At 41.8% G+C, this 72,089-nt stretch overlaps 1 protein-coding gene across 1 annotated transcript; it reads left to right on the plus strand.

Annotated features, from left to right (window-relative positions):
* Positions 1 to 21,425: 21,425 nt before the first annotated feature.
* On the plus strand, positions 21,426 to 45,687 carry LOC311304119 (uncharacterized protein; the record flags this gene model as incomplete). The annotated part of the gene is made up of 4 exons (XM_084430978.1): positions 21,426 to 21,446; positions 26,245 to 26,310; positions 37,952 to 38,511; positions 45,621 to 45,687. 4 exons carry the CDS (start codon positions 21,426 to 21,428, stop codon positions 45,685 to 45,687), a joined length of 714 nt encoding a protein of 237 aa, XP_084287104.1.
* Between the last annotated feature and the right edge of the window lie 26,402 nt (positions 45,688 to 72,089).

Genomic DNA, 72,089 nt, shown 5'->3' on the forward strand with positions numbered 1-72,089 from the left:
ACACCAAGAGGCTTGTATTCTTATTCTGTGATGCCATTTGGGCTTCGGAATGTGCCTGCCACGTTCCAACGTCTCATGAATCATGTTATTGGTGATATGCAGGGCTGTGCAGTGTACTTGGATGATGTAGTACTATATTCAGACACCTGGGACGTCCATCTTCAGCGTATGAGGGAGCTTTTTATTCGTTTGGCAGAGGCAAGGCTCACAGTCAACCTCTCCAAGTGTGAGTTTGCGAGGGCGACAGTGACCTACCTTGGTCGAGTTGTGGGACAGGGGCATGTGCGTCCCGTTGGTGCAAAGGTTGAAGCGATTGAGCGGTTTCCAGCACCAACTACTAAAAAAGAGCTAATGCGTTTCCTCGGCCTTGTTGGTTACTACAGAAGCTTTTGTAGGAACTTCTCTACTGTTGTGACACCTCTCACTAATTTGCTTAGAGAGAAAGAAAAGTTTGTGTGGTCTCCCGTGTGTCAAAGCGCCTTTTTGCAGGTTAAAACACTCCTTTGTACTGCTCCTGTCCTGGTGGCGCCACGTTTTGATCATCCTTTCAAGTTGTATGTGGATGCCAGTCAGGTCGGTGCTGGGGGTGTTTTGATGCAGGAGGATGACCGTGGTATTGACAAGCCTGTGAGTTTCTTCTCAAGAAAGTTCAACTCTTGTCAGCTTAATTACTCAGTGGTTGAGAAGGAAACCCTGGCTTTGATAATGGCGTTAAGACATTTTGATGTTTATGTTGGTGGTAGTGCTCCTGTTGTGGTCTTCACCGACCACAATCCTTTAATTTTTCTTAATTCGTTAGTGTCCGAACCAGAGATTAATTAGGTGGTCCCTGTTCCTGCAATCGTATTGCCTGGATGTTCGTTACATTAAGGGGACTGACAACGTGGTGGCAGACGCGTTGTCTCGAGCTCCACAGGCATAATCTACGGTCTTAAGGCTTTCCTCCTGTTTTTTTTCCCCAAACTCTTAATTTGCTTCCTAGGTGCACGGGTTGCTGAGCGGGGGAAGTAGTAAAAGGGGGTGCTGATCTGTGGAACCGGAATAGGACTGGTCATTGTCAAGTAAAAGGGGTTTGTTGATTTATGTAGTTTTGTTTAATAATCAACTTTTGATAGTTTTTATTTTTATTTTTATTTAATTATGAATTGAGTTGCTAGCCATATGTTGATGACGGGATTCCCTTGGGGACCCCGTTCTTATGGGGGGGGGGGGTGTGGGGGTGTGATGGTCTGTTGGTCTGGCCTGTTCCCTTGTGTCTGGTTTGTTCTGTGTTGCAGGGGGTGTGGTTTCTGCTTGTCAGTGAGATTGGGGACACCTGGGCCCAGGTGTTTCACGCCTTCATAAATCTACCACTCTCCTTGTTCCAGGGGAGCCCTTCTCTCCCGTGCATTTGTTGTTTTGTTCATGCAACACGCAACAGTATACGCTCAATTCATCCAAACATGCACTTCATTTTACTGACATACTGATTTTCACACCTCATGGTTATGTTATGTTATGTTAGTTGTTGTATCAGTGTTTTTGTTTAGTTAATAAATGTCATTTTTTGTGGTTTAAAACTGCGTCCTTCTATTTTTGTCATGGCTTTAGAGCCGGGTCATGACAACTGCAATAGAATAGTCTGGGGTGGGAAAATTAGTTTCTGGGGGTTATTGTGCAGTGAACTGTTAGTTTTAGTGCAGTGTTGTGCTTATGGGACTGGGGATGTAGAGGAGCAAACTGCGAGAAACAGAATTATTTCAAGTGTTTTGGGGTTTAGACGATTCCTCTTCTCGGACAAAATCTCTCCAGCCGTGGAAAAGATCCTTTCACAAGGAACAGAGGATGCAGGGGAACATAAAAAAGCCAGTGCCAACATGAGGATACAGATGCTTCTGTTGAGCCCAGACAGGGGAGGATTTCCTCTTTCTTGCTGGCTCCATTACCAGGAAAAAGGAAGAGTCACAAAAAGCATACAAATCCAAAACGGCAATCCAAATCAAAAAGCAATCCAGTCCAGATCCAAGAATCCAAAGCAATCCAAATAATCTTATCTAATTAATATAACAAGACTATAATATAGCTACTATAACTAATAATAACAATATACTATAACTATTCTAACCTGATATAACCCTGACACAATAACGACAATGACAATGATAGTTCTCTAACTTTCTGACTCTGACACTTCTACAACTGCTTCTACTACTCCTGACAACACCCAGGTGGCCCTTCGTGCAACCCTAGGTTCAGAAACGGTGTCCGAAGAAGTGCTTCAGACAGTTTTGATTGAGATCGAAGCCATCCTAAATTCTAAGCCTTTAGGGTATGTTTAGGCAGATCTGGCTGATCTGGACGCAGTTACTCCAAATTGCCTGCTGATGGGGCGCCAGATGGTTCCTTACCCCAAGTGGTGTATTCGGAGTCTGAACTTCTCACAAAGTGGAGATGGAGGAACTCCCAGGTATTAGCTGACAGATTCTGGACTGCATTTATAAGGCACTATCTACCGGCAATGCAGACGAGAGGAAAGTGGCAAAGACCATCACCTGACATCGAGCCTGGCGCTGTAGCCATGTTAGTTGTCCCCCAGCTTCCTCGTTCCCTATAGCAAATTGGAAGAATTCTGAAAGTCTATCCAGGAGCAGATGGCCGTGTCAGAACAGTGGAGATACAGATAAAAGACTACAGCTCGTCTGATAGTGCTTCCTGAAATCCCTGAAGGGGATGAGCATCCTGGATGTCAAAACAACCAACAGAAAAACTGAATTGATTTCCAACGGAGCAAATTTCCAAATAAATTTGGGGGCGGCAATGTTGGACAGGTTTTAGGAATCTTAGTCTTAGGAAAGGCTTAGCGCACCTGTCAATCATCGTCCTGAGTGTGGTGAGATGTGTCTAGGCGGTCTTTTGCTGTCAGGTCAGAATAGGTATTATTCCCTCACTTGCTTGTTATAATTTATACCAGTAAATCTAGGTGTAGTCCCTACACTCCCAGGAAATAATAATATCCATTACTTACTAGACATATTCAATTCAATTCAAATTTATTTATATAGCACTTTTCACAATACATATTGTTTCAAAGCAGCTTTACAGAAAGTGCATTTCAGAAATGTACACAGACAAATACAGTTAGTTAATCATGTATTAATTTAGGGCATAAACATATCGCCAGCGTTGAGTCGTCTCTTCACAGGCATCGAGTCATTTCTTCACGGGTGTTGGGGCATCTGTAGTTCCCATGGGAGGCTGGATACAAACTGGAGCTGACAATCTTTATTTACTTCGGGACTAGCGTCCCGAGATAACAACAGAAAAGCAGATGGGAAATAATTAGCGTAGCTGCTGTTCATAATATTAATGCATTCAATCTGATTTAACTGTAGTATAAAAGGTATTATGTGAACGCTTGGCTAAAGAGATGCGTCTTTAATCTAGTTTTAAACTGGGACAGCGAGTCTGAGCCTCGAACAATATCAGGAAGACTATTCCAGAGTTTAGGAGCTAAATGTGAAAATGCCCTCCCTCCTTTAGTGGACTTAGATATCCTAGGAATGACCAGAAGCCTTGAATTTAGTGATTTTAAAGAGCGCAATGGATTATAGGGCGATAGAAGATCCGTTAAATACCCAGGAGCTAAACCATTTAGGGCTTTATAGGTCATCAGTTATACTTTGTAATTGATACGGAACTTTATAGGTAACCAATGTAGAGATGATAGAATTGGTGTTATATGATCATATTTTCTTGACCTAGTAAGAACTCTAACGGCGGCATTTTGGACTAACTGTAGCTTGTTTATTGAGGATGCAGGACAACCAGCTAATAAAGCATTACAGTAATGTAGTCTCGAGGTCATGAATGCATGAACTAACTTTTCTGCATCAGAAACAGATAGCATGTTACGTAGCTTAGACATATGAATGAAATTCATGCTTACCTTCCAGCAGAATCGCTCTTGGAATCCTTGTTTTATTTGGTTATAATAAATTGCTCTGTCTTTTGCTATTAGAGCTGTTTATAATAGCTGAAGTAAGACTTAACAGTGATTGTCTTTAGATAAAAAAAAATGTGTTTATACAGAAGATAAAAAACACTGGTTAGACAAAGATTAAAACTCGTAGCAAATCAAAAGAAAATGTTACAGGATATAAAACTTCAGCTTATTCAATCTCAACAGGGCAGTCCTGTATGAGTGAATATTACAAAGGCTAATTACCTTGTAAGCAGTTCAAGCAATTGGAGTAAATATGAACTTGTTCTCATCCAAGGTTTTTCAAGTTACAATAATACAGCAGAGCAGTTTAGACCAAAAGAAATTTAGCTAACATTAAGCTAGAAGAGATTTGATTTCTCTCCAGTGTTGCAATCGACATAAAAATAAAAAATGCAGCCATATTTATACGGAACTGGGTTACATTGTTCCAATGCAGTTTCTTGGGTTTTTTTCCAGAGGAACTCAGTCTCATGACTGAGCCTTACAACATTAACCTTCTATTGCGTCAGATGGGTTTTTTGGTGACATCACTGTTTCCCATATATGGGCATTCTTGCGTCCTTTCCGTCCTCTGCGCTTTGGACTCCTATTACAGTTTTTTTCAATTGCTAAGAAGCGTTTGCCAATTCTTAAAATACTTTTTCTAAACTCTTAACACAGCAACACACCTACATCACACAATTAGCCAAATAGTTAATTTTCTTACCAAAACCACAGTTTGTTAAATAAATACAAACTCTACATTTCAAAACGCTAAAAAACTTTTTCAATATACTCTAACTCTATCAAAACACTGCAAACTCGTTTCAAAATCAAATAATTCAGTCAAAACTTTAGCATTCATTTTCTATCCAACATGAACACATAGTCAATCATACCACAATGACTGTCAAAATACTAACAGTTGGTGGCATTACAAAAACTGCATTACTTGTCATGTTTCAGTTCTTTCTGTATAGAACATACAGTATGAAATCTTTTTTTTTTTCATTCATTCAGCTGTGTGTGTGTGTGTGAGAGAGAGAGAGAATTTATGGTGCATTAGATGTGTACAACATAATATATAAATGGTAAGGAGTCATCAATACTTAAAAAAAAGAGTAAGTGACAGAATTGCTGCAGTAAAGACTTTATTAGCAACATGAAATTGCTGTCAGTGATCAAAACAAAAAAAAGGACAGATGTGATGGGAGTGAATTATTGATGAATGCATTTTTGATACACATTTTAATGTTGTGTGATTGACTCATTGATTAAGTGATGTTTGTATTGCTCATTTTCCTAACACCTCTGTTAATAGACTAATCAGTGACCTAGTGTCATAGGCTGGTTAGGAAAAAGGTGGAGACTGTTGCCCTTTAAGACCGTGTGCTTGAGAGACTGAGGTGTGCGTCGTCTGGACGTCATTTACGTGCAAGTCGACATCCGGTCAAAGAGTATAGAAGCCCATGAGGCGAAACTCAATAGAACGCTCCATAGCAACAGTTGCCCCCATGACGTGACGGCGCGGCCGCCATTATGGACTGAAAACTGAAGGAAAACGCCGAAAAATAATGGGAGTCAATGGCACTGAAAAACTTAACATAAGAAAAACTTAACATAACATAACATAACTTAATTTTTTCTGGCCGTCATATCTAAATATGAAAACAATTTAAAATACATTAATGAGGATGACCGACGTTAAATGACGTTAAATGACAGAAAATATACGTCTATGTGTTGGTTACGCATGGCCTAATTACCCTTAGGAAAATAGTATTTTGGGACAAAATATTACTATAGAAGTACTATAAGACTACTATAGAAATACTATAGCGGCTCTAGGATATTATAGAGGTATTACAGAACATAACATACTTCTGTGATGTTCTGTAATACCTCTATAATATTTTAAAGCTGCTATAGTATTTATATAGTAGTCTTATCGTACTTCTATAGTATGTCCCAAATTACTATAGTATTCCTATAAGATTACTATAATATTTTGTCCCAAAATAATATAAGATTCCTATAGTACTTTTTAGTAAGGGTATGTCCCCCACCGAATCGGCTTCATTAGCCTACCACTTACGGTTTGCAAAGATAATTATAAAATTACTGCAAAACTTTAATCTATCAATATTTATGTTCTATTATGCATTTTCCTTGTTATATGACTAACAGAAATTCATGAAATAATATAGGCTATAGGCAGACACACAGTAATAAGATATAAGTAATAAGATATTTATTCAAATGTTGATTTTGAAATTAGTGAACATCACCATATATATGATTTGGAAAAATAAATAAATAAATAAAATTATAAATGAACATTTCTAAAGACAGTTAATATTTTACATAGAATATCACAAAAATATTAACAACTTGTTTTTTCAACATCTTCAGTGAAAGTGCACACAGTGAATGTTTCAATGGCAAGAAAAAAACAATCTATGAATGTCCTATTACAGGCGGAAAGGTACAAAAAAGATGTGCAATCTAGCAAGTGCACACATGAACTATAAACACCTTCTATGGATTTTGCCATTGACTGGCGCTAACGATTTCAGCAGCTTTCAGTCCATAATGGCGGACGCGCCTCCACAGCGCCATCTACAGACTGTTACCCATAACACAACAGAGTTTCGCCTCTTGGGCTTCTATACTCTTTGATCCGGTTGAGTGTTTTAACAGGTGCTGGCGTCTGAGAAGGAACACTGAACAGTGGTAACCAAACGTTTTACGGCTGTGCGGGAACGAGTGAGACGGAGTATTGTGAAGACGGCGACGCAGAGCGATCACGGGCGCAGCTGTTAGAGATAAGTGACTCAGCGATCGTTTGGAGAAGGCAACAGTGGGCGGTAGTGATGTTACATATGACATTGAAGCTTCGATGCGCGTATCACATAAGCGACACAATTTGTAGTGAAGCCCCGTATCGAGGCGTGTATTGGTTTACTAGAGTCACGTGATCGATGACAAACGAAGCCTCACTTTCTGTCCAGTCACGTGCGTGTTTCGCTTTGGGTGTCAGAAGGCTCGAACTTCAGATCGTATTTAACGAGTCATTGTTGCCTCAGTCTGGTTGATATTTACAATTATTGATATTGACATTTAATAACAGATGATCCTATCAGACAATGTTTGTCCTTATTCATTGTGTGTGTGTAGAGAGAGAGAGAGAGAGAGAGAGAGAGAGAGAGAGAAGGCCTACATTAAATCGTATTAAATCATATAAGCTTATAAGCTATTATATTTTATTGTCACACTTTAATGTTAAAATTAATTTATTTAATGAACAAATCAAACACAAACATGTAAGGCTTTTATTTGTACACATAACATTGAAACTATGGAGTGTGTTGTGGTTGCTTCATCTGCCAGAGCTTCTAACACAGGCTTCTGGTTCTGGCTGCTTTATTTTAAATAAGCACCAGATGGCGCTGTTCTCTGCGCTGTTCTCGACACTCTCGAAGCTTTGAATCTTTTCCCGGAACAGTCAGGGGAAAGCCTCAGTGATTCATGAGGCTTCATTTCCCCATCCCTAGTGGGCGGTGAGCACGACGTCGACACAGAGCAATCACGGGCGCAGCTGTTCGAGTGTATCAGCGGTTGCTGTTTGGAGGAGCGAATCAACGAGTGCTGGTCGGAGACGAGTGAGTCAGCGTGTACAGAGTCGAGTGTATCAGCGCGGTTGCTGTTTGGAGGAGCGAATCAACGAGTGCGGGTCGGAGACGAGCGAGCCAGCGGTTGGTGAGACGGCGACGGAGGATTGCACAACGCTGGAAATTAATTAGACTGGGTAGTGGGAACTGCTACCCAGTCATATTGTGAGTACAACCCCGATTGAAGATCGTCTGATGAATATTGTTGATCCTTTTGCATCTAATTCATAGAGATAATTCATAATAAGAGACTGAAGAATTCATTTCCAGTAGAACTTACTTTCCATAGCTCTTTTTATTTTGCTGTGGTGTGATTTATTTGGGTTGCATTTGGGTTGATTTATTTGGGTTGCATGGTGTGGAGATTTGCGTGCACCAGTGGGTTGTAGTTAGCTTTTTCTTGCATTGGACTGGAGATACTGGTAGTTGTTCTCTTACGAGAGTTCTCTCGTACTGCGTTTGAAAAACGCTGCGGGAAAAGTCTCTTTTCACGAAACACTGAAGCAAAAATTATCCTTTAATTTTTCATATATGTAAAACGCGTTGCGGCAGCAGCAGACAGCTGAAGCAAGACGGCTTGTCTGCTCATTGGCTGCTCTGCGGCAACTGCATAAGCCTATCGAGCGCAGGCTGATGCAACATCAGACCAATGAGGGCGCTTCGCGCCCTCCTCGCCACTTCCCGCCGAGACGGGCGTGGCTTACCTCTATAAAAGGAGCTCGAGAAGGGTGACTCACTTGATTTTAATCTCTTCAGCGAAGCGCACGCATCGCTGGATCACGGAAGCAGCGTCGTCCGAAGCAAGCACTTCAGCGGGACGAGCCCTCGAAGCCGCTGGCCTACGCCGCCTTCTACAGCCGTACCTGCTGCGCTTTCCGACACCCATATCCTTTATTGTGCTCTGTTTTGTGTGTGTGTGTGAGTGTTCTCGTAGCACTCACCCCCTAAAAGAGCGGCGTCTTTCTAAAGATGCCTAAATCCTGCGGCTCGTGCAGAGCCCCACTCGCCGGGGGAGACGACCACGTCATCTGTGTTTCCTGCCTCGGTGAGGACCATGCAGCGCTCGCGCTCGCTGACGGCGGCTGCCCTCACTGCGAGCTTTTGCCTATGGTGGCTCTGAGGACCCGCCTGGCATCCTTCTCGAAGCCTGCATTCTCCGCCGCGATGCCGCGCCGTAAGAAGCGCCGCTCGCAGCGGGTCTCGGAACCCTCTCCACCCCGACCAAGCTCGCCGGTTCGCCCGCCAGCTTCACCGACCTCCCCCGAATCACTTCCTGATGCTCAGCGCCCGCAGCCCGCCGCCGCGTCATCAGAGGAAGTTGTTTCGGAGGCCGCGTCGGGGGAAAAGGATTCCTGTTCTCTCCTCGCTTCAGGCAGCGAGGATTGGGCGAGCTCTGAGGACCTCGCGCCTCTTGCCCGAAAGCCCTCAGTGAGAGCCAGCATCGAGACGGAGCTCATGCGAGTGCTCGCGTTGGCCGCGGCGAACCTCGGCCTCGAGTGGTCTGCACCGGAGCCCCCCTCTCGCACCCGGCTCGATGGTAGCTTCCTCCCAGGTGAGCGCAATTCTCCGGAATCTAAGCCCGCTCCTTTTCTTCCTGAGTTACATGAAGAAGTTGCGAAGGCCTGGAACGCGCCCTACTCTGCGCGTACACGCTCATCTGTGTCGCCTGCATTCTCCTCATTGGACAAGGCGAATGAACGAGGCTACCTCTCTCTGCCGCCGGTGGAACAGGCTATAGCGACCCATCTGTGCCCGGCGAACTAAACCGGTGTTGCCTTCAAAAGCCTGCCGCATGACGTCGACGCTGCTCGCGCGAATATTCTCCGCCGCTGGGCAAGCCGCGTCAGCGCAACACACCATGGCTACATTGCAGATTTTCCAGGGTGATCTCCTCCGTAAATGGGACGAGGCTGGACCTGATGCTGTCTGCATTGCGGATTTGAGGAGTGCTTCGGACCTCACGCTCCGAGCCACCAAAGCTGCCGCACAAGCCATGGGACGCTGTATGGCTTCAGCCACTGTCGCTGAGAGGCACTTATGGCTGACGCTCACGGAGATGGCCGATTCCGAGCGCATCGCGTTTCTCGACGCCCCGCTGTCTTCCGCTGGCCTCTTTGGTTCTTCTCTCTCCGAGTTCGTAGAGAGATTTACCGAAGCCCAGAAAGCGTCTCAAGCCTTCAAGCACTTCCTTCCGAAGCGCTCTGGTTCCGCGGCGGGTCGAGACAAACGGACCCCGCGAACCGCACAGCCTCAGCCGCCGCCTTCGGCCCCCTCTTCGCAGCAGCCTCAACAGCGCAGCTCGAGACCCCGCTCTCGATCGAGCGCCCGGCGCCCCGCGCGCGCACCGCGACCGAGGATTGTAGTGAAGCCAGAGGTCCCGAAGAAGTCCTAGCCCGCCTAGGAAAGCGCAGGTGTGTGAGTCCCGTTGCGGCCGGCCTCCCACCCAAGCGCCTCGCTGTCTCAGCCCCAAGCTTCGCGGCTGTCCCAGCGTTCTCTGCAAAGCGCAAGCCTGTACAAGTGCCCGCTTGCCTGCACTCAAAAGCCGTTTTTACGGCTACCCAGATATGTCTCGAAAAGAGTGTGTTTTCTGGTGTCCCGGCCATGGCCGATGGTGCTATAAATGTAGTGTCGATGCCCACTCCTCTGTGCCCATCCATACACATAAGCACAGCCCTGCACCCAGGGCTCGCGCAAATAAAATCGACTCAGGTCGATTGCGCCCCCCACATAGTAAAAGTGCCCACTACTCAGTGCCCTATGTCTATCAGATCACAGGCTCTCTGTAAAAACGAGACCTGTGAGCGCGCGCGCTGCTTACACAAGCAGCGCGCCCCAAGCAGTAAATGTGCCCGCTCACAGCCCACATCTACTCGCACACATGAGTCCCACGGGGCTCGCGCAGCCCTCCCTCACTCAGTCAAACACTGTTGTAAGGTCGAGGGCGAGCGCTCCGCCCGCTGTATTAAGCGCGCCCCCCGCCTCAAATGCCGCAGGCATAACGCCTATGTTTGTGAGCCCCGTAGCACCTCTGTCGCACGGCGAACAGAGCGCGCTCTGTATCCGGCCCTTAGCCAACCATGCAGATGCATGGGCAGCGCTTCCAGGGGTTTCGGACTGGGTCTTAGGCATTATAAAGAGAGGCTTCTCGCTACAGTTTTATCGACGCCCTCCGCGCTTCACAGCGCGCGTCGAAACTTCGGTACCGCTGAATGTAGCACACCTACTTCGCGCCGAAATATCAAAACTGATAAGCAAAGGGGCGATAGAGCTTGTTCCCCGAGTTCAAAGCGAACAGGGGATATACAGCAGATACTTTCTAGTCCCCAAAAAGGACGGCGGTATCAGACCCATTCTGGATCTAAGACGACTGAACAGAGTATTAGTGAAACGCCGTTTCAAAATGCTCACAACCAGCAAAATTCTCGCGCATGTTCGCCGAGAAGACTGGTTCATGTCGATAGATCTGAAGGACGCGTATTTTCAAATACAGATAGCGTCACATCACAGGCGATTCTTGAGATTCGCCTTCGAGGGTCAGACATACCAGTATACAGTCCTGCCTTTCGGCTTGTCCCTGGCACCTCGTACTTTTACGAAATGCATGGACGCAGCGCTCGCTCCTCTCAGACTCAGAGGCATGCGAGTGCTGAACTATTTGGACGACTGGTTGATCCTAGCCCAATCACGATCTCAGCTCATAGAGCACAGAGCCATTTTACTCGATCACCTCGAGAATCTTGGTATCACGGTCAATTGGGCGAAGAGTTCACTGAACCCCAGCCGAACGATTCCGGTTCTGGGTATAGTTCTGGACTCACAGTCTATGACAGCGCGGCTGTCGCCACAGCGCGTGCTGAACATTCAGCGTGCGGCGATGTCTTTCCGCCGCGGCGATGTCTTTCCGCCGCGGCGCTTTCACCCCGCTCAGAAAATTTCAAAGGATGCTGGGTCTCATGGCCTCAGCATCGTCAGTTCTCCGGCTGGGCTTGCTCCGCATGCGCCCGCTGCAGTTCTGGTTGAAAGCGCGGGTTCCGCGCAGAGCGTGGGTGTCCGGTCATTTACGCCTCAAGGTCGATCAGGACTGCGTCACAGCCCTGGTACCTTGGATGGCGAACGACTGGTACCAATCAGGTGTAAGCCTGGGGACTTCCTCGAGGGTGAAGATGGTGTCTACGGACGCATCCACCTCGGGATGGGGAGCGCTGCTCGACGGCAGACCGTCCTTCGGCCTATGGCAAAAAATGCTGTTCTTACTTAGTATTTTTGTGTTGTTTCCAGTCCAAAAATCTAAAAATTCTTAAATCAAGAAGTATTTACTAGAGAAGTAAAACTACATAAGAAATTCTTTTTTGTTTTCAGATAAACAGTAAGTAACTTAAGTAATTTTTGCTTAAAACAAGCTAAATTATCTGCCAGTGCAGTAAGAAAAAAAAACTTAATTCAAAAAAACTTAATAAAAACATAATCTTAAAACAAGATTATTTTCCTTACTGCACTGGCAGATAATTTAGCTTGTTTTAAGCAAAAATCACTTAAGATACTTTCTGTTTATCTGAAAACAAAATAGAATTTCTTATGTAGTTTTACTTCTCTAGTAAATGCTTCTTGATTTAAGAATTTTTAGATTTTTGGACTGGAAACAACACAAAAATACTAAGTAAGAACAGCATTTTTTGCAGTGCGGAACGGGAAAAGCTCCAACACATAAACTGCCTAGAAATGCTGGCAGTGCACAACGCGCTGACGCGTTTTTGTCCCCACATCAAGGACCAACACGTCTTAGTCCGTTCGGACAATATGGCAGTGGTGTCCTACATAAATCGCCAGGGCGGTCTGAATTCCAAACCCCTGTACAGGCTGGCGAAACGCCTCCTGCTATGGGCTCAGCACAACCTACGCTCGCTGAGATCAGTACATGTGCCCGGGCTGCTAAATGTGGGCCCGGACAGACTGTCCAGGAACAACGTTCCTACGGGCGAATGGTCTCTACACCCACAAACAGTCCGGCTGTTGTGGGAGAGATTCGGCAAAGCGGAGGTGGACCTATTCGCGTCCCACGAAAACGCTCACTGCCCCGCATTCTTTTCAAAGACCGACAGCGCGCTGTCCCAAAGGTGGCCGCGCTGCCCGCTATACGCTTTTCCCCCCGTCTCCCTCCTGCCTCAGGTGTTGGAACGGGTCAGGAAAACGAAATGCCCAGTGCTGCTTGTAGCACCGTTCTGGAAGAACCAGGCATGGTTCCCAGTTCTGATGCAGATAGCAGACATTGCTATCGTCGAGTGAGGAAGGGGACTCGAGTTTTCTTTGCCCTGTTAGGGCTTTAAGAACTTATATGTCCCGCTCTGCTGCCTTTAGACAGACAGAGCAGCTCTTTGTCTCGTTCAGCGGACGTTCCAAAGGAACGGCTGTTTCGAAACAGCCTATCCAGATGGATAGTTGACGCAATAGCGCTGGCTTATACTGCCAAGGGCATTCAATGCCCGTTGGGAGTCAGAGCGCACTCTACGAGAGGCGTTGCCTCCTCGTGGGCTTGGTCCAGCGGGATTTCCTTACAGGATATATGTACGGCGGCAGGCTGGGCCTCTCCGTCTACATTTATCAGGTTTTATAACCTAGAGGTTCCCGCCTTACAGGCTAAGCTTTTGTCGGTGTAATACTATGCCGACTATGCTGGGCTGAACTGTGTAAGACCCACGTTTTCCCACATTAGTGCAGGCTCCCTACCCTGGCAATGTGATGTCATATTCGCGTCTGTGGACATGTCTATATAAGGACGGAGGAATCCCCTCCTGTCTTTAGACTCTCCCTGTGAGGTCATGTTAAGCCTGCAGACGCTACAGTATAGGGAATTAAGGCTTCCCCCCCCTTATTCCCCGACTCTGTGTGAGTCTATCTGGTGATTATGCACTGTATGCCTGAAATGGCTTCCGGTGATCAGTGTTTTTATCCCAGCACGCACGGCGTTTTGCAAGGGGTTTCCGCAGCGTTTTTTAAACGCAGTACGAGAGAACTCTCGTAAGAGAACGTACTCGGTTACTAACGTAACCTCGGTTCTCTCTAGAAGAGGGAACGAGTACTGCGTTCCCTTGCTGTGCGTTTGGTTCACTCTGGTTCGCTTCGGCGATCAAAATCAAGTGAGTCAGCCTTCTCGAGCTCCTTTTATAGAGGTAAGCCACGCCCGTCTCGGCGGGAAGTGGCGAGGAGGGCGCGAAGCGCCCTCATTGGTCTGATGTTGCATCAGCTTGCGCTCGATAGGCTTATGCAGTTGCCGCAGAGCAGCCAATGAGCAGACAAGCCGTCTTGCTTCAGCTGTCTGCTGCTGCCGCAACGCGTTTTACATATATGAAAAATTAAAGGATAATTTTTGCTTCAGTGTTTCGTGAAAAGAGACTTTTCCCGCAGCGTTTTTCAAACGCAGTACTCGTTCCCTCTTCTAGAGAGAACCGAGGTTACGTTAGTAACCGAGTACGTTTCTTATTTCTTCTAGTACACTATACTCTCTGGATCTGTGGAGGCCTACATGCTGTGAGACTAACCCGGGACATTTGTTCATTCTCCATAAGGACATCATACCAGACTGTGCTGAGGACTGCATTCTTTTCGATAACTGCTTTTAATATTGAGATCATTTTATAGTCTAATAAAGTGTTTTTTTTTTGTAATTCAATCTACCTGTTGAGTGTCAATACTGTCCAACCCTCAGTGAACGATTAACTTGGGTCATGGGTTCCATTACAAAGATATGAGATTTTTACATCATTATAAGCAGGAACTGCAACACTGAAATCCGTATTTCTCCCGTCTCAGGGTAAAATGAGGGAATAATGCACGACCATTCAAAAATATGACTTGGTTTCTAATGATACAAAGCTTAATGCAAATGGGTGAAGTGTCCCTTTAAGTTTTAAGTAGTCATTGATCCTAAATGCCTGATTGTTTTTTTTTTTTTTGCTCTTAATACAATCCTTTACCTCCTTTTTAATATAAGGCTTATTATTGGGGCAGACTTTTATATTCTGTTTTGGGATCACAGCGTCAGAACAGGATTGTATGTAATCTGTGGTATCTTCTGAGGTAAGGAACAGGCTTCGCACACTAAAGAAATGTCCCAGTCTGTGCATAAAAAACAGTCTTTCAGTGTTTCTACACTGGCTTCCGACCATACATTGATAGATTTAACCAGAGGTTTGCAGCTCTTTAGGGCTGTCTTGGAAATAGGGATCATGTGAACAGTATTATGGTCAGAATTTGATAGAGGTGATAATATGCCGCTGTAGTTATTTTGCTGTAGTGGAGGATAAAGATGAGTGTCAATAGTGTGTTTTTGACGTTTTTTTTTACAAGAAATTACAGTATTTTCTTTCAATAGAGCAGCTTTTATCATGTATCCTGACTCAAATAATGTGTTTCTAACAGCAAACACTCAGAATAAAGTGAGATGATCTGCTGATGATCCTGAATGGCTTGTTGAATGAGTGTTGATAGTCTGAGGCTCATCAATATTAACAGATCTGCTGAAAACACTCTTTATTTCATGACAATAGTTCCTGTTTTCACCTCATTTATTATGCTGATGTCTTCAGATCTCCTGTAAATTGACACTTAAAGCTCATTTCATTGGTGTCAGCAGACTGAGGGGATTTGATGATTACAAATATTACTTTTATTTATTTGTTCAAATGCTTTTCTTACAGTTCTTTACTACTTTCTATTTGCCCTTATTTAAATAAAGACACAGAATAATGTTAGAAATAGATAAATAAAAAAAATAGTTAGGAATATTTAGAACAAACATCATTTGATGACATATTCAAACATTGTAAGGATCATGCAGACCCAAAAATACTCATTGTCATTTTAAATCTTTACACTTTCCCACTATCCTTCAAAACACTAGGTTTTGCCCACTTGTCAGCTAGAAGTTTTTAATAATTTAAATAATTTTAGTATGAACTCTTAATCTTTTATATATTTTATATAAGCACAGGTCAGAATAAATATGTTGCTTAATTTTTACTTAAGTATATCTGTTATGCTAACATTATTTAACCTATGTTTTGACTTTTTTTACAAAAGATATTTTAAACATTAAAATGGACAGTTTACTTGCATTTAATGTGTTTTCCTATGTGTCCTAACATATTTAGTGTTTTGTAAACATTTTATAAAAATTGTAGTATAAAAAAACTATACATTTATCATCATGATTTTATAGAACTGGGTTCTTATAATAAACCCACTGGAATAAAAAGTTTTAACTTATATAATTTACACGTTATGTAATTAAGTGCAGAAATGAAAGTAATCTTACCTGAAACTGATATTACAGTAGCCAGTCTTAACAGTTTACGTGATTTGGCTCTTCTTGTTGATTTCATTTTTTTATTTCTTCGCAGTGTACCGTACACATCTACATCCATTATCGGTGCGCAAAAAGCAGAAACTTGAATACCAACGCGATAGCGAGAGATTGTACGGTAGTTCATGTTGACCAAAACACACAAGAAAAATCACAGACATTCGCATTCGGACGGGATTAGATTTCTCTGAGGACCGCAGAGTTTGACGAAAACAAGTAGGTAATTTGCTCTGGAATTTTTACAGAGGTCGTGTGAGAAAAAGACAGACATGGCAGATTCGGACAGGATTAAAATCTCAAAGTACGTCTGTGAAACAGAAATTTCTCTAACATCCCCTTGTGAAACTAGTCCCGTCCGAATAGGGCTTTAGTTACTGATATATTTTTGATTTTGGCAGATCATCTCCTCCAACCAATCTGCAGTTCAGTCAGTGAAGCTCCACCCACAGCAGTCATATGGACAGTGAAGCTCCTCCCACAGCAATTACATCATCAATGAAGCTCCTCCCACTGCAATTCCCAAATAAATGCTGTAAATTCCCATCAGCTACAAGTGAAGACGAGCATCAGAACATCAGGAAGAGCTGAAATCTGCAAAGACTGAGTTTATTAAAGAGGACAGTGAGAACATGAGTGATCCAGAACCCTGCAGAATGAAACACACTGAAGATCCTGAAGAACAAAGAGGTTGGTGTTTATTCTTCATTCATTCATGATGCTGAAGAACATTCATGTTAGAAACATTCAAGCACTTCATCACTTTTAGATATGCAGTTTAGCTATGAAATAGGTACTGAATTTTCAACAAATGTTCAGTAAAGGGAGGTTTGAGAAACTTTCATATTGATTGTCAACATCAAACCAAGTATAATTTTAGCTCTGGTTTATGGTTCACATTTTTTTTTTCTTGCAACCATGTTGGAATATACCAAATGTTATTATGAATTCCAAAAACCAAATTAATTACCAAAATGTTGGATATTTCTCAGTATAGTGAGAGTAAACTGTATCAAGTAAATGATCTTTCCATGGCTGACAGTGTTGTAAGTGTAACTTAAGCAAAATATGATTCATAGTTACTGATAAAGTTGTATTTTACATATAGACGTTATTCTAATTATATTTCTTTTTTTTATGATTTGTACTTTATTGATTTTCTCATTTGCAAACAAGAAATTATATAAACCCGCATGTACTTGACATATAAACAAACAAACAAAAAATCTGATATATGCATAAAACAACACAGTTAACCAATAAATGGTAACAATATAATAGTAACAACATAAAAAAAATAAAAATAAAATAATAATAATTAGAACAGTTTGAAAACAAAAACAAAACAAAAACAAAAAAACAACAAAAAAAAGGAGAGAAAGGGGTGTTGCCAACATAATAAGTTCCCACTATAATCTAAATCATATTTACCATGACCGTTATTTTTTTATTTTCGTCCTGCCACATGTTGCTACTACTGTGGGTTACAGAAATGCAAAAACTTCCCCCATTTCTCAAAATATACATCAATCCTCCCGTGCACACTATAGGAGAGTTTTTCAAAGGCTGCGACCTGCCCTAAATCTGAAAGCCACTCAAAAATCGAAGGCCTTCCGGAAGATTTCCAGTTTTTTACAATAACACGTCTGCCCAGCATAATGCAGCTCTGTATCCACTGTGATTCATTTTTTTTTTAACATGACTTAAAGGCCTAGGATCACCAAGAATGTATAAACTAGGACAGAAATCATACTGAGTCTGTGATATCTTTAAAATATAGTCATGTATCTCTCTCCAGAAATACTGGACTTCTGAGCATTGCCATAAGACATGAAATAGGTTGCCTTCCTCTCTCTGGCATCGCCAACATTCAGGATTATCCTTAAAACCTGCTATAAACAACCTTCTGGGTGTCCAGTAGAATCTGTGTAAAATTTTGAATTGTATGAGATGCGTTCTAATATCTCTAGACATCAATTTTAAATTACCAATGATCCTCCCCCATTCCTCATCTTCAAAAGAGCATCCCAAGTCTTTTTCACAATTTATCTTAACCGCAGAGCTAATATTTTGGCCCATCTGACTAATAAGTAAGGAATAATATTTAGATGCCTCGTGACCAGTGCCCACAATATTCCGGATCATCTTGAGAATGTTTTTATCCCTGGGAACATAAGAGGGGGAGGCTCTAAAATGCTTTGGAGAATATGTCTCATCTGAAGATATCTCCAGAATTGATCATTAGACAAGATGAATTTTTGTTTAAGTCTTCCAAAAGACATCAATGCATCATCCTCAAAAAGATCTTCCAGAACATTGATATTTCTTTCTACCCATTCCTTCCAAAACACAGGTGTTCCACCTATTAACAACTTTGGATTGGCCCAAATAGCAGATGAAGGGCTTAGAAAGGGTTCAACCCCTAAAATACAAGAAGTTTTCTTCCAGACTGTTTGTAGATGGGAAATAATTGGATGATTGCGCACTGATAACACGTCTGCCCCCTCTTATGTTCCCAGGGATAAAAACATTCTCAAGATTATCGAAACTGCGGGGTTCTCCGTGCATCGAGCGGACAGAGCAAAAGACCTCTCAGGTAAAAGCAGAGGTGGTGGTGTATGTTTTATGATCAACAAATCTTGGTGTGATCAGAGGAACGTACATTCTATCAAGTCTTTCTGCTCTCCTGACCTAGAATTTCTCATGCTTCTGTGTCGACCATTCTGGCTACCGAGGGAATTCACAGCGGTCATTATCACAGCTGTGTACATTCCCCCACAAGCCGACACAGACCGGGCACTAAAGGAACTGTATGGGAGAATAAGTGAGCAGGAAATCTCGCACCCTGAGGCCGCGTTCATTGTGTCTGGGGACTTTAACAAAGCCAACTTCAAGAAAATAGCACCAAAATACCACCAACACGTAAAATTCAACACACGAGGGGACCGGATTTTGGATCATTGCTACTCTCCTTTCCAGGATGGCTACAAATCCCTCCCCCGCCCACCACTTGGCAAATCAGACCATTCTTCCGTTCTCCTTCTGCCCGTTTACAGGCAGAAACTAAAACAGGAAACACCCACCCTCAGAACGATCCAGTGTTGGTCGGACCAATCAGACTCAATGCTACAGGATTGTTTTGATCACGCGGACTGGGAGATGTTCCGGTCGGCCTCTAATAACAACATCGAGGTCTACGCTGATAGCGTAACGTGTTTCATCAGGAAGTGCGTAGAGGACGTTGTTCCAACCAAAATAATACGGATCTACCCTAACCAGAAACCATGGATAAATAGTGAAGTTTGTGCGGCACTCAATGCGCGGACCTTCGCTTTTAATTCCGGGACTGTGGAGGAGCATAAACAAGCTAGTTATACCCTCCGAAAAACTATCAGAGTAGCAAAACGCCATTTCAGGGACAAGATTGAAAGACAGTTCAACACCACCGACTCTAGAAGCATGTGGCAGGGAATTAACATCATCACGGACTACAAAGGGAACACAAACTCCACAGTGAACACCGCTGCCTCTCTCCCGGATGAGCTAAACACTTTTTATGCTCGTTTCGAGGGAACTTACAACCCCCTCGCGGAGAGAGCTCTCGCGGCTGAAGCTACAGAGGTTAATACACTCTCCGTCTCTGTAGCGGATGTAACCCGATCCTTCCGACGGGTGAATATCCGTAAAGCCGCGGGTCCAGACGGCATTCCGGGCCGTGTCATCAGAGAATGCGCGAACCAACTGGCTAGTGTTTTTACGGACATTTTCAACTTGTCCCTCTCCCTGTCTGTAGTCCCCACATGCTTCAAAACGTCCATCATTGTACCTGTACCGAAGCAATCCAACATCACCTGCTTAAATGACTGGCGTCCTGTTGCTCTGACCCCCATCATTAGCAAATGCTTTGAGAGACTAGTCAGAGATTACATCTGCTCTGTTTTACCTCCCTCACTGGACCCATTGCAGTTTGCATACCGCAACAACCGTTCCACTGATGATGCTATTGCATCTACAATATACACTGCTCTCTCCCACCTGGAAAAAAGGAACACATATGTGAGAATGCTGTTTGTAGACTACAGCTCAGCATTCAATACCATAGTGCCCTCTATGCTTGATGTGAAACTCCGGGCTCTGGGCTTAAACAGCTTGCTGTGCAGCTGGATCCTGGACTTCCTGTCAAACAGACGCCAAGTGGTTAGAATGGGCAGTAACATCTCCTCATCACTGACCCTCAACACTGGAGCCCCTCAGGGCTGTGTTCTCAGCCCACTCTTGTACTCCTTGTACACACATGACTGTATGGCAACTCACAGCTCCAATACCATCATTAAGTTTGCTGATGATACGACGGTGGTAGGTTTGATCACCGACAACAACGAAACGGCCTACAGAGATGAGGTACACACTCTGTCACGCTGGTGTCAGGAGCATAACCTCTTCCTCAACGTCAGCAAGACCAAGGAGCTAGTGGTTGACTTCAGGAGGAGTGGCAAAGAACACAACCCCATCACCATCAATGGAGCACCGGTGGAGAGAGTCAGCAGCTTCAAGTTCCTCGGTGTCCACATCACAGAGGAACTCACATGGTCCGTCCACACCAAGGCCGTTGTGAAGAAGGCTCACCAGCGCCTCTTCTTCCTGAGACGGCTGAGGAAGTTGACCGCCATATCTGGAATGAACCGCCATATCCTCACACGGTTCTACACCAGTACTGTAGAGAGCATCGTGACTGGCTGCATCACTGCCTGGTACGGCAATACCATCGCCCGCGACCGCAAAGCCCTGCAAAGGGTGGTGCACACTGCCAGTCGTATCATCGGAGGTGAGCTTCCCTCCCTCCAGGAAATATATGCCAGGCGGTGTGTGAAGAAAGCTCGGAGGATCATCAGAGACTCTAGCCACCCGAGCCATGGGCTGTTCTCACTGCTACCATCAGGTAGGCGGTACCGCAGCATCAGGACACGCACCAGCCGACTCCATGACAGCTTCTTCCCGCAAGCAATTCGATTTCTTAACTCCTGATCCCAAGTGATCAATAACCATAATCACACTGCATCTCAAAACACCTCAACTTAACCTACTGTATATTTACATTTATTTTCTTTCGCATGTGTATTTATTGTATGTATAGATGTCTATATTGTATATTGTACATTATTTATTGTATATTGTATAGTATATATGGTGCTGTGAGTTATCGTGCGCACATTAGAGGTGTAATCTGTAAGTGTAAATTGTTTCGTCCATTGTGTCATGACTGCTATGCTGCTTGGAACTGCACCTAAGAATTTCACCACTGTTGCACTTGTGTATATGGTTGTGTGACAATAAAAGTGATTTGATTTGATTTGATTTGATTTTGATAGTGGTAGTTTTGTTATCAGCAAGGACTCAAATGGTAAATGTGGACAAACAGATTTTTCCATGGCTAGCCATGGGGGAGCTCGCTCTGGAGGTAACATCCATTGTCCCAGGTGCCTCAAACCAAATGCAAAATGATACAAAGATATCTTGGGGAGACCCAGTCCTCCTCTCTCAACTGGTAGCTGCAATTTCTCTAGCCGCATTCGAGGCTTCTTCCCATTCCACAAAAACTGTTTGCATATCCTATCAAATATACTAAAATATTTTGAATGGACACAGATGGGCAGTGAGCTTAAAACATAATTCATTTTAGGTATGGAGTTATTTTAGGACATTCACCTTGCCCCAAAGGGAAAGAAAAAGTGGTGCCCATCTCGCTGTGTCAGCTGAAATTTTTTCTACAAGGGGGTCAAGATTGACTTTAGCAATATCCTTCAACTGATGGGGGAAAGTAATTCCTAAATATAGAATGCCCTTGTCAGGCCATTTAAATGCACAGGTCTGAAACAATGACTTTGGACAATAAGCAGTCAGGGGTAAAGCCTCTGACTTGGACCAATTGACCTTGTACCCAGAAATCTTTGAGACTAATTATATTTCTCAATAATAACTTTGGTAACAGGGTTGATGAATGTGGTAAACACGCTATATTTTCTGTCAAAACTGAGACAATGGATTGAGATTATTTTCTTGTCTATTTTCTTGTCGTGTCATCATGCAGCAGAAAGAGTCCGGATGATGTCACTTCCTGAGTGTCACAGTTTTAAGAAATACTCTGTTTTTATCATCAAATCATTTTTTTTATTAATTTTTTATTTATCCTTTATTTCACCAGGATAGTCCCATTGAGATATTAAATCTCTTCCAGGGAGTCCTGGCCAAAATGTTGCACAAAAAGTTTAATTTGGTAACGCTTTAGATTACAGCCCGCAAAGTACACGTATTTATGACAAATTTACAAACGAATTCTGTAATTATAGAGAACCTATAAAGTCCTTACTTGTAAGTATAAGCAAACAATATGTAACCTTTTGGGAGTAAAGGGGGAACAACCAGGAGATTTGATAAATTATTTATACTGTAAGTATTTTACAACTTTTTAGAATCTAAATCCCGATAATTCTAATAAAACATTTCAATTCAACACTAGTTAAAGTCAGTCTAGACTTTCAGTATGTGAAGTTTCTACGGACACTTTAAACTTGAACTATAACAGAGAAATTCACTTGATCTTGAGTTTCTGGTGTCCCACATTCACATTAAAAAAGTCTTTAGTAAAATAAACACAGACGCATGAAATATATTTACGTTTTAAAAGTAATAATTGGAAGATCAATGTAGCTCATTCATGGAAGGTTTCAGGGACAATAATTTATAAAAATGCATCAACGTGATCATCATATTTAATAGCAATTGTCTATTACTTATTTTTGATGTACTGAAAATAAAAATTAATTTATTTCATGTCAGACCTGATTCAGGAAAGCGAGGAGAGAGAAGAACTGAGTGAAGTGAAGGAGGAACATAATGTCAAACCTGGAGAAAAACCTTTAAGTCGCTCAAAGACTAAAAAGACATTTTTAAAGAAAAGAAGAGCCAAGAAATCTTTCACCTGCACTCAGTGTGGAAAGAGTTTATTAAGCAAACAAAAACTTGAGCGCCACATGAGAGTTCATTCTGGAGAGAAGCCGTTCACATGTGATCAGTGTGGAAAGAGGTTCACACAAAAAGAACATCTTAATGTTCACATGAGGATCCACACCGGAGAGAAGCCGTTCACATGTGATCAGTGTGGAAAAACATTTCTTAGGGCATCAGACCTGAAGTCACATCTGAGAGTTCATATGAAGGAGAAGCCGCATTCATGTTCCGTGTGTGGAAAGAGTTTTTCACTGCTGCAATATTTACATGCACATCAGAAAATACACACTGATGTGAGAGAGTACATGTGCTTTGAGTGTGAGAAGACTTTTATTACAGCGGGCAGTTTAAAACTGCACCAGAGAATTCACACTGGAGACAAACCTTACATGTGTTCACACTGTGACAAGAGATTCAGTCAGTCAGGACATCTGAAAACACATGAGAGAATCCACACTGGAGACAAACCTTACAAGTGTTCACACTGTGACAAGAGATTCAGTCAGTCAACAGAACTGAAAAGACATGAGAGGATCCACAGCAGAGAGAAGCCGCACGTGTGATCAGTGTGGAAAGAGTTTTGCTTTGAAACGCTACCTGGAGAAACACATGAAGATCCATGCAGTGGAGAAACCACTTAGGCTGCGTTTACACTGCAGCTTTAATGCACAGATCAGATGTTTTGACCATATCTTTTTTTTACCCACCTTTTTACATGCACTATGTTTGTAATTCACAAAATTTGCAATAAGGTTTCATTTGTTAACATTAGCTGAAATATTAACACACAATGAACAATATATTTCTTACATAATTGTATCTTTGGTAAAGTTAGTTAATACAACTAACCATTATAATTAGTTTTATTCATAAGTTAACTTTAAAGTTTACACTATTCTTCTCCCAGTTCACCAGCCACTTACGTTTATGTATTTCGGGAGAAGTGGATGAATTTGTTGTAAATCCAACAGATCCGATTCTCTGAACTGTGTCTGCGGCACAAACTAAGATGGCGGCGCCCACCACGCATACAGCGCAACTAACGCAATCGTTATAATGGTTTTCAAAAAACAAAACACTTCCACTTGCATATATTTGACAATTGGAATATCAGATATGTTGTGCCATATCTAACAAATTTGTGAATATTTTGAATAAAAAAGGAAAAATGACATAAAAGCAGATCATCATTCTTTCAACTCTGTTGTTATTGCGGTGTGTCACATGACACGCAATGACGCGTCACCATGGAAACCATAAAGTGACACATGCTAAATAACGGTTGCCTTGAAAAACTCACGCTGGGGGGTCAGCCAGAATATTTTAAACTTACGTGTGAAAGGGTTAATGTCAGGGAGAGTCACGGATTCAGTTACAGGTAACAGAAAAATGTATTTTGCTCTCAATGAGCCCAGAAAAAAAATAACAGGAACACAAAAGAAAAGAGGAAGTCCAAATAAATGTCCACTGGGCCAGGAGAGAACTTCTCAAAAAGGACCAATTAAAGCGTCACCAGTGACACAATGTCCAAGTCAAACTGAGATCTCTGATGAGAGTGATGAGCGTACAGAGAGGGTCTGGGGTGGTACATCCGAGTCCCAAAAGAACAGAGAACGCCTGGGCAGGCAGTCGAGGAAACCAGGCCTGGCAGGACAAGAGGGAGAGAGTGGAAGCAGGACAAAAATAAAGATGCAAACAAACAAAACAAAACTGCACTTGGAGTCAGGCAAGGAAGGCAATTGCAGTACACACAACAACAGTCTGACAAAATCATAGACAGTATATAAACTGGACACAGCGACCCCATTGGATTCAACGGAGAGAAGTGAAGTCAATTAGAGGCACTCACTTCCTGATGGCTGAGCGTACTGCGCAGACTCAAACTGAGCTTGACGACGTAGATGTGACGTGAGCAACCCGTCTGTCTTCTAGTAGCTGTGCCAAGCGAAATCTGAATCATTCCCTTCTGAATCTTGCAGAGATGGAGAGCGCGAGTAGGAGCTGTCCATGAGCTAGGAGCAGGAGAAACTTTTGCTAAGTATTCTGATTAATTACTTCGTCATTTTGCCTCCACGTCCCCCCGATTGGCCGCAAGCTTCTCCTCCTGTCCATACGGTAATCTCTCTACTGTGCGACAGAGAGTCGAGTGGTTATGACGCAATCGTTAGCCTATTTTTACAAAAACTGCTTCTACGGGGCCATAACGTAAGATACAAGGTAATAGAGCCTTTTATACATTTTCGTGTTTCTTTAGAAATAAATAATGGACAAATGGAGTCTTTAAACGCCTCAGATGTAAAGTTATTCACTGTCAAAGTGACGCCAAAATGAATGGGAGTCAATGGGATGCTAACAGCAGGTGATGGTCTGCTAGCCAATGGCGGCGCCCGGGGAAGCTTCAAAATAATATGAAACGCTGCCCCCCTGGACAAAATACTTATTTTCTTCTTCTTTCAGAGTTTTATGGCGGTTGGGAAACCAACTAAAAGGTGCATTTACCGCCACCAACTGGACAGGAGTGTGAAGCGTTAACCAAGTGAAGCAAATAATCAAATAATTCTGATTAAAAAATAATAAAAAAAAAATGATATGAAGAGTTCAGATGCAAAAGCCTCTAAGTGCCATCTGAAATTTTCTTCTAGAATGATCTTTTTTATCAAGCTCGTATATTTAAGTTCATAGTGCAGACCCCAAAATACTCATTGTCGTTTTAAATATTTATACTTTCCCACTATCCTTCAAAACACTAGGTTTTACCCACTTGTCAGCTAGACGTTTTTAATCATTTAAATAATTTTAGTATGAACTCTTAATCTTGTATATATATATTTTATATAAGCACAGGTCAGAATAAATATGTTGCTTGATTTTTACACAAGTATATCTGTTATGCGAATGTAATGGGGTGACCCTTTTAGGGTTTTACCATTCTGTGTGAGTGGATGGAGCTGGGCGGAAGTTAAGCTCACGGCCCCTTTAAAAACGCGGAGATTTCCTTTTACTTCCGTTTTCCCTCCGGCATGGTATGCAGACTGCATTCTTTTGTGTCGCAAGAGCAATCTATTATGCATCAAGCATTGAGCGCGTATTAAGTGTCGTAGACCTGCATACGTTGGAAATCCCTTTTAACTTTTGCCGTGGGCCTGTGGATGTTCAACTGCATTAACATATTTCAAGGTATGTGATTGATATGTTGCTGCAATCATTCTTTAATAGTGCCGTTTTTTAATGATGACTCGTTTACATAGTGTGATGAAGGCAGTATTGGTGGTTTGTTCACCGTTCTCACCGAGGGCCAGTCAATTGTGCTGCAGGTAAGTTCATATGGTATTTTGTAAGTTGTTTGCTAACCAGAGATTTAATTTTAGATAGTGTGAATGCGTGGTTAATGACCAAATTGAGTAGTTATTTTACAGACATCTGCCCGCTGTTGTTTTGCTGCTGTGTGGCGGCTCGTTACTGCGACCGGTGGTGCTGTGCTGTGGAGACTGGAGAGGGTGCGCGCTCAACTCCCACGGACTATCGCGATTTAGACGCGCGAGGTTGTGTGAGCGGGGCTTTAGGCGAGTGTGTGAGCGGGGCTTTAAGGCCTATTTATACTTCTGCGTCGAACTGCCGCCGTAGCTACGTCGTAGGCTGTGTGTAGCGCGCGTACCCTACGGCGTACCCTGACGTGCACCTCTCCAAAAATGTAACAACGCGTCAATTCTACGCAGACACAAGCACTGTGATTGGTCTGCCAGAACCCCTCCCTCGGGGTTTCACACGCTCCCTAGGTACGCGTCAACGCGGACAACGACACAGAAGTATAAATTAAAACCAACACGTTGCCTACGGCGTATAGGCTCCGGCGTAGGTCCGACGCAGAAGTATAATGAGGCCTTTAGGCGAGTGTGTGTGTTGATGCGAGCGCGTGTTTGTGTGAGCGCATGTTTGTGTGAGCACGTTTTATGGAAACGAGTCTTTATATGAGTGTGTGTTGAGGCGAGCGCGTGTCGGTGTGAACGCGTGTTTGTGGTGGTGTTTGTGTGTATGGAAGTGTGTGCTGATCATGATTGGGTATTGAGTTATTTATTTGTTATATTGGTTGATTTAAATATATATATATATATATATATATATATATATATATATATATATATATTATTTTTTTTTATTTTTTTGAGGCTATTAATCGTGTTCTTGAGTACTGTGGGTGGTTATTGGCACCGCTCTTATCTACTGTCAATTCCTTTACAACTACCATGGGCTATAAACTGCTGGGATTGGGAGGATTTATTTAATCCATACTTTTGTTTGGATTGTGATTTTTGGTTATACATTTGCATGAAGGTGTGAAATGAGGTTGTTTGAATTTAATTTATTTGGATTTTTGTTTTTCTTTTCTTTTTTCTTTCTCTTTCCCAAATGTGACTTATCCCATGGGATATTGATATTGACTTTTCAAGATCTGATTTTACAGGTGGCCACTTTATGACATCAGTATTCTTTTCTTTTTGTGTGAAAGTTATTGTATTTGTAACTTGTACATTTTTTTTTTCTAGAATAATTTTTGTATAATTATATTTTTACATCTCATTGAGTGTCAAATAAAGATTGTACACATCTCTGCTTGTTCTTTACATTTATTTGGAAACCCTGTAGTTGGGAGCATTTGCTAAACATTCTGTATCTAAGGTGGCAATTGCCTCTTGCATTAAATGGACAGTTTACTCTTATCACTTTTAAATCACTTTTAAACTGTATTTGATGCAGACTAACATTTGACATTTGGTCTTTGACCCTATAAAAATAAACTTAGTTACTGATATATTTTTGATTTTGGCAGATCATCTCCTCCAACCAATCTGCTGTTCAGTCAGAGAAGGTCCGCCCACAGCAGTCATATGGACAGTGAAGCTCCTCCCACAGCAATTACATCATCAATGAAGCTCCTCCCACTGTAATTCTCCAATAAATGCTGTAAATTCCCATCAGCTACAAGTGAAGACGAGCATCAGAGCATCAGGAAGAGCTGAAATCTGCAAAGACTGAGTTTATTAAAGAGGACAGTGAGAACATGAGTGATCCAGAACCCTGCAGAATGAAACACACTGAAGATCCTGAAGAACAAAGAGGTTGGTGTTTATTCTTCATTCATTCATGATGCTGAAGAACATTCATGTTAGAAACATTCAAGCACTTCAGCACATTTAGATAAACAGTTCAAGTATCGAATATGTACTGAATTTTCAAGAAATGTTCAGTAAAGGGAGGTTTGAAAAACTTTCATATTGATTGTCAACATGAGGTCAAACTAAGTATAATTTTAGCTCTGGTTAATGGTTCACTTTTTTTTTTTTTTTTTTTTTGCAACCATTTTGGAATATACCAAATGTTTTATGAATTATGAATTCCAAAAACCAAATGTATTACCCAAATGTTGGATATTTCTCAGTAAAGTTTACCTTTTTTTTTTTCTTTTTTTTTATCAATAAACGGTAAACTTTTTTCAAGTAAATGAACTTTCCAGAATGGCTGACAGGGTTGTAAGTGTAACTTAAGCAAAATATGATTCATAGTTACTGATAAAGTTCTATGTCCCATAAATCATAGACGTTATTCTAATTATATATGAAGAGTTCAGATGCAAAAGCCTCTAAGTGCCATCTGAAATTTTGTTCTAGAATGATAATTTTTATCAAGCTCGTATATTTAAGTTCAATAATTTCACTTAAATGGCAATGCAAATTACCTATTAATTGTCATTACTTAAATTACTTAAATATACGAGCTTGATAAAAATTATCATTCTAGAACAAAATTTCAGATGGCACTTAGAGGCTTTTGCATCTGAACTCTTAATTTCTTAAAAATATATTTGGTAACAACGTTGATGAATGTGGTAAACGCACTACATTTTCTCTTAAAACTGAGACAATGGACTGAAATTATTTTCTTGTCATCCCATCATGCTCTAGAAAGAGCCCAGATGTTATCACTTCCTGAGTGTGTCACAGGTTTAAGAAATACTATAGAATTATTTAAAAAAAAACTAAAAAAAAAACTTTATTTCACCAGGATAGTCCCATGAGATAATAAATCTCTTCCAGGGAGTCCTGGCCAAAATGTTGCACAAAAAGTTTAAATTGTTAACGCTTTAGATTACAGCCCGCAAAGTACACGTATTTATGACAAATTTACAAATGAATTCTGTAATTATAGAGTACATATAAAGTCCTTACTTGTAAGTAAGCGAACAATATGTAAAGTTTTGGTAATAAAGGGGGAACAACCAGGAGATTTGATAAATTATATAAGTATATTAGAACATTTCAGAATCTAAAACGCTCACGATAATTCTAATAACACATTTCAATTCAACACTAGTTAAAGTCAGTCTAGACTTTCAGTATGTGAAGTTTCTACGGACACTTTAAACTTGAACTATAACAGAGAAATTCACTTGATCTTGAGTTTCTGGTGTCCCACATTCACATTAAAAAAGTCTTCAGTTAAATAAATACAGAAGAATGGAATATATTTATGTTTTAGAAGTAATAATTGGAAGATCAATGTAGCTCATTCATGGAAGGTTTCAGGGAAAATAATTTATAAAAATGCATCAAAATGATCATAATATTTAATAGCAGTTGTCTATTAGTGAATTAGTTTGATGTACTGAAAATAAAAAATAATTTATTTCATGTCAGACCCGATGGAAGAGAGTGTGGAGAGTGAAGAACTGAGTGAAGTGAAGGAGGAGAGTGAAGAACTGAGTGAAGTGAAGGAGGAGAGAGAAGAACTGAGTGAAGTGAAGGAGGAGAGTGAAGAACTGAGTGAAGTGGAGGAGGAACATCATGTCCAACCTGGAGAAAAACCTTTGAGTCGCTCAAAGACTAAAAAGACATTTTTAAAGAAAAGAAGAGCCAAGAAATCTTTCACCTGCACTCAGTGTGGAAAGTGTTTATCAAGCAACCGTAGTCTTGATGTTCACATGAGAGTTCACACTGGAGAGAAGCCGTTCATATGTGATCAGTGTGGAAAAACATTTTTTAGTTCAGCAAACCTGAAGAAACACCTGAGAGTTCATACGAAGGAGAAGCCGCATTCATGTTCTGTGTGTGGAAAGAGTTTTTCACAGCTGCAAAATTTACATGCACATCAGAAAATCCACACTGGTGTGAGAGAGTACGTGTGCTTTGTGTGTGAGAAGACTTTTACTACAGCGGATGGTTTAAAACTGCACAAGAGAATCCACACTGGAGAAAAACCTTACAAGTGTTCACACTGTGACAAGAGATTCAGTCGATCAGCAGATCTAAAAACACATGAGAGGCTCCACACTGGAGAGAAGCCGCACATGTGTGATCAGTGTGGAAAGAGTTTTGCTTTAAAACATTACCTGGAGAAACACATGAAGATCCATGCAGTGGAGAAACCACTTAGGCTTCGTTTACACTGCAAGTCTTAATGCACAGATCAGATGTTTTGACCATATCTTTTTTTTTTTTATTCACTATATTTAATTCACAAAATTTGTGACTAAGCTTCAAGCTAAAATTGAAACTAAGCTTCTCTGTTGGACAATTGGACAGAACATTTCTCTGTGGTCGGATTTTGTTATAAAAATAGAAGTCAATTTATTGATTATAAAGCCTTTGACACAAAACAACCAATTATTTCCAAGTTTGTTGCCACAAAATTAAATTGTATTATGTATTATGCATGTATTAGTTATTATGGAAAAGAATATCTTATTCTCGTGTGCTCTCTGAATTCCACTCAAACACATAAACATATAGTTCAGATACACCTGCGTGTTGTCAGCGCTGCTCTGATGAAGCAACTTAAAAAGCCATGACGTTTCTCACTAGCGAGGTGAAGATAATTATAGTTTTGCTATTAGTAGACGCTGCTGCCAAACATAAAGAAAATCCAGTGTGGCTGTTTGCTTCTGTTAGGAGAAAGACACTTAGAGTTGAAAAGTTTGGGCAGAGGCCAGAAGATAGTGTTCAGATCCAGCTGTGAAGGGCTGAAAAATGGCAACAAGGAGGCAAAAGACAACAAAGCACACAAACACAGAGAAAAGACAAAAACACAGCAGATCAGACTCAAGTCATGACACTTAAAGGAGAAGTTCACTTTCAAAAAAACTTTTGCTGATAATTTACTCACCCCCATGTCATCCAAGATGTCCATGTCTTTCTTTCTTCAGTCGCAAAGAAATTAAGGTTTTTGATGAAAACATTCCAGGATTTCCCCCCATGTAATGGATTCTATTGGGACCCAAACGGTAGAAGGTCCAAATGACAGTTTCAGTGCAGCTGCAAAGGGCTTTAAACGATACCAGACGATGAATAAGGGTCTTATCTAGCGAAACGATCGGTCATTTCCAAAATAAATAAAAAAGTTTAAGTTTTATAAGCACAAACGCTCGCCTTGCTCTGTTCTGTGATGCGCGTTCGTGACGTCACGTAATACGCAATTACGTTGAAAAGGTCACGCTTGACGTGTTTACAAATGTGCGGAAGGAGGACCATATACACATATCCAAATGTATTTGTGTCAGTTTATCGTTTAAAATGCCCATTTCGTGTGCGTATCCTGGGTGTTTTAATATTAAAAAGCCAAAAAGAACATTTTCTTCAGGACAGAAATTTTTCAAGCGTGACCTTTTCAACGTAATTACGTATTACGTGACGTCACGAACGCGCATCACAGAACAGAGCAATGCGAACATTTGTGCTTATAAAACTTAAACTTTTTTATTTATTTTTTAAATGACCGATCGTTTCGCTAGATAAGACCCTTATTCATCGTCTGGTATCGTTTAAAGCCCTTTGAAGCTGCACTTAAACTGTCATTTGGACCTTCTACCGTTTGGGTCCCAATAGAATCCATTACATGGGGGGACATCCTGGAATGTTTTCATCAAAAACCTTAATTTCTTTGCGACTGAAGAAAAAAAGACATGGACATCTTGGATGACATGGGGGTGAGTAAATTATGAGCAAAAGTTTTTTTGAAAGTGAACTTCTCCTTTAAGACCGTGAACGAGCAGGTTAGAGATAAGGACGTCAGTTGCAGGATCAGTTTCAATGGCATCAAAAACAGGAGGAACAAGGAATTTACCAGACATCCTAACAGACAACTAAATGCAGAAACAGCTTTTGATATTGAATGTTATAATGAACTGAAAGATAAACTAAATGACATAGTGTTTAAGGGAAAAATATTCAGGAAATATTGAGGGCCCAGACTGTATCAGGTACAGAAATGATTAGTTCCCCTCTCGGGTCTTTGGGTCTGAGTCGTTTGATCATCACGTGGACATCATCAACGAATATTCAACCAAAGACTCGAGAGGTGAACTTATAATTTCTGAACCTATTGGATCTGCAGTCAACATAAAAAGAACAAATCGCTCATGATCGAGCCATCGCAATTCACAATGACAAAACATCTATAAACCAACATAATTACACAAAAATAACAAGGATTAGACGCCGCTTCTCTTTATTCCAGCTGCTCTCTTTCTAAGCTATGGTGAGATGGGGACACTAATAATTGTTGTTTAAAGGGGTGGTATAATGCCCTTTCCACAAGATGTAAAATAAGTATTTGATGTCCCCAGAGTTTTAGCTCAAAATACCTCACAGATATTTTTATATAACATGCTAAACATGTCACTTTTTGAGGGTGAGCAAAAACACAGAGTTTTTGTGTCTGACCCTTTAAATGCAAATGAGCTGCTGCTCCCGGCACAGGGGGCGGAGCTACAACAGCTCGTGTCCTTTTACCTCACACAGACATGCACAGAAAATTTTAAAAACTTTAAGCCTTATATGTTCAAAGCGCAGTCAGACAAAGATGGAGAGACTCAAGAAGAAGTGACAACATGAAGAAGCAACAGGTGTGGTTGAAATATTGTTTATTAGGCAAAAGCTATTTTGAGAAAATTAATGGAAAAACATGGAAAGCTCAAAAAGCAATCATATCAGGCTACTTCACGTCTTTCAGAACTAAAATTATTCCAGATTCAAGTAGAATCAGCAGAAAATAAAAGTGAACAATAACAATACGCAGTTGATAAAATGAGTAATGAGTCTCTGATGTTTGTATGCGAACTGATAAGGATCTAACTGTGGGCCTGCATCTAGATTTACTTTGCTCATAATGAGCTTTTCTATGCACTCATCCCAACAGAAGTGAAGGCAATAGGCCTAAGATCATTATTCTCCTGTGGGCAGGGCTTCTAAGGGACAGGTATAATAATGGCCTTTCTCCATTGTGTTGGTACAGTGTGAGACTGTAGGGACCTCTGGATAATGGGACATCAGTTCATCTGCACATGTTTTAGTAGAAAAGCAGGGATGCCGTCTGGACCTGTGGCCTTGTTTACACTGATTTGCTTAAAGACCTTGTTGATGGATTTAGGGTCAATCTCAAGCCTATCAGCATCATCTATAACAATACTGTAAAGCACCATATCACATTCAACCGAGAAAACATGATTGTCAAACCTCTTGTAAAAATAATTCAACTCATTTGCTTTTGTCAGTTCATCTATGACATGCAAGGGTTTCCCTGTCGGTTTCATATGTGTTGCTATTCTCATTGAGTCCCAAAGTTTTTTAGAGTTCATAGTTTTGAAGTTTTTCTCTATCAGCTCCCTATGATGTTCCTTTGCTTCTTTGAGCTTTTGGGTCAACTCCTTTTGTACAGTTTTAAAGGAGTATTTCACCCGTGGGAACATTAATCTTTATTGAAAGTGGGTCATATATGTAGTTGAAATGTAACATAAATTTTGAATTTGGGGCCTTCTTGACCGAGGAAAGACAGAAAGTAACTTTAGGGTGCATTTGTATGGAAGACAACAACTCCCACAATGCACCACATTGCACAGCTCCGCAAGCCACTCCCACTAATCCAGAACATGTCTCCAGGACGCCGCTGTCCATATGCGGTGCGAAACTAGGATGGTTCCCAACACAAACGTCCGTGTCCTCGTCTGATTCAGAGATTTCGTCCAGGAGAAATAGGCATCGTTGAAGCTCTTTGTAGCAGACGGACTTTATCTCTGTGAGAGCACAGGCACCACCAGTCCGCCCCAGCTTAAGCCAGTCCGGGCTCCTCATCCGCGACAGGTCTTCTGCCTCCTGTTCCTCCATCAGCATCCGCTGCTCTTCGCTATATCGCGGCTCGTTAAAGTAGACACGAACACCTGATTCGAGCATCAGACTTTCGAAATCCTCTTCTTCCATATCATATTGAGTACCCTCCGCCATTGTCTTAACTTCACATCTGGCTCCATAAAAGCAATATCCGCCATCTTGTTTGGAAGCTAAGCTAACAGGCGCTATGGAGCCAGATGTGAAGTTACGACAATGGCGGAGGGTACTCAATATGATATGGAAGAACATTATAAGCAGGAACTGCAGCACTGAAATCCGTATTTCTCCCGTCTCAGGGGAAAATGAGGGAATAATCCACGACCATTCAAAAATATGACTGGGTTTCTAACGATACAAAGCTTAATGCAAATGAGTGAAGTGTCCCTTTAAGTTTTAAGTGGTCAATAATCCTAAATGCCTGATTGTTTTTTGCTCTTAATACAATCCTTTACCTCCTTTGTAATATAAGGCTTATTATTAGGAAGACTCTTATATTCCGTTTTGGGATCACTGCGTCAGAACAGAATTATATGTAATCTGTGGGAACTTCTGAGGAAAGGTCCAGGCTTCGCTCACTAGAGAAATGTCCCAGTCTGTGCATAAAAACAGTCTTTCAGTGCTTCTACGCTGTCTTCTGACCATACATTGATAGATTTAACCAGGGGTTTGCGGCTCTTTAGGGCGGTCTTGGAAATAGGGATCAAGTGAACAGTATTGTGGTCAGAAATTGACAGAGGTGATACTATGCCACTGTAGTTATTTTGTTGTAGTGGAGGATAAAGATGAGTGTCATTAGTGTGTTTCTGACCTTTTTTGACAAGAAATTACAGTATTTTCTTTCATTAGAGCAGTTTAACAGGCTTTTATCATGTATCCTGACTCAAATAATGTGTTTCTAACAGCAAACACTCAGAATAAAGTGAGATGATCTGCTGATGATCCTGAATGGCTTGTTGAATGAGTGTTGATAGTCTGAAGCTCATCAATATTAACAGATCTGCTGAAAACACTCTTTATTTCATGACAATAGTTCCTGTTTTCACCTAATTTATTATGCTGATGTCTTCAGATCTCCTGTAAATTGACACTTAAAGCTCATTTCATTGGTGTCAGCAGACTGAGGGGATTTGTTGGCTACAAATATTACTTTTATTTATTTGTTCAAATGCTTTTCTTACAGTTCTTTACTACTTTCTATTGCCCTTATTTAAATAAAGAAACATAATAATGTTAGAAATAGATAAATAAAAAAATATAGGAATATTTAGAACAAACATCATTTGATGACATATTCAAACATTGTATTTAAGGATCATAGTGCAGACCCAAAAATACTCATTGTCATTTTAAATCTTTATACTTTCCCACTATCCTTCAAAACACTAGGTTTTACCCATTTGTCAGCTAGAAGTTTTTAATAATTTAAATTATTTTAGTATGAACTCTTAATCTTTTATATATTTTATATAAGCACAGGTCAGAATAAATATGTTGCTTAATTTTTACTTAAGTATATCTTCTAACATTATTTAACCAATGTTTTGATTTTTGTTACAAAAGATATTTTAAACAATAAAATGGACAGTTTACTTGCATTTAATGTGTTTTCATATGTGTCCTAACATATTTAGTGTTTTGTAAACATTTAATAAAAATTGTAGTATAAAAAAAACTATACATACATTTATCATCATGATTTTATAGAACTGGGTTCTTATAATAAACCCACTGGAATAAAAAGTTTTAACTTATATAATTTACACGTTATGTAATTAAGTGCAGAAATGAAAGTAATCTTACCTGAAACTGATATTACAGTAGCCAGTCTTAACAGTTTACGTGATTTGGCTCTTCTTGTTGATTTCATTTTTTTATTTCTTCGCAGTGTACCGTACACATCTACAATCATTATCGGTGTGCAAAAAGCTGAAACTTGAATACCGACGCGATAGCGAGAGATTGTACGGTAGTTCACGTTGACCAAAACACACAAGAAAAATCACAGACATTCGCATTCGGAAGGGATTAGATTTCTCTGAGGACCGCAGAGTTTGAGAAGCTCCTCCCACAGCAATTACATCATCAGTGAAGCTCCACCCACAGCAATTCTCCAATAAATGCTGTAAATTCCCATCAGCTACAAGTGAAGACGAGCATCAGAGCATCAGGAAGAGCTGAAATCTGCAAAGACTGAGTTTATTAAAGAGGACAGTGAGAACATGAGTGATCCAGAACCCTGCAGAATGAAACACACTGAAGATCCTGAAGAACAAAGAGGTTGGTGTTTATTCTTCATTCATTCATGATGCTGAAGAACATTCATGTTAGAAACATCCAAGCACTTCATCACATTTAGATAAACAGTTAAACTATGAAATAGGTACTGAATTTTAAACAAATGTTCAGTAGAGGGAGGTTTGAGAAACTTTCATATTTATTATAAACATGAGGTCAAACTAAGTATAATTTTAGCTCTGGTTCACTTTTTTTATTTATTTTTTTGCAACCATGTTGGAATATACCAAATGTTATTATGAATTCCAAAAACCAAATGAATTACCAAAATGTTGGATATTTCTATAGTATACTTCAGTATAGTGAGAGTAAACCGTATCAAGTAAATGAACTTTCCATGGGTTGTAAGTGTAACTTACAACCCATGGAAAGTTCCATGGGAAAGTCCCATGGACCCACATTGATGAATGTGGTAAACACGCTACATTTTCTGTCAAAACTGAGACAATGGATTGAGATTATTTTCTTGTCGTGTCATCATGCAACAGAAAGAGTCCAGATGATGTCACTTCCTGAGTGTCACAGTTTTAAGAAATGCCCTGTTTTTAAAAGAAGATAATAATTTTTAAAATAATTTTTTTATTTATCCTTTATTTCACCAGGATAGTCCCATTGAGATATTAAATCTCTTCCAGGGAGTCCTGGCCAAAATGTTGCACAAAAAGTTTAATTTGGTAACGCTTTAGATTACAGCCCGCAAAGTACACGTATTTATGAGAAATTTACAAACGAATTCTGTAATTATAGAGTACCTATAAAGTCCTTACTTGTAAGTATAAGCAAACATTATGTAACGTTTTGGTAATAGAGGGGGAACAACCAGGAGATTTGATAAATTATATAAGTATATTAGAACATTTCAGAATCTAAAACGATAATTCAGCTCCCGATAATTCTAATAAAACATTTCAATTCAACACTAGTTAAAGTCAGTCTAGACTTTCAGTATGTGAAGTTTCTACGGACACTTTAAACTTGAACTATAACAGAGAAATTCACTTGATCTTGTGTATCTGGTGTCCCACATTGACATTAAAAAAGTCTTCAGTAAAATAAACACGCATGAAATATATTTATGTTTTAAAAGTAATCATTGGAAGATCAATGTAGCTCATTCATGGAAGGTTTCAGGGATAATAATTTATAAAAATGCATCATAATGATCATAATATTTAATAGCAGTGGTCTATTACTGAATTATTTTGATGTACTGAAAATAAAAATTTCTTTCATGTCAGACCTGATTGAAGAAAGCGGGGAGAGTGAAGAACTGAGTGAAGTGAAGGAGGAGAGTGAAGAACTGAGTGAAGTGAAGGAGGAGAGTGAAGAACTGAGTGAAGTGAAGGAGGAGAGTGAAGAACTGAGTGAAGTGAAGGAGGAGAGTGAAGAACTGATTGAAGTGGAGGAGGAGAGTGAAGAACTGAGTGAAGTGAAGGAGGAACATCATGTCAAACCTGGAGAAAAACCTTTGAGTCGCTCAAAGACTAAAACGATATTTTTAAAGAAAAGAAGAGCCAAGAAATCTTTCACCTGCACTCAGTGTGGAAAGAGTCTATCAAGCAAACAAAGTCTTGATGTTCACATGAGAGTTCACACTGGAGAGAAGTCGTTCACATGTGATCAGTGTGAGAAGAGTTTCACACAAAAAGAACATCTTAATGTTCACATGAGGATCCACACCGGAGAGAAGCCGTTCACATGTGATCAGTGTGGAAAAACATTTCTTAGAACATCAGACCTGAAGTCACACCTGAGAGTTCATACAAAGGAGAAGCCGCATTCATGTTCTGTGTGTGGAAAGAGTTTTTCACAGCGGTGTAATTTACATACACATCAGAAAACACACACTGGTGTGAGAGAGTACATGTGCTTTGAGTGTGAGAAGACTTTTATTACAGCGGGCAATTTAAAACTGCACCAGAGAATTCACACTGGAGAAAAACCTTACAAGTGTTCACACTGTGACAAGAGATTCAGTCTGTCAGGAGATCTGAAAACACATGAGAGGATCCACACTGGAGAAAAACCTTACAAGTGTTCACACTGTGACAAGAGATTCAACCAGTTAGCAAATGTGAAAACACATGAGAGGATCCACACTGGAGAAAAGCCTTACAAGTGTTCACACTGTGACAAGAGATTCAGTCGGTCATCATCTCTGAAAAGTCATGAGAGGATCCACACTGGAGAGAAGCCGCACACGTGTGATCAGTGTGGAAAGAGTTTTGCTTTAAAACACTACCTGGAGAAACACATGAAGATCCATGCAGTGGAGAAACCACTTACACTGCAAGTCTTAAAGCTGCCGTCTGCAACATTTTTTTGATCATATTCAGTGAAATCGACACTATAATCCGACAGAACAACATAAATAAGGTGGTTTTAGAAAAAAACCCGAGCTTCTAACTCCACCTGGAGCGTGTTATTTGTTTTGCAAAAATCCACCGCTCCCGTCTCATCGGGTCCAATCAGCGCAGGGGGGTGTGAGATCTGACTGTCAATCACAGTTCGTGCACACGCCACAGATCCCCCCTCCCTCGCGCAGACGCGCACATTACAATATCACATGCACACACCACGCCTGAAGTTCGCCTGAAGATTGTACGAAGCGTCTAAAATCTACTAACAAGCTTCCAATTCCTCGGTTATTGCTATCTATGGATAGATTAGCCAGGGCAGCCTACCTCCGAGTCCATGGTGTTGATCGATGCTAAAGAGACGGACGCGTTCACAGAAAATCAGGTGCACACGCACTGACGATGGGCGGGTGCTCGTTGGTAGTGGGGGAGGGGGATGAGAGTTGTAAACATTCAAAATTTTGGCTAAATCCACTCAATCTGCCAGACTTGCCGACTGCAGCTTTAATGCACAGATCAGATGTTTTGACCATATCTTTTTTTTGCCCACCTTTTTACATGCACTATGTTTGTAATTCACAAAATTTGCAATAAGGTTTCATTTGTTAAAATTAGTTGAAATATTAACACACAATTAACAATATATTTCTTACATAATTGTATCTTTGGTAAAGTTATTTAATACAAATACAGTTTTGTTCATTGTTTATTAATACACAGTTTTTCATGTATCATCAGTTTTTCAGAGAGTTTTACTGTCCTCTAGTGGAAAACGCCAGCACAAACACACACTTCATTCATTCTTTTTATAACTCTTTATTCATTTTTTTTTTTTTCTGACAGAAATATCAAAGTGAATAAAGTGTATCGGGAGCGAACACTTTAATGATTCTAGCCATGTGTATCTAAGCTTCTCTGTTGGACAATTGGACAGAACATTTCTCTGTGGTCTGATTTTGTTATAAAAATAGAAGTCAATTTATTGATTATAAAGCCTTTGACACAAAACGACCAATTATTGAAAAAGAATATCTCATTCTTGTGTACTCTCTTCCACTCAGCGCTGCTCTGACGATTTTATCAGTAAAATATTTTAGCTGCTTAAAGGTCCCGTATTATGCCCCTTTTCACAAGATGTAAAATAAGTCTCTGATGTCCCAAGAGTGTGTAGGTGAAGTTTCAGCTCAAAATACCCAACAGATCATTTTTTACAGCATGTTTAAATTGTCATTTTTTGGGGCTCAGAAAAACGCGCTGTTTTAGTGTGTGCCCTTTAAATGCAAATGAGCTGCTGCTGGACGACCCAGGGGGCGGAGCCTCATGAGCTCGCGCTCAGTCTGTCAGGACAATTTCATCTCACGGAATGATGATAATATCAGAAACTCTCAGTAACGGCGTTCCTTTCGAGTCGGACAATAATGCCTACAGAGTCAGAGTGCTGTATAGAGATGAAACAGGTATAGTTTAGTAGTTTAATTACGGTTATTATAACGTATTTGTCATCTGCTTGTATGTATCCATTATTTATTAATAGCCTACAAGTCTGCTGTCTGAATGATGATCAAACATATACTGATGAGTTTAATAAAGTTTATTGTACATCACACAAAAGATGAAGCGTCAGTTTTACTTCAGAAAATCACCGTAAGAGCTGAGTAAACACAGTAGGCTAAGTTATTAGAAGTGCGCAAGTAGCCAGTAGAGTTGAGGGAGCATTCCTGTGGGCGGAGGTTAGTCAAGAAACGGTTCTAGTGACGTCATTAAAGAAGGAAGTAGAGGGGTGTAGTCCAAACGGTTTTCAGACATAGGTTTCAGACATATAAGTAGTAAAAAAAACAATACATTTAGAATTTGTAAAATACACACTGATGTCAAAGGAAGAGGCAATAATAATCCTTTCCATTATAATTAGTTTTATGCATAATTAACTTTAAAGTTTACTCTATTCTTCTCCCAGTTCACCAGCCACTTACTTTTATGTATTTCGGGAGAAGTGGAGGAATTCACTTGTAAATTCACTTGTTGTAAATCCAACAGATGCGATTCTCTGAACTGCATCTGCGGCACAAACTAAGATGGCGGCGCCCATCGCGCATACAGCTCAACTAACGCGATCGTTATAATGGTTTTCAAAAAACAAAACACTTCCACTTGCATATATTTGACAATCGGAATATCAGATATTTTGTGTCATATCTAACAAATTTGTGAATATGTTGAATAAAAATGGAAAAATGACATAAAAGCAGATCATCATTCATTCAGCTCTGTTGTTGTTGCGGTGTGTCACGTGACACACAATGATGCGTCACCATGGAAACCATAAAGTGACACATTCTAAATAACGGTCACCTTGAAAAACTCACGCTGGGGGGTCAGCCAGAATATTTTAAACTTGTGAAAGGGTTAATGTCAGGGAGAGATACAGATTCAGTTACAGGTAACAGAAAAGTTTATTTTGCTCTCAATGAGCCCAGAAAAAAAATAACAGGAACACAAAAGAAAAGAGGAAGTCCAAATAAATGTCCACTGGGCCAGGAGAGAACTTCTCAAAAAGGACCAATTAAAGCGTCACCAGTGACGCAGTGGCCAAGTCAAACTGAGATCCCTGGTGAGAGTGATGAGCGTACAGAGAGGTTCTGGGGTGGTACATCCGAGTCCCAAAAGAACAGAGAACGCCTGGGCAGGCAGTCGAGGAAACCAGGCCTGGCAGGACAAGAGGGAGAGAGTGGAAGCAGGACAAAAATAAAGATGCAAACAAACAAAACAAAACAAAACTGCACTTGGAGTCAGGCAAGGAAGGCAATTGCAGTACATACAACAACAGTCTGACAAAATCATAGACAGTATATAAACTGGACACAGCGCCCCCATTGGATTCAACGGAGACAAGGGAAGTCAATTAGAAGCGCTCACTTCCTGATGGCTGAGCGACTGCGCAGACTCAAACTGTCTTCTAGTAGCTGTGTCAAGAGAAATCAGAATCATTCCCTTCCGAATCTTGCAGACATGGAGAGTGTGAGTAGGAGCTGTCCATGAGCTAGGAGCAGGAGAAACTTTTGCTAAGTATTCTGATTAATGATTTTGTCATTTTGCCTCCACGTCCCCCCGATTGCGCGCGAGCTTCTCCTCCTGTCCATACGGTAATCTCTCTACTGTGTGACAGAGAGTCGCGTGGTTATGACGCAATCGTTAGCCTATTTTTACAAAAATTGCTTCTACGGGGCCATAACGTAAGATACAAGGTAATGGAGCCTTTTATACATTTTCGTGTTTCTTTAGAAATAAACAATGGACAAATGGAGTCTTTAAATGCCTCAGATGTAAATTTATTCGCTGTCAAAGTGACGCCAAAATGAATGGGAGTCAATGGGATGCTAACAGCAGGTGATGGCCTGCTAATCAATGGCGGCGCCCGGGGAAACTTCAAAATAATATGAAACGCTGCCCCTTTTGGACAAAATACTTATTTTCTTCTTCTTTCAGAGTTTTATGGCCGTTGGGAAACCAGCTAAGGTGCATTTACCGCCACCAACTGGACAGGAGTGTGAAGCGTTAACCGAGTGAAGCAAATAATCAAATAATTCTGATTAAAAAAAAAAAAATGATATGTTAAACTATATTCTGTTAACCAATCCCGTTTCCCTTAGATACCTCATTAAGGCACTATAAACCCTTGTCTCTTTGTGTCCTTTTACCTCACACAGACATGCACAGAAAATGTAAAAAACTTTCAGCCTTATATGTTCAAACCGCAGTCAGACAGAGATGGAGAGACTCAAGAAGAAGTGACAACATGAAGAAGGAACAGGTGTGGGTGAAATATTGTTGATTAGGCAAAAGCTATTTTGAGAAAATTAATGGAAAAACATGGAAAGCTCAAAAAGCAATCATATCAGGCTACTTCACGGCTTTCAGAACGTCTCAGTTACGTATGGTAACCCTCGTTCCCTGAGTCCAGGGAACGGAGACGCCTCGTCGGGGGAGTTCCCCTGACCAATTGGGATCACGCCAGAGATCCAACCGCCTTCGAGAGAGTTAACAACGAGCCAATGAAAGAGAAACTGAATTGGCATGCAATATTTGCATTCCGCGGCCCGCCTACCAGCGTGGGTATAAAAGGCGGAAGTAACCATTGCGCAATGCTTTTCGCTGAGGAGCCGAACAGTATCCAGTCCTCCGCGAAGGTACAGCAACATGGCAACGGGACGAGGCGTCTCCGTTCCCTGGACTCAGGGAACAAGGGTTACCATACGTAACCGAGACGTTCCCTTTCGTCAGCAGGGAACTCCAACGCCTCGTCGGGGGAGTTCCCCTGACGAATTGGGATCCCTACCAAAACACCATGATGCTGGCCCCTTCCAGCGCCCAGCTAAGCTACCCTGCAGCAGTTTCCAGAAAATTTTGCGGGAGCTAGCTAGGGAATCACACTGCTGTTCTGCAAGACCCAATCAGTGGATATTGGATAACACTGGGAAAGCGTGCCCATCCCCAAGGATTGACAATAAGGGGGGGAACGCTGCGGAAGCTAAGGCAGCCTAGAGGAAGGCCCTCAAATACACACATGTACTAACCACGTAGGGTAGTGAAACATATGACAATCCTTGAAGGTAGTCCCAGTCCAGAGGAGTGAGGAGCGTACTCAACAGGGACGACAGAATGAGTCTGTCAAGGGGAAGACACGGCTGAAGTGCACGTGCCAGTCATGGGTCACCGCAGGGACCACTGGAAAAACACCCAGTCTACTAGCAACTCCTTACTGAAGGTAGGAGGGGGTGATGGAGGAACTCACGAGGTTAGCCGTTTGTTGGGTAACCAACGGAGCAAAAAGACGCACGTATCCGCTCACGGAATGGCGTCGCAAGCCGACACACCTATTCCCTCTAATTACTGGCCGTAGCAAGTACTCGGGAGGAAACAGGTTCCACACGTAGGCTATAAAACCTAGCGAACGTGTACGGTGTCGCCCAGCCCGCAGCTCTACAAATGTCTGTTAGCGAGGCGCCTTGTGCCAGAACCCAAGAAGCGGCAATACTCCTAGTGGAGTGAGCCCGCAACCTGGGTGGGCAGGGCTCACCCTGGGACTCATAAGCCCTGGTGATAGCATCCACTAGCCAGTGGGCTAACCTCTGCTTGGAGACAGCCTTCCCCTTCTGCTGGCCTCCGTAACAAACAAAGAGCTGATCTGAGGTCCTAAAGCTTTGCGTTCTGTCTATATAAACCCGGGGGGCCCGGACAGGACAGAGAAAAGCTAGGGCTGGGTCTGCCTCCTCCTGGGGCAGCGCTTGCAGGTTCACTACCTGGTCCGCAAAGGGAGTGGTAGGAACCTTGGGCACATATCCGAGCCGGGGTCTCAACACAACATGAGAAAGGCCAGGCCCGAACTCTAGGCACGATTCGTCGACCGAAAAAGCCTGCAGATCCCCCACCCTCTTGAAAGAAGCCAATGCCAACAGGAGTGCTGTCTTAATGGACAGGATATTAAGCTCGACTGTCAGCAAAGGCTCAAAAGGAGGACTTTGGAGCGCTTTAAGCACTAAAGTTAAGTCCCAAGAGGGTACAGGGTGCAAGTCGCGAGGTGGATTTAGCCTCCTAGCACCCTTGAGGAATCTGATGACCAGGTCGTGCTTCCCCACCGACTTACCTTCAACTACATCGTGATGTGCGGCTATTGCGGCAACATACACTTTGAGGGTGGAGGGAGACAGCCTTCGCTCCAACCCCTGTTGTAGGAAGGAGAGCACGACTCTGATCGGGCAAGTTCGTGGGTTCTCCCCGTGGGAAGAACACCAGCCGACGAACAGGTTCCACTTCAGAGCGTAGAGGCGCCTCGTAGAGGGGGCTCTAGCTGAAGAGATGGTATCTACCACTGCCTGTGTCAGGCCATCTAGAACCTCCGCGTCCTGTCCAGGGAACAGACATGGAGTTTCCAGAGGTCTGGACGCGGGTGCCATAGAGTGCCCCGTCTCTGAGAAAGAAGGTCGTTCCTCAGAGGAATCGGCCAAGGAGGGGCTGTCGCGAGGAGCATGAGTTCTGGGAACCAAGTCCGGGTTGGCCAATACGGGGCTACCAAAAGGACCTGCTCCTCGTCCTCCCTGACCTTGCACAGTGTCTGTGCAAGAAGGCTCACTGGGGGGGAACGCATATTTGCGTAAGTCCCGGGGCCAGCTGTGTGCCAGGGCATCCGTGCCGAGAGTTCCTTCGGTCAGGGAGTAATACCACTGGCAATGGGTCGTGTCCGGAGAGGCAAACAGGTCTACCTGTGCGGCTCCGAAGATTCGCCAAATCAGCTGGACCACCTGGGGATGGAGTCGCCATTCTCCCGGAAGGGGAGGCTGACGTGAAAGCTCGTTGGCCACACAATTGAATTCCCCTACGACATGAACGGCACGAAGCAACCTCAGATGCTTCTGACTCCATAGGAGGAGGTGGGAGGCGAGTCGCGACATACGACGGGAGCGCAGACCACCTTGTCGGTTGATGTACGCAACGGTCGCAGTGCTGTCCGTAGACTTGTAGTCAAGACCGCCTAAACCGAGACCAAGAAACTACCAAGACCAGAGGGTATCGAGACCAAGACAAGACCAAGACCAAGACCAAGACAGACCAAGTCAAGACCAAGACCAAGTCTAGACCAAGACCGAGACCACGTCGAGACCGGAGAAAAAAAAAAAAAACAGACTAGTGTTGAAGCTAAGCTATAACTTGTATGAATTCAAGAACAGCAGCATAGGGTTCAGCCGCAGTTGGCAGAACAATACAGAGACAGACCATGTCATGTGTGTGACTGTGAGCTCACTGTAAATGTTTTTGCAGACTGGGTGAGATCAACTATGTGAGCAATTATTGCATGACGGCTGTTAGTGCACTATTAGAGGATTGAGACTCCCTTAACTTTTGTGTATGTTGAGGACTGACATGACTGGTACTGACTGGTTCATCTGACAAAACATCAAACACCTCCAACACCATCTTGCTCCTCCAACAACTGTCTAAAGAGTGAGAAATATGTAACCAATTGAAATTATACTTAATGTGTAGATGAAATCGTAACATCAAATTAAAGATGCACAATTATAAACTTGGATTAGGCCTAATGTTTAGTCAACACAACATAGATATGCAGATGATATTTAAAAGACCATTTATTTAGTCTAACACCATCTTAAATACAATACTGTAATCAAACAACACACACACACACACACACACACACAGATATCAAAGACACAAATTCATCTAAGCAAATGCCTGTCTATCTCTGCCGATTTCGGAGTCTCAGACTCCAAATTAAACCATTCTGCAACTTTTAAATACATAATTAATTTAAAAAAAATGAAATTATAGGCTTAAGTGCAGGATCCGAAAGTTGGTCGTTTTGTCGCTATGGTTACACACACAACACACACACACCGTTTGGCGGTGCGCTCAAAGTCATCTGTCAGTTGTGCAGTTACCCAAAATCTCCTGAATGAAGTTAAAACCCATCATGTCACTGATATGTGTTTTTTAAACCAAGTGATCAAAGTGCTCGTTGCCGCTGCGATCAGTGGCGCGGATACAGTGTTTTTTCGTGTGGCTCGCGCACACACCGCACTGTCATCAATCCGGCGCGCGCTTCAATCCGTTCCGTTGCGGATAATAATGTTTCATTATCGAACGTTGTGTCGTCGTGGATATTGTAGTATTGTATTGCTAAATCCCCCGACCACTATGTCGGTCTGAGACAGCGAGACCTAGACAAGACCGAGAGGTCCGAGACCAAGACAAGACCAAGACCAAAGACCGTCAAGGCCGTGACAAGACCAAGACCACGTAAAAGTGGTCTCGAGACATACATCACTAGCTGTCCGTACAGACCAGTACGTGCTTGTGTCTGAGAAACCCCTTGAGGCGACACAAGGCCAAGCGTACTGCTTGCAACTCTAGGCAGTTGATGTGCCAATGCAGCTGGGGCCCCGTCCACAGACCCGAGACTACATGCCCTTTGTACGTGGCCCCCCAACCCTTGGCAGAAGCATCTGTGAATACCACAGCATGCCTGGAAACCTGGACTAGGGGCACTCCGGCCCGTAGAAACACAGGATGCGACCAAGGGGTGAAGGTTTGGCGACAGTGCGGGGTGACTTTGACCCGGAACGTGCCGCTCTGCCACGCCCACCTCGGGACTCGATCGTGAAGCCAGTGCTGAAGCGGTCTCATATGCAACAAACCGAGAGGCGTTACAGAGGCTGCAGCTGCCATATGCCCCAGGAGACTCTGAAACTGTTTCAGTGGAACCGCTGACCTGCCTCGAAAGGACTTGAGGCAGTTGAGCACCGACTGGACGCGTTCCTCCGTGAGGCGCGCAGTCTGAGCGACCGAGTCCAGTTCCATACCGAGATAAGAGATCCTCTGCACGGGGCAGAGTTTGCTCTTCTACCAGTTGACCTGAAGCCCCAACTGACTGAGGTGCCGGAGCACCATGTCCCTGTGATCGCACAACATCTCTCGCAAGTGTGCCAGAATGAGCCAGTCGTCGAGGTAGTTGAGAATGCGAACGCCTTGTTCTCTCATGGGAGCAATGGCCGCCTCCGCGACTTTCGTAAAGACACGGGGCGACAGGGCCAGCCCGAAGGGTAGGACCTTGTACTGATATGCTCGACCCTCGAAAGCAAACCGAAGGAATGGTCTGTGTCGGGGAAGAATCGAGACATGAAAGTACGCGTCCTTCAGGCCGATCGCTGCAAACCAATCCCGGGGATGGATGCATTCGAAAATGCGTTTCTGCGTGAGCATCTTGAACGGGAGCTTGTGCAGGGCCCGATTCAATACTCGCAGATCCAGGATTGGCCGTAACCCACCGCCTTTCTTGGGTACAATGAAGTAAGGGCTGTAAAACCCTGACCTCATATCGGCTGGAGGGACCGGCTCGATCGCGTCCTTCGCCAGCAGGGCGTCGATCTCTTTCCGCAAGACAGGAGCATCCAGTGGACGCACACGGGTGAAGTGGATGCCCCTGAACTTGGGAGGCCGGCGTGCAAACTGAATTGCATAGCCGAGCCGGATGGTGCGAATGAGTCAGCGCGACGGACTCGGGAGCGCTAACCAGGCCCCAAGTGACTGGCGCAACGAGCCCACGCGCACCACCGGCGTACCCGCGGAGGGGCAGCGAGGTGGAAGGCAGGGACACGGCTTCGGTGGCACTGTAGCAGCCGAGAGCGGGGTCTGGGTGTGTACTTGGATAACATCTACCTGCTTCCACTGGGGGACAGACGGCAGAGAAGACCCGAGAGTGTTCTGCTGCGGGCTGTCGCAAGGAGCAAGGCCCGAGGGCGGCTGCTGGTCTCGCTGCCTTCCCGCCCAGCGGCAGACAGGAGTGGCGTGACCGAGGTGGCGCCACTGCTATCTGAGAGCTGGGGAGAGGGGACTGAGAGTGGCGAGACCTGAGGGTGGCGCACACTGCCGTCCCACTCTCTAACGGGAGAGACTGCTTGTTCAGCAGTCTCAACCGTGAATGACCCAGAGGAGGAAGAAATTGCTCTTTTTTTGAAGTTTTGGGTACCCGGAGGTGCATCGCTAGAACAGAAACAAAAACAAACAAAGGATTCTCCACCCGGCCCTCCTCCGAGGGAAGGAGGGGAGCAGAGGCCCCCTCCTGTAGAGCAGCTCTTCGGTCCTCTGGGTCGCCCGTCTCAGGAACGCCTCTTCCCCTTGGTCTTCTTGGGGGTCGGAGGCGGCTGAGCAGGCGGGGGAGCCCTCTTACGACCGGCGCCCCGCCTCCTGGGGTTGGACTGCTGCCCAGGAGGAGGAGCGGAGGCAGCCGCAGGAGGGCGCCCTCGGCAACGAGTAGTCCGAGGTTCTTCGGCCGCAGAAGACGGACCAGCAGCATTCCGTCTCCTGGGCAGGACATGCCGAAGCGCCTCAGACTGCTTCTGGGCGGCGGAGAACTCTTGGGCGAAGTCCCCCACCGCGTCGCCGAAAAGGCCCCCTCGGGATATGGGAGCATTCAGAAATCTAGCTCTCTCTGAATCCCGCATATCCGCGAGGGTAAGCCAAAGGTGGCGCTCCTGGACCACCAAAGTGGACATCGCCCGTCCCAGAGAACGTGCGGTGACTTTCGTTGCCCGGAGGGCAAAGTCCGTCGCCACACGCAGCTCCTGCAGCACCCCTGGGTCGGGACCACCCTGCTGCATGTCATGAAGCGCTTTGGCCTGGTAGACCTGAAGCAACGCCATGGCATGCAGGGCGGAAGCGGCTTCTCCACACGCCGTGTAAGCCTTCTCGGTCAGACCGGAGGAGAACCTACAGGCGCGGGAGGGGAGTGAAGGGGCACCCCACCAAGTGGAAGCGGTCTTCGGACACAACTGCATCGCTACTGACCGCTCCACTGGGGGGATTCCCTCGTATCCCTTAACCGCCCCACCATCCAGGGTCGGTCGGGTGAGTCGGTCTATGTCTGGCAGTCAGGGGTGCCATCCATGACTTCGTCAACTCCTCATGCACCTCCGGAAAGAACGGGACCGGAGCAGGACGCTGAGAACCAGCGCGACCCGCCCCGATACACCAATCATCAAGCCGCGAAGGTTCGGGACACGGTGGAGGGTTCCACACGAGCCCAACATTCACGGCCGCCCGGGCAAGCATAGCGGCCAACTCAGGATCCGGCTCGGCCGCAGCCACCGCACCCGAAGGGGGTAGACCCACCGAGTCGTCACCCGAGGATGACCGCTCTCCCTCCGATGCAGCGATAGACATCGCATCATCAGGTGGCACCCCGAAGGAGACTACCGGAACCGCACGGGGCGGCTCCAGCGGCTCCAACGGGGGCACTGATGGCAACGGCGCTACTGAGGAGTGGGAACCTCGTAAGGATCTTTCACCTGGCGAGATATTCCGCACTGTAACCCTCATACGCTCACCAACAGCCACAGCCGAAGTAGTCGCCCGCTGGACTGAACCAGCAGACAAACTAGAACGGGTGTAGACTGAAGGGACACCTTCAGCAACTTTCTGCTGAAGGATTTTAAGTCTCGAGCGGAGCGCCGCCAGAGTCATGTTCCCACAATGAGAACATGACTCGTTCACAAATGCTGCCTCTGCGTGCCCTAAGCCCAAACACGAGACGCAGTATCTGTGACCATCACCCTGAGACAGAAGTCTACCGCATCCAGAAACGCACGGGCGAGATGACATCTTTGTCACGTAGAAAAAGGCGCAGGTCGCCCGAAAAAGCTCTTTCAGGAAAGAGAGAGAACCTCTCTTTCACGTGCCGAAGCACACAGGGACCCACCGCGGCCACACACGGGGAAACTGCAAGCCCGTGTGGGCACTATATACCAGCCGTGAAAACGGCTTTTGATTTAATCAAAGAAGCACGGCTGGCGGCAGGAAGCGGCGATTGCTGACAGGCTGTAACACCGGCAGATAGAGAGGACTCTTTCCTGAAGAGGACTCGATGAAAAACTCTTTTTCTTTATTTTCTCTCAGGCGAAGGAAACAGCAGCAGACAGTGTTGAATCCTGTTCGGCTCCAAGGCGATAAGCATTGCGCAATGGTTACTTCCGCCTTTTATACCCGCGCTGGTAGGCGGGCCGAAGAATGCAAATATTGCATGCCAATTCAGTTTCTCTTTCATTGGCTCGTTGTTAACTCTCTCGAAGGCGGTTGGATCCCTGGCGTGATCCCAATTCGTCAGGGGAACTCCCCCGACGAGGCATTGGAGTTCCCTGCTGACGAAAGGGAACTAAAATTATTCCTGATTCAAGCAGAATCAGCAGAAAATAAAAGTGAACAATAACAATACGCAGTTGATAAAATAAGTAATGAGTCTGATGTTTGTATGCGAACTGATGAGGATCTAACTGTGGGCCTACATCTAGATTTACTTTGCTCATAATGAGCTTTTCCATGCACTTCATCCCAACAGAAGTGAAGGCAATAGGCCTAAGATCATTATTCTCCTGTGGGCAGGGCTTCTAAGGGACAGGTATAATAATGGCCTTTCTCCATTGTGTTGGTACAGTGTGAGACTGTAGGGACCTCTGGATAATGGGGCATCAGTTCATCTGCACATGTTTTAGTAGAAAAGCAGGGATGCCGTCTGGACCTGTGGCCTTGTTTACATCGATTTGCTTGAAGACCTTGTTGATGGATTTAGGGTCAATCTCAAACCTATCAGCATCATCAGTAACAATACTGTCAAGCACCATATCACATTCAACCGAGAAATCACAATTGTCAAACCTCTTGTAAAAATAATTCAACTCATTTGCTTTTGTCAGTTCATCTATGGCATGCAAGGGTTTCCCTGTCGGTTTCATATGTGTTGCTATTCTCATTGAGTCCCAAAGTTTTTTAGAGTTCATAGTTTTGAAGTTTTTCTCTATCAACTCCCTATGATGTTCCTTTGCTTCTTTGAGCTTTTGGGTCAACTCCTTTTGTACAGTTTTAAAGGAGTATTTCACCCGTGGGAACATTAATCTTTATTGAAAGTTGGTCATATATGTAGTTGAAATGTAACATAAATTTCGAATTTGGTAACTTCTTGACCGAGGAAAGACAGAAAGTAACTTTAGGGTGCATTTGTATGGAAGACAACAACTCCCACAATGCACCACATTGCACAGCTCCGCAAGCCAATCCCACTAATCCAGAATATGTCTCCAGGACGCCGCTGTCCATATGCGGTGCGAAACTAGGATGGTTCCCAACACAAACGTCCGTGTCCTCATCTGATTCAGAGATTTCGTCCAGGAGAAATAGGCATCGTTGAAATTCTTTGTAGCAGACAGACTCTATCTCTGTGAGAGCACAGGCACCACCAGTCCGCCCCAGCTCGAGCCAGTCCGGGCTCCTCATCCGCGACAGGTCTTCTGCCTCCTGTTCCTCCATCAGCATCCGCTGCTCTTCGCTATATCGCGGCTCGTTAAAGTAGACACGAACACCTGATTCGAGCATCAGACTTTCGAAATCCTCTTCTTCCATATCATATTGAGTACCCTCTGCCATTGTCTTAACTTCACATCTGGCTCCATAAAAGCAATATCCGCCATCTTGTTTGGAAGCTAAGCTAACAGGCGCTATGGAGCCAGATGTGAAGTTACGACAATGGCGGAGGGTACTCAATATGATATGGAAGAACATTATAAGCAGGAACTGCAACACTGAAATCCGTATTTCTCCCGTCTCAGGGGAAAATGTGACTGGGTTTCTAACGATACAGAGCTTAATGCAAATAAGTGTCCCTTTAAGTTTTAAGTGGTCAATAATCCTAAATGCCTGATTGTTTTTTGCTCTTAATACAATCCTTTACCTCCTTTGTAATATAAGGCGTATTATTGGGAAGACTTTTATATTCCGTTTTGGGATCACAGCGTCAGAACAGAATTATATGTAATATGTGGTATCTTCTGAGGCAAGGAACAGGCTTCACTCACTAGAGAAATGCCCCAGTCTGTGCATGTCCCAGTCTGTCTTTCAGTGCTTCTACGCTGTCTTCTGACCATACATTGATAGATTTAACCAGGGGTTTGCGGCTCTTTAGGGCGGTCTTGGAAATAGGGATCAAGTGAACAGTATTGTGGTCAGAAATTGACAGAGGTGATACTATGCCACTGTAGTTATTTTGCTGTAGTGGATGATGAAGATGAGTGTCATTAGTGTGTTTCTGACTTTTTTTGACAAGAAATTACAGTATTTTCTTTCATTAGAGCAGTTTAACAGGCTTTTATCATCTATCCTGACTCAAATAATGTGTTTCTAACAGCAAACACTCAGAATAAAGTGAGATGATCTGCTGATGATCCTGAATGGCTTGTTGAATGAGTGTTGATAGTCTGAGGCCCATCAATATTAACAGATCTGCTGAAAACACTCTTTATTTCATGACAATAGTTCCTGTTTTCACCTCATTTATTATGCTGATGTCTTCAGATCTCCTGTGAATTGACACTTAAAGCTCATTTCATTGGTGTCAGCAGACTGAGTGGATTTGTTGGTTACAAATACAAATGTATTTTTTTGGTCAAATGCTTTTCTTACAGTTATTTACTACTTTCTAGATATTTTCCCTTATTTAAATAAAGAAACGGAATAATATTAGAAATATAAATAAAAATGTGTGAAATTGCATATATTGTTTAACGATAGACAGACAGATACATTATTAATTGTGCCAATTAGCATATGGATAAAAGACAAAAAGAGTATACAGCAAAAAATAAAATAAAAAAAGATATATATTTAGGCATATTTAGAACAAAACTCATTTGATGACATATTCAAACATTGTATTTAAGGATCATAGTGCAGACCCAAAAATACTCATTGTCATTTTAAATCTTTATACTTTCCCACTATCCTTCAAAACACTAGGTTTTACCCATTTGTCAGCTAGAAGTTTTTAATCATTTAAATTATTTTAGAGTGAACTCTTAATCTTTTAGATATATGTTATATAAGCACAGGGCAAAATAAATATGTTGCTTAATTTTTACACAAGTATATCTGTTACGCTAACATTATTTAACCGATGTTTTGAATTTGTTTACAAAATATATTTTAAACATTAAAATGGACAGTTTACTTGCATTGAATGTGTTTTTCTATGTATTTAAAATCACTTTTAAATTGTATTTGATGCAGACACTAACATTTGACATCTGGTCTTTGACCCTATAAAAATAAACTTGTTTGAGATGCGCCTTGCCTCGCCTGAAATGTATGGAAGAGTAGGAGCGGCTGCAGTGAGAGGAGGAGTGAAAAAAGCGCAGGCAAGCCGGACAGATCTCTCTTCTCGCAGTGGATCTGACACCTGTGAGATCAAAGATGGATATCGCGGGATTCACGCTCGTGCACAGTGTTGTTATAAACTGGATGTAATTTAAGTTCTGTTGCTTTTATATGAAAATAAATAAAATTAACAAGACACCCAAAGTACTTGTTATTTAATTCCATTCCAAATACAGGTTTATCAATTTTTTTTTTCTTTAATACAGACATATGTTTTTTTATTTATTTATAAAAATTAAATTGCATAACCCAAAGAGATCGCACTGTCAGATAGTTTGGGAATATTCACACATAACATATGCACATAAAACATGAAATCAGAGTTTTAAAATCAAACATTTTAAAAGAGAACAATACATCACAGTTGTTTAAACCAATGAGCATTAAGCTGTGTCATCAGCAAGTCATGCTTTTGATCAGCGCAGTCGGTGGAGAGCAACTGCGCTCGACTGCAGAATCCGACACGTGCGCCTTGCGCTCGCAAGAGATTTTTGACATACGTCAGCATGACATCAGAGCAAGGCGGACCGCACTCGGACACTTTTCTAACCGGCATGCATCTCGCACTGATCACCGGTGATCGCTTCTGCGCAGAGTTTGCTCATCTCAAACAAGCCTATTTTTGTTTTTTTGCAGATCATCTCCTCCTACCAATCTGCAGTTCAGTCAATGAAGCTCCACCCACAGCAGTCACATGGACAATGAAGCCCCGCCCACAGCAATTACATCATCAGTGAAGCTCCTCCCACAGTAATTCCCCAATAAATGCTGTAAATTCCCATCAGCTACAAGTGAAGACGAGCATCAGAACATCAGGAAGAGCTGAAATCTGCAAAGACTGAGTTTATTAAAGAGGACAGTGAGAACATGAGTGATCCAGAACCCTGCAGAATGAAACACACTGAAGATCCTGAAGAACAAAGAGGTTGGTGTTTATTCTTCATTCATTCATGATGCTGAAGAACATTCATGTTAGAAACTTTCAAGCACTTCATCACTTTTAGATAAACAGTTCAAGTATCGAATAGGAACTGAATTTTCAACAAATGTTCAGTAGTGGGAGGTTTGAGAAACTTTCATATTGATTGTCAACATGAGGTCAAACTAAGAATAATTTTAGCTCTGGTTCACTTTTTTTTTTTTTTTTGCAACTATGTTGGAATATACCAAATGTTTTATGAATTATGAATTTCAAAAACCAAATGTATTACCCAAATGTTGGATATTTCTCAGTATAGTTTCAACATTTTAGCAATAAACTTTTTAGCAATTTTTTTTGTTGTTGCAATAAACAGTAAACTTTATCAAGTAAATGAACTTTTCAAAATGGCTGACAGAGTTGTGAGCATAACTTAAGCAAAATATGATTCATAGTTACTGTTAAAGTTGTATTTTCCATAAATTATAGACGTTATTCTAATTATATTTCCTTAAAAAATAACTTTGAAAGAGAGCAGAGAGGGAAATGAGTTCGCCAAACTCGAACTGGAACACAGGGAAACTCACTTTATTTAACTTTATTTAATTAATAAAAAAAAAATTAATAAAAAAACAGAAAAATGGTAATATTTTATAGCAGTTGTCTACTTTAATGTTCTTTCACTTAATTTATTTTCTCTTGTATTATTTTGATGAATAATAATATTTTTGTTTCACTTCAGACCTGATGGAAGAGAGCGAGGAGAGTGAAGAACTGAGTGAAGTAAAGGAGGAGAGTGAAGAACTGAGTGAAGTAAAGGAGGAGAGTGAAGAACTGAGTGAAGTGAAGGAGGAGAGTGAAGAACTGAGTGAAGTGGAGGAGGAACATCATGTCAAACCTGGAGAAAACCCTTCGAGTCGCTCAAAGACTAAAAATACATTTTTAAAGAAAAGAAAAGACAATAAATCTTTCACCTGCACTCAGTGTGGAAAGAGATTTACACGCAAACAACACACTGAGATTCACATGAGGATCCACACAGGAGAAAAGCCTTGCGCATGTGATCAGTGCGGGAAGAGTTTCACACAATCATCATACCTTAAGATTCACATGAGGATCCACACCGGAGAGAAGCCGTTCACATGTGATCAATGCGGGATGGATTTCACACAAAAACAACATCTTAAGTCTCACATGAGGATCCACACGGGAGAAAAGCCTTGCGCATGTGATCAATGCGGCAAAACATTTCTCTGTGCATCAGCCCTGAAGACACACCTGATAGTTCATACGAAGGAGAAGTCGCATTCATGTTCTGTGTGTGGAAAGAGTTTTTCACTGCTGTGCAATTTAAAAGTACATCAGAAAATTCACACTGGTGTGAGAGAGTACATGTGCTTTGAGTGTGAGAAGACTTTTACTAGAGCGGACAGTTTAAAACTGCACCAGAGAATTCACACTGGAGAAAAACCTTACAAGTGTTCACACTGTGACAAAAGATTCAGTCAGTCAGGACATCTGAAAACCCATGAGAGGATCCACAGCAGAGAGAAGCCGCACACGTGTGATCAGTGTGGAGAGATTTTCTCTTTTAAAAGTCACCTGAAGCGACACATGAAGATCCATGCAGTGGAGAAACCGGATCACCATGGTCCATGTGGAGAGAGGTTCCTTCAGTTATCTTCAGTGACTCACTCAAATGGAAAACAATCACAGTCTAAGATCACAGTAAGTAGTTCATCTTTATGTGCTGAGCATTAAAGTCTCTTCTGTGTAAGTTAGTTTCCTAACAGCCATGATGAGCAACAGGACATCTTGGTGATTGCTTGCTATTGGATTCACATTTTTCACATTATTATGAGGCACTGAGTTATTATTATAAGAAAGTATCGGTTTCACTTTATTTTGATGGTCCCTTATTCTGTTGACTATAAGTAGCGTCGCACCTACATGTCTATTAACTCTCATTAGAGTGTTAGTAGAGTATTAGTAGACTGGTAGGGTTAGGGTTAGAATAAGATGACATGTAGTTGCAAAGTTACTTATAGTCAGTAGAATGTCTGTTGGAGGAGCATCACAATAAAGAGTTAGTAGATATTAAGCAGACACTGTTCTAATACTCTAATGAAAGTTAGTTGACATGTAGTTACAAAGCTACTTATAGTCAACAGAATGTTCAAAAGGGACCATCAAAATAAAGTGTTACCAAAGTATCTCATCATTACATAAAATTTTCATTATGAGAAAGTATCTCATTATTATGACATGTTGATGCTCACCAGATTTACATTGTTTCATGACCAAACTTGGGACTTATAACACAAATCATCTTCATGACATTAAAGAGTAACTAAACCCCTGGTCAGAGCCTGACTCCACCCACTGGCAATATTTGAAAAATGCTGGAAAAGTAGGCAGAGCCCAGTGGAGAGGGGGCGTGCATCTGAGACGTATCTCTCTGCAGGCAAGGGCGTGGTTAGCTGGTACCCTCTGACATCAGAGTGTACCACAACTTCCAATAGGAAAATTCAACTGCAGTAGCCACTGTTCAACCTGAAGAGGGCAGCACTCAGACGTTTTTACACCATATTTAGTAAAATTAAAATACTTTAAACACAAATGTCAAAAAAAAATTACTTGATTCAATGAACAGCACTAATAAAGCCCCATTCTTACAGATCATTCACTAAAAAAAGTTGGTTTAGGGTTTAGTTACCCTTTAAAGGAACACTTCGACTTTTTGGGACTTTAGCTTATTCACCGTATTGAAGGGAGTGGATTGGAATCCACTGCTGCTTCAATGTATATGTAATGAGTGATTATAATCAAGGTATTAATCAATATATTTCCTTCTAAATATCAAATGAGTTGAATGACTTCTCTGGAGATTTTACTTTGTTATAGAAGTTACCAGTGTGATTACTGAAATGCTCTTTTCATGTATTCATTAATGTCAGTATTTGATATTTGAATGCAGTAACATTGCTTGCCTATTTATCCCAGCTTCCAGAAATGAAATAGGGACTGGTTTTGTGTTTGAGAAAGGTCTTCAACATGTTAAAACACATAGGGGTCATTTAAGTCTATAGTTTAAGGTACCATTTGTCAGTTAAAGCCTATAGTTTCCATTTAGACTAAAGTGTCCTATTCTGAGAGAAAGAACTTATCTTGATGTTTTGAGACAAGACTCCTGTTTATAGTTAGAGCCTGGCCAAATCCAACCTTGGAAAAGATGTGTGCCGGGTGTGTGTGTTAGTCTTCTTGCTTACAGGTTAAGGAACCACTGGCATTGTTGGAGATTGACTGAGTTGTTGTTCGAGACATGCTGGCACCCAGCAACCCAAATTTGCGACCTGTAAGGTCATGACGTGCCTAACTTCAGGGTCCGAGTGTCAGCAGCATAATCTATGGAGATATGCTTCTGTCTATCTGTATATGTGTGGACAATTACTATGTTTATCAATTTCTTGGCCAATAAGAATCATTCAGCCTGTAAGCAATGACGTAGCTTAGACCTTGGAAATGGTATAACTGCTGTGATCTTTGTAACTGTAAGCGGGGCGGCCTACGAACTCCTGTGTGAGTCTTGAAGCTGACTTCTGCTGATGAAACTGCAAACTATCTTCAGTAAAACTTTTCTTCTATTTTTTATAATTCTGACTCCGGGTCTTCTTTCAAACATCTGGTCCATGGGTCCTAAACTGTTAACCCCTAACAGTATCCCCCAGAGTTAGATAAGTCCATACATACCTTTTTCATCTCTGTGCGTGCTGTAAGTCTGTTTGACGCACCCACCGCTAGCCTAGCTTAGCACAAAGACTGGATGTAAATGGCTACAGCTAGCATACTAATCCCAATAAGTGACAAAATAACGCCAACATTTTCCAATTTACATGTTGTGATTTGTATAGTCACAGCATGTACGAATAACAAGGTCATATGAGACACAGCCATTTTATAAACGTTTAAATACTGGGAACTATTTTCTCAGAAGGCGAAGCACTGCTACTTGGGCTGAGTGATTAGCGCAGCACCCGAGAAGCGCGCGGTGAGGAGCAGAGAGTTCGCTCAGAGTTGGAGTAATAGAGTCAGCAATTACTAGATAGTAAATGCAAAGTTTACAATCATGGGTGTTCGCTGTATTGTAAAGAGCTGCGACAATAAACAGGGGAGACCAGGTAATACCATGATGTTTCATAGAATTCCAACCAAAAACGCTGACCTGATGAATCGATGGCTACTTGCTCTGGATTTAACGTTAGATCCAAACACACCTGTAGACACCATCAAGGACTATCACGTTTGCTCAGAACTTTACACTGAGGACGACTATTTTGAAAAAATGGAATTTGACACACGGACCATGAAACGTGTGCTGAAGGATACGGCCATCCCATCGATAGTAAAGACAGGACAAAGTGGATCACCTGCGGCTGCGGTAAGTTTTCCGTTATGTTTTTAGATGACTAGCCTACTAGCTCTAGCCATTAGCTAGATGTAATGTAACCTTAGTGACACTACTATTACAGTTGTTCCCGGGCTCCATGTATCCACTGTAATGTTAGTATTGTGTCGTCACAAACGCGCTCTATCGCCCCAGTAACGTAACAAATAAGCGGCGGGGGGGATGAGCAGTTTTCATTTTTGAGAAACAGTGACCTTGTTTGTGAAATAGTAGGCTACTCCTGTTCTAATTCTCCCCTCGACCTCAGTCTGTTCGGCATCTTGTCTATCAGCTTCCAAAGTTTGTAACTCCTCATCTGTGTATTCTGGCTCAAAACGATATGGTTCTGGATCTTGGTTTGATACCAAATAAAAATCCTCTGACAATTCCTCAAAGTCAGCCATGATCACGAATCATGTTCGCTAGTTAGTCACGTTGGTTTTGTTGACGGAACGGCGCTTCTCGGGTGCTGCGCTAATCACTCCGCCCAAGTAGCAGTGCTTCGCCTTGTGAGAATATAGTTCCCAGTATTTAAACGTTTAAAAAATGGCTGTGTCTCATATGACCTAGTTATTTGTACACACTGTGACTATACAAATCACAACATATAAATAGGAAAATGTTGGCGTTATTTTGTCACTTATTGGGATGAGTATGCTAGCTGTAGCCATTTACATCCAGTCTTTGTGCTAAGCTAGGCTAGCGGTGGGTGCGTCAAACAGACTTGCAGCACGCACGGGGATAAAAAAGGGATGTATGGACTTTGGGGGATACGGTGAATAAGCTAAAGTCCCAAAAAGTCGAACTGTTCCTTTAAAATAGATCATAATCGTGCACAGGAGTTGTTGACCAGATTTGATGAGATTAAAATGACTATTGAACTCATCAGTGATCTTGACTTTGAGCTTCACTTATCATTTCACGTTTGTCTCTCATTTGATTTAATGTTTATTTTAGACGTGATGGACGCGAACAAGAAAGGAAAAACAGAAGCCAAAAAATCTGTCACTGCTTCAGGTCTCCTGCCCTCAGTGTAAAAAACACTTCACATGTAATTCAAGTCTGAAGATTCACATGAGAGTTCACACTGGGAAGAACTTTCGCTCTGAAACCACATCTTCTCATTCTGAAGAAAGACCATTTAACTGTGATCAGTGGGGTAAACTGTTTCATTGGGCGTCAGTCCTGAAGAAACATCTGAATATTCTCACAAAGGAGAAGATTCATTAGTAATATTACAGCAGAAAAGACACAGCGGTGTGTGTTTCAGTGCTGAAGTCCTTTACTACAGATGATGAACTGAAAGAGTGCCAGAAAATTCACACTGGAAAAAAATAAAAAATAAACATTTTGAAGGCAAAAGTTCAGGAGCTGAAGAAGAAGCCATAACACTTTTAAGAGAGACATGAATCATTGTTTTTTATCAGAACATCTAGTTTCTCTTCAACTTCTACTCTTCCACGCAAACACAAGATATAATTTCATGTATGATGTATTTGAAACTGGACACTTTTCTTCTCTTCTTCTCTTGACATGCTTTGGCTCCTATACAGTAAGTCAGTAAAGAGAGAGATCTGTCTCATTTGCTTTCACTTGTACATAATGTTTGTAATTGCATCATGTAATGATTTATTAAACTTTATAATTTTTATCCAACACCTCATTTTTATTGTCTGTTTTTTTTCTTTCTTTTTTTCTTTTTTTCTGGTGATTCTGTTTGAATCAGGAATAATTCTAGATCTGAAAGTCATGAAACATCCTGATATGATTGCTTTTTGAGCTTTCCATGTTTTAATTTTCTCAAAATAGCTTTTAAATGGCTAATTAATTATATTTCACCGGCACATGACTGGGACGTTTCACCCTTGATATCCAGTATCATATATACATTTCAAAGAGTTTGTTCTAGTCAGTTTTATGTTTCATTCACACCATGAGGCTTCATGAAGTCAGAACAATTACTATGAACTTAAAGGTTAAAAAAAAGGCTGGGAACCACTGATCCATGTTAATTTGTGATAAATAACGGTTTTGTCTTTCACTAGAGCCGTTTCACAGGCTTTTATCATGTATCCTGACTCAAATAATGTGTTTCTAACAGCAAACACTCAGAATAAAGTGAGATGATCTGCTGATGATCCTGAATGGCTTGTTGAATGAGTGTTGATAGTCTGAGGCTCATCAATATTAACAGATCTGCTGAAAACACTCTTTATTTCATGACAATAGTTCCTGTTTTCACCTCATTTATTATGCTGATGTCTTCAGATCTCCTGTAAATTGACACTTAAAGCTCATTTCATTGGTGTCAGCAGACTGAGGGGATTTGTTGGTTACAAATACAAATGTATTTTTTTGGTCAAATGCTTTTCTTACAGTTATTTACTACTTTCTAGATATTTGCCCTTATTTAAATAAAGAAACAGAATAATATTAGAAATAAAAATGTGTGAAATTGCATATATTGTTCTTCCAGTTTCACCTCTGATAATTTAACAAATAGTTATTACTAACTACAAATGACACATTCAACAATGTAATTAGATTAATGTAATAATGACTATCTTTTAGAAAGTATTGGTCTACTTATTACTAATTACTAAATCCCATCAACCTCAACCACTTGAACAATACAAGGAGAGACAAGAAACTACACTTTTAATGCTTTCAAATAAACAATATACAATTGCATGAATTATTCTTGAATTGACCAAAGTGTGTAGAGGGAGAAGGTTACATTAAAACATACCTTTTAAAAATGTATGTTAAATATACAGAATTGTTCTATAGTCTACTGAAATTACATCAGATTTAACTTTAAATTACAGAAGAATTAAGAGTAATCCCTTTAATTAAATTACAGTATTTACTGTAGATTACTTGCTAATTAATTACACCTAACACTGTATAACTAATTAAAATGTAAACGTACGCATTGACTCGAGCAACTATTTTCTCCCTAGCTAACTCTCTGTCCTTCGCTGCTGGAGCTGATATTAAAAAAATAATAATAATGTTCGTAGTCTCCATATGCTTGCAGAAGCTCATCCAGTTCTGCTGGTGAGAAATATGAAGACCTCTTTTTGTCTGGCGCTGTTGCCATGGTGACTCAATATCTGCGCTCCATTGATAATGGCTTTTTATAGTTGAAAAATATATTTTAAACATTAAAATGGACAGTTTACTTGCATTTAATGTGTGTGTTTTTTTTTTACATCTGGTCTTTGACCTTATAAAAATAAACTTAGTTACTGATATTTTTGGTTTTGGCAGATCATCTCCTCCAACCAATCTGCAGTTCAGTCAGTGAAGCTCCTCCCACAGCAATTACATCATCAGTGAAGCTCCTCCCACAGCAATTATCCAATAAATGCTGTAAATTCCCATCAGCTACAAGTGAAGACGAGCATCAGAGCATCAGGAAGAGCTGAAATCTGCAAAGACTGAGTTTATTAAAGAGGACAGTGAGAACATGAGTGATCCAGAACCCTGCAGAATGAAACACACTGAAGATCCTGAAGAACAAAGAGGTTGGTGTTTATTCTTCATTCATTCATGATGCTGAAGAACATCACTTTTAGATAAACAGTTAAACTATGAAATGGTACAGATTTTCAACAAATGTTCAGTAGAGGGAGGTTGATATTGTCAAATGTTCTAAGTTGCACGGGTCCCACACTTGAAAGCGGTTCCTTACTTCTGAATTGAACACAAGAATGAGACTTAAGTTTCCTTTTCTCAATTTATTGTAGAATTTTCAGTAGGTGAAAAACCTTTAAAACCACACACAACAAAGCAGTGTAAATATTTACAGCAATGCACATGAATTGAACCACCACAATTTCACAATGTACATAATTTATACCGGTTTAATTTAGTAAGCGTTTGCACAATACTATTTCTTTTTATTAATACTATTTTACACCATAGCAAATAAGTTTTCAAAGAGCTAGCTTTTATCACCAGATTTGTATTTCATTTGAAGGGAATTTAACCATGTTTACCATACCAAATATCCTAACAAATGAATTGATTTCACATTAAGACAGTGAATTTTAGACAGAACATTAATTTTAGCAAACTGAATATATTAATAATTTCTTGATAATATACTTTTTTAAATGATTGTTAACAATACTAGGCGTTTAGGCTCAGCAATTTAAACACTAACCTAATCACAGATACCAAAATAACAATGATAAATACCCAAGTCCATAACTGTCATGATTCTGCCTTCATGTCCTAGATCTCTCTTGTTTTGAGGCAGGATCATGACAGACCCATGTTTTATGTGTAAGCACATGGCCATTTGTTTTGGCTGTGTGCTTGCGTTGTCTTGTCACCTTACCCCGCCCCCTTGTTATCTCATCTTGTAATCATTAGATTGTTGCTTTCACCTGTTCCTGATTAGTTTGCTCCCTATTTAATCCCCTCATGTTCTCTGTCCTGTGTCTAACATTGTGTGTTATTCATTGTGAAACCTTGTGAGTATCCTGTCAAGAGTATTGTCTAGAGAAAGTTCTGTTTTCGCTGTTTGTTTATAGTCTAGTTAATAGTCAAAGTCTAGTTTAGTCACTCGTAGTCCTGTCTTGTCTTGTTTTGCCCCCTCGTGGGCTTTGTTTTTCCTGTTATTTTTACAATAAACTGTGTTGCTGTGACTACTGTCTGCAATTGGGTTCATCTCCACACACCCCCATGACAATAACATGCACATTTACATGAAGCCACCAAACGCAGTTATTAGTGCTTAGATAGCACAACGCAAACATTTCCTTTTACCGGCAGTCTCTTCAGAATCAAAACCATCCCATTGTCATCAAACCAAGTATAATTTTAGCTCTGTTTTATATTTGGTTTGCAAGTTTTTGAGATTTTTAGTTTCTTTAGAAGAAACTGCAGCGCTCTTTCACACAGACACGGCAGAACATACACACTTCATATTTCAATAGCAGTCTTTTTGAGCTTTAATATTCACAGTCACTAGTCTGTATCTATATCTGTATCTATATCTGATTATTTGTGCAGACCTACTTTTGATTTATTCATCCCACAATTCTGTGACGTTCCATTTTATACAGTAAGTTCCATTAGTGACTGGATTCTGTGATTCTGCATCTCGGGAATCAAATGCTCTACATGGTATTTGCAGTATTAAAGAGAGTTAGTTTTTGTGTTATTTATTGTTGTGTTATAAAGTTGTTAATAATATTGTAAGAAGGGTATTTAATAGCGGTCCGCTCTCTACACACTCTACATAGTGCTCTTCATGACCATTTAATAGAGACAGCAGCTGTTTCAGCAACGCACCGGTATCAGTTTATGAAAAATACATATCGTCTCGAAACTGAAACCGGTTTACCAGCCAAATGAATCAGTAAAATATAATGTAAAGAGTTTAATAGAATACTCAAATGTCTATTTAAACTATGATATAAATGACCAATAATTAATTGGCGTTCCAACTTGAACTGGAACGCAGCGAAAATTGTGTTTCTGGTGTCCCACGTTCACATGAGAATGAATGGGAGTCATTGGAATTAAAAGTCTAGTGTGACTAGACTGTAATAATTAAATAGTTTTAAGTAAAATAAATTACATTTTACATTAGATAATTGTGTCATTGATCAAATATATTTAATAGTTCTTTCTACAGAAACATGGGATTTGTGTCTATAATCTTAAAAAAATATATTATTATGAATGTACCTCATTAATGGAAAGTAATTTTTGTTATTACATCAGAGCTCTTTTTTATGTCCTTTCACTTCATATTCCTCTCTTTGAATTATTTTTGTTGTACTGAAAAGGAAATAACTTTTTCTCTTTCATGTCAGACGTGATGGAGAGTGAAGAACTGAGTGAAGTGAAGGAGGAACATCATGTCAAACCTGGAGAAAAACCCTTAAATCGCTCAAAGACTAAAGACATTTTTAAAGGAAAGAAGAGCCAAGAAATCTTTCACATGCACTCAGTGTGGAAAGAGTTACACAACTAAACAAAGTCTTGAGACCCACATGAGGATCCACACTGGAGAGAAGCCGTTTAAGTGTGATCAGTGTGGGAAGAGATTCACAGACAAAAAAAATCTTCAGATTCACATGAGAGTTCATACAGGCGAGAGACCGCACACGTGTGATCAGTGCGGAAAGAGCTTTAAACAAAAAGTACATCTTGATGTTCACATGAAGATCCACACTGGAGAGAAGTCATATGCATGCAATCAGTGTGGAAAGAGTTTTACAACCAAACGAAATCTTAAAAAGATTAGTACGAAAGCCGTACGCATGTGATCAGTGTGGAAAGAGTTACTCAGAAAAAAAAACTCTTGACGTTCACATGAGAATTCACACTGGAGAGAAACCATTCATGTGTGATCAGTGTGAAAAGAGATTCTCAGACAAAAAATATCTTAAGCTTCACATGAGAGTTCATACAGGAGAGAGACCGATCACGTGTGATCAGTGCGGGAAGAGCTTCACACAAAAAACTAACCTTGAGAGACACATGAGGATCCACACTGGAGAAAAGCCGTACGCATGTGATCAGTGTGAAAAGAGATTCACAGAAAAACAAAAACTTCAGATTCACACGAGAGTTCATACAGGAGAGAAGCCGTTCACTTGTGATCAATGCGGCAAAACATTTCTTTGTACATCACACCTGAAGTCACACCTGAAGGCAGTTCATACGAAGGAGAAGCCGCATTCATGTTCTGTATGTGGAAAGAGTTTTTCACTGCTGTCATATTTACATAAACATCAGAAAATTCACACTGGTGTAAGAGAGTACATGTGCTTTGAGTGTGAGAAGACTTTTATTACAGCTGCACATTTAAAACTGCATCAGGGGATATACACTGGAGAAAAACCTTACAAGTGTTCACACTGTGACAAGAGATTCAGTCGATCAGCAGATCTGAAAAGACATGAGAGGATCCACAGCAGAGAGAAGCCGCACACGTCTCTCTTGTGTAAGTTAGTTTCCTAACAGCCATGATCAGAGCCGGACAGTAACGGAGTACATTTACTTGAGTACAGTACTTAAATACAATTTTGAGGGATCTGTACTTTACTCGAGTATCATTTTTGGGGAGTATTCATGACTTTACTCAAGTACATTTGAGAGGCAAATATTGTACTCTTTACTCCGCTACATTTCTATCCTTAACCGTGAGTACCCGTTACTTCTTCTAAAAAAAAGAAAGAAAAACCTCGGAAACCCTCAATTTGTTGTTTCCCTCTCAAACGTGATTGGATTGTGCAGGCGCCACTGATTGGGACAGCTTATCAGCAATCACCATCAGCTTTCCGCCAAAGTCAACTCCATGGTCAGATTTAGATGAGAGACGAAACCATGGACGAAACAATGGATGAAGACGCAGCAGGTCCATCCCGGGAATGTGCCAACCTGTGGCCCCACCTCGCCAGACTATTTTTGTGTTTACCAAAATTGAACTTGTTTTAGCGCCCGCCAAAGTGTCGCTCGCTCGCACAGTTCGTTTTGCTTTTGTCCAGTCCGGCGCCTCATACACATGCGCCCTGTCACAAGCGCAGCAGTTCATCTACTTTACTCACCGATCAAATAAGACTTTGGCGGGACAAAAATTCACTTTGGCGGGCGCTAAAACAATTTCTATGCAGGAAAATTCATTAATTTAACTGAGTAGTAGGCTACATGACCATGCACTCGCACAAATGCGACCACATAAAATTTTAACTCGCACATTCTCAAAAAATGGTCGCAGTCTAGAATCCTGTGATTTGATTGATAAAAAAAAAGAGAAACTCACATGTACACACAATTGTTAGCTGAATTTTCTTTTCTGATATTACACATTAATGTAAGCTGAGCATTTGCTTTGATGTTCTTGAGTATGCGGTGTGTTTAACACAGTCAGGTTCAAATGTGGGTGCAAAAAATCCATTTGCGTTGCCATTGTGCTATTGCCTTGTGGGCAAGTGAGAAATGTTAAATAAAGCAACATGGTAAAAAGATGAAAATGACTTGATTTTACTTTCAATTCCTTTACATTCTCCAAGGTATTAACTTTAACATTTTTCATAACTCCATGTAGGACGTTTCTGTACATAAATGTAAGCACTGTGGCAGTTACGCAATATTTAGAAAATGTACTCTTGTACTCTTGATACTCAAGTACTTTTAAAAACAAGTACTTCAGTACTTTTACTTAAGTAGACATCTGACTGTAGTACTTTTACTTGTACTTGAGTAAAATTTAGCAAGGGGTATCTGTACTTTTACTCAAGTAATGAAGCTGTGTACTCTGTCCGCCGGACATCTTGGTGGTTGCTTGCTATTGGATTCACATTTTTTACATTATTATGAGATACTGAGTTATAATTATAAGAAAGTATCTCATTATTATGAGATATTAACAGGGTTCCTACAGGTTTCTTCAAGTTAAATTCAAGTCTTTTTAAGACATTATTAAGACCATTTATATAAAAAAATTAATTCCTATTTCACATCCCTACCAGCAAAGAAAAACAAAATCCTTGAACTTGTGTTCATATATTTTTCAAATGTGGAATGGGTAAAAGATAAGCCAAGCAGGTGTGAAAAATAAAAACATTTCAGTAGGCCACAAGAAAGTTTGCTGAACAATGTGAAGTTGTTTTTTAACATTAGCTAGCTACTTATTCCATGTTGGGAATATGGGGAACTGAGAGACCCCTGAACAATAAACATCGAAAATCAGAACTCAACAATAAATTAAATTAAGAAACACAGTCAACTCCTTAGCTCTTCACTCAGGGCAGCAATCTCTTTATCAAGGACAGCCAGTTCCGTCAACTTCTCCTTATGGCCTCTCCGCAGGAGGTTGGACCTGGAGATCAGGTCAACCATCTTGCTTCCTGCCTTCCTTTCAGCCTCCTCAGCCAGCCTGTCCGCATCCCTAGCCAGACCCTCACACACCTCTTGTATGCGTCTCCTCTTCACCTTTAGCTCCTGAAGACAGTCCTATGACTCTTTACTCTTAAGAGCCTGGGATTTTGCCTCCCTTTTCTTTCTCTCTGTGTCAAGATGGGCACAATATCTGGTCCTAGCTTTTGCTACACTCTCGAGTAGCGCTTTACTGAGTGGAACCTAGGTATAGGATTGGGAAAAGAGAACCAGAGACAGTGACAAACTCAAGAAGCCAACTATGTTGATTCTGTCAACTTTTAAGTCAACAGCATTTTACTAGTCCAGGCAGGGGTCATTCTTACCTGGGTAACACATGTTTGTTGTGTGATATCACACACCAGCCTCCGTGTGACCACAGTGTCCTCTTGAAAATTGTCTGACTCCACCTATTTGTTGATAGAGAATCCACATTCAACCGTAGCTTTGCCGTGGGAAAGGATGAGCAGCATCTTGCAGAAGCACCACAGCTCTGGATAAGGTTCCATGGCACTCCTCAGGAAGATGTCCAGCCTCTTCTGCATGGGAGGAAAGGAGAGGAAGTCCTCACGCCGGCTCTCCAAGGATAGGAAACTGTCAAAGTGCTGCAGTATGACATCCCCTATGACAAAACAGATGAGAAAAAATATGCAGAAAAAAAAAAAGAAAGAAATAATTAGGCTATAGGGCATTACCAGCCAATGATTTGCCTTTCTTATTCCTACCCGCAGAAGTTGTAATGTGGAGAGATGAAGGACCAAAATGTGAGATTCTCAATTATGCAGTCTTTAATGAGAAGCGATTCACAGAAGTAATATGAAACAAATCTTCACAGTATTCTCTGGAAACAGTCAACTGAAAACTTCGCCTTGTAGAAATCAACATAAACTGCTGGAAGCAGAAATGACAGGAACTCAGGATGCGCAGCAGGGCGTCAGGCGAAGTGGGCTCCAAGAGGAGACAGTAGATAGAAGATACCTCTGGCTGGATACCGCGTCTAGATCAGGAACTCAGCGTCTGAATTGGCAGGGCAGAGTTCAGTGAGCCAGCATGAGATAGGATGAGTAAACTTGACTCGAAGTGAGGCTTCCACACGAACAGGACAGGACAGGACAGGACAGGACAGGAACAGATTCGCTTGATAAGAGAGGTAAGAGATACATCTTCTGCATAAGATAGATCGGAATAAACTGACAATGAAACAGAGAAAGAGAGTGTTAGAAATAACAGGAAACATCAGGGGGGAAAGGGGAAACAGGTGAGATGAGTGAACGGAGATTAAGGATAAATGGGAACAGCTGGTACTGATGAGACCAGAGTGATAGTGTGGTGAAACAGTGTGAGAAGTGGCCACAAGAGGGAGACAGAGAAAGAGGGAACCCAGATCATGACAGAAGTATCAGTTAGCTGTTTGTCCTGGAGAAACCTCTGAACCAGCCCTTTCATGTGCTTCCTGCATCTTTCTGGGTCTCTGTACATTACTGATGGATCCAGGAACACCATCTGCCTAACAGTCAGATACTTGAGGGGGCTCTTGTCCTGCACTTTCCTAATGATGCTACACAGTCCCTGCATGCACTCTCTCCTGAACTCTAGTACCCTGAGCTCTGCACCTTTAATGCTCTAGAGAGAGGTAGCCATGAATACAGAACATGTCTTCAATGACCTGGTTCAGCCTAACCATTTGTAAAATGACCTTTTAAACCATCACACTACCTTAAGGACTGACTCTGCACCTAGACCAATGCTGATGTTTGTGGGCTGAGCCAGATGGTCTTGTCTGTGACATCCAATTTGGTCAGCTGCAGGGCAGTGATATCATGGAGGACTTCTCTGTTTATGAAGCATCTGAGTAGACTCTGTCAAAAGACAAACACAAAAATGTTCGGTGCGGCACATTAATCGCCGACATCAAATTGTCTGATTTTGATCACTCAGATCACTAGGATCATATCAGCTAGAAATACCAAGGGTTCACTCTAAGCATGGCGAGTCCACTTTTTAGCTATTATGCCAGCCACAGCTGGAACCAGCTTCCAGAGGAGATCAGATGTGCTCCTACAGTAGTCACATTCAAATCCAGACTCAAAACACATATGTTTAGCTGTGCATTTACTGAATGAGCACTGTGCCAATGTTCATCCGACTGTACTGTACTGTATTTTATTTTTTATTTTTCTAAACTGTTTTAATTATTCTTATTTCTTTTTATTATTTTTACTTTGAATTGCCATTGTGTATGAAATGTGCTATATAAATAAACTTGCCTTGCCTTGCCTTGATGCACAATGTATCCACTATTTTTTACACATACTAACCACAAACTCCAAATTGTCAAAACATATCAATTGAGCCCAATCAGTGGCGATTCTAATGTTAGAGAGCAACTCACCCCCCTACCAGAGTCTTACTGCACCTACATTTCCGTTTTGAAAAACAGCAAAAGGAAGCGTTGCCTAGCGGACCGAGGGACGCGCGGGGGGAGTGGGGGCCTCAACACTTCCTTGCTATTCCAACTCGCTACGAAGGTGTGGCCGAGACTGGGCATATTTTATACTCCACAGCAGCAGTATGGCTGATGTCAGCCATACTGGCTGAGCCAGTAGCGATGCCCGATTCAAATTCAAGTAAAGTTTTAACCTGAAGAGGGCACCACACTAACGGTATTTTGTAGAACATGTACTAAAATGTACTAAAATACCAAAAAATAATTACCAGACATGTAGACATCACTATTAGACACTTATTTATACAGTTTATCAACAAAGAAAAATGATTTGGGGGTGAGTTCCACTTTAAGTAAATTATTACCATTATCAACTCAGTCAGGTCCTTTGGAAGGAATGGAAGCACAGGCTCATCTGTCTGATATTTTTTCAGGAAGGGAGTGAAGGTCCTGGTGAGTGCCGTGTAGAACTGCAATTTGGCCAAGATAGGATAGGATGGATGCTGGATAGGATGCTGACAGAGAGAGGCAGACAGAGAGGCAGGACATTTCAAGTTTCTCTGTGGAGGAGCACGAGACGCGACGCTCTGCTTTTGCTGCGCTCTCTTAGCTGAAGTACTCAGCGGCTGGGACTTCCCTCGCTCAGCATCCCCAGGAACTCTGACTTTAAGGGGAATAAATTTATGAAAAGCAGCCGCTTGCTTTTTCTCCTCTTGAAATCTCTCGGTGACAGAATGTAAAGTGTACACCGAAGAGACCTCTAAGCGACATAGGAGCATTTAACAGAAGAGACTTGTCCTTTTCTTTTATAGAGGTCTGACTCGACCATAAATGCCTCTCCATGGCCACCAGGGCTGCCATAGAACGGCTGATAGATTTTGCCGTCTCCTTAGTGGCCCGGAGAGTGAGATCTGCATACTGCCTGAGCTCATTGATGGTTTCCATAGAGCTCATCTTCAGCATGAGGCTGGAGTGACGAGTCTCCAATCTCCTGAGTTCCAACACTTTCAATATCCAGCTCCTCAGAACTGGATAACTGAAGCTGCTGAACCTCATGTGCCTGAGCCTGGGCGGAAGTAACCGCAGTGCGTGCTTCCAAACCCGGGACAGACGCAATGCTCGCAATCAGCCCCCTCGAGAGCTGACTGGGCATGCTGCATTCCCAAACAAGCAACACATAGTTGGTGTGAATCCCCACCTGTGATTTAACGTGTACAGGGGGGAACACACTTTCTATAATGCTGCTCGCTCGTCACTTTTTCTTTCTCTTGGCTCATTTTTTTTTTTTTTTTAATATATATGGGGATATATATAGTGAAAACTCCTGCCTAGTAACAACTAGAAACAGACAAACACGAAATAGACAGTTTTCAAACACACACAGAGCGCTGCTGAAGTAACAGAAGCTGTTTTGCTTGTGGATTCAGGGGTGCTTTATAGTTTCCTGGTCAGTGACGTTGACTGATTTCATTCATGCTTCAGACGCACTGCGCTGGAGGCGTTCCCACCGCGTTACCACGCAGTGGTAGTTCCCTGAAGGGGAACTTTGGTTTTCATGGTAATTTTTTTTTTACCAAAATATATAAACATATACAAATATATAATTCTTTTTAAAGTATTTAAATGGTGGCTGTCATTTAACAGATTTATTCAAACATACATTAAATATTGAAGAACAGGTTAAGTAAAAAAAATAATAATAATGATGATAATATTGAATACAGTGCGTGTATTTAGCAAAATGTACTTCTCTAATATGGGATGAAAATAGTATCTAGACAATTAACACGTGCAAGCACA

The sequence above is a fragment of the Rutilus rutilus genome (genome assembly GCF_951802725.1).
Source record: "Rutilus rutilus genome assembly, chromosome: 1".
In the NCBI taxonomy this organism is placed as follows: domain Eukaryota; kingdom Metazoa; phylum Chordata; class Actinopteri; order Cypriniformes; family Leuciscidae; genus Rutilus; species Rutilus rutilus.